Source organism: Rhinoderma darwinii, chromosome 1, assembly GCF_050947455.1.
Source record: "Rhinoderma darwinii isolate aRhiDar2 chromosome 1, aRhiDar2.hap1, whole genome shotgun sequence".
Lineage (NCBI taxonomy): Eukaryota > Metazoa > Chordata > Amphibia > Anura > Rhinodermatidae > Rhinoderma > Rhinoderma darwinii.
The window spans coordinates 619,552,719-619,624,807 of NC_134687.1; positions in this window are offsets into that span (position 1 = coordinate 619,552,719).

Consider the following 72,089-nt stretch of genomic DNA (forward strand, 5'->3'; position numbering starts at 1 on the left):
TCTGCCAGGCACAGCTTCTGTGTATACGCGCATAGGTAATCAGTCTGCACCTGCTTCTGTGTCTGTGGGACTGACTCCATCTTCCACCACTCAAGATGGCAGGCTTATAAGTGGGAGAGCCTATCACAGCCTGGCCAGACGGAGCTAGCTCCCGCCCTCTGTCTATTTATACCTGCCTTTCCTGTTCCTCCTTGCTTGTGATTCTTCTCGTGTGGTTTCCTGGCCCTGATGCAGCTTCTGAACTATTTGACCCTGCTTCATACTGACCCTGGCTTACTGACTACTCTCCTGCTCTGCTTTTGGCACCTCGTACACTCCTGCTTTGACTCGGCTTGTTCACTACTCTCCTGCTCAGCGTTTGGTACCTCGTACACTCCTGGTTTGACTCGGCTCGTTCACCACTCTTGTTGCTCACGGTGTTGCCGTGGGCAACTGCCCAATTTCCCTTAGCTTTGTGTACCCTTGTCTGTTTGTCTGTCGTGCACTTACTGAGCGTAGGGACCGTCACCCAGTTGTACCCCGTCGCCTAGGGTGGGTCGTTGCAAGTAGGCAGGGACTGATTGGTAGATTAGGGCTCACTTGTCTGTTTCCCTACCCCCATCATTACAAAAATGATAAAGTTCTGCTACCACTAGGGGGAGCTTATGAGATTATTGCATACTGTGTTATTATTGAGACAGCTGGTGTGTGTTTACAGCCATAGGAAGAGAGAGATAAGAGGGTACCAGACACCCCCGACACCGCTTATCTCCACAGGGAAGAAGTGATCACACAGCGACCATGGCCCATCTTTGATTCCAATGATGGGCAGATATATCTAATATGTAAGGGCAGCTTTAAGAAATTAGTGCTAGTCATTTTCAGACTGCAGGGTTACATAATCATAAAGAGGCGCACCATTACCACGTCTAAGAAAACCGTAACAAAAACAATACATTAAAAGGGGAGTTCAGGATTAGAAAAAAGTTCCTACAATGATCATCAGTGCAAAGTATGTTCCAGGGTCTCCGAACCATGATGTGACATTTAGACCTTGTTCACGCAGTGCAGATTTTGCATTCGTTTTTTAAGCCAAAACCAGGATTCAAAAATAAGTTTTACTGACGTCTACAAGCCCGACGTAGGCTAAAAGTTCATAATGGAGCCCTGCGAATTATCATCTACGTTGTTTATACTATACGTTAGGAGATTTCCTCATGTACACGATAAACTTAGGGCAACAACACGATGTGAAGGAGCCTTAAGGAAGGGGGAGCAATTGTGAGGATGTAAGGAGATTTAAGGGAGGGGGAAGCGCTTTTTCCACAGCAAAAATAGTAGGCTTTCCCTTTGATCTCTGACGCAGATGTGCCCCAAGCGTGTAGCAGATACGCACGAGAATAAGGCCCTGTTCACACAGAGTTTTTTGTCGCATTTTTTGCAGTGGAAACCGCGTCTGAAACTGCGGCAAAAAACAGCCGAAATCGCGTCTTATTGATTTCAACAAAGGCGTTTTTTTCCCGTGAGCGTTTCCGTCTCTGACCTCCTATTGACATCAATGGGAGTCAGAGAAAGCCTGAAGGAATTTCGAGGCAGATTTTTCTGCCTGCAAAAAACTGTGTGAACAAGGCCTAAGTCCCATTGTCATTCAGAGTTGCTTATCCTCGGCTTTTCCATGTAATATAAGTCGTATGCTACTTATTGCTGTGGTGGATTTCTTTTCATGGTGCGGACAAAAATACACGTGGAAAATTTTTCGCAGCATATGAACTGGGTTGCGGAAACCTCATATGCATGGGATGCAAAATGATCGGCATGTCATCGGAATCCGTATCAAATCCAACATGTGTGAAGTTAATAAAACTCTGTTAGGCCAAATGCACACGATACTTATTTAATGAAAATTTGTTGCTGGTATTTTCATGTGGCAAATCCGCAGTGTAATAGAGTACCAGCAAAGTAAATGAGATCAAGAAATCTCATCTACATGTCGCATTTTCTGCACAAAAATTGACCTGCGGTACGTACTTGAAGATATGATACATGTCACTTTATCTTGCGTTTCCGCTTGTTTCTGTCTAGTTTAAAAAAAAAAAAAAAAATCTGCAGCATAAAACCTGCACCTATTTCCGCATCAAAATGTAAAAACCGCACCTAAAAACGTATAAAAAAAACGCACTATTAGGTGCAGATTTTACCTGCGGTTTTGATGCGGATTTTGTGCACCAAATTCCTCAATGTGTGCGTTATAGAATTTGCTAGTGATTTACAGCAAATTAACCCTTTACATTGTAAGGGATGAAATACGTTACAATTCTGCAACATAATAGACATGCAGCTGATTTAACCCCTTCCCTCCTCAGCCATTTATTGAACTGCATAATGTACTGGGAAGCTGAAAAAAAAAATTTGTGGGGTGAATGGGCAAAAAACAGCGATTACGCCAAATTTTTTGGGATTTTGTTTTTACGCCATCCATCAGGCGGTTAAAACTACATATTCACCTTATTCTACAGGTTGATGCGATTACGGCGATACCGAATTTATGTTTTGTTTTATGTTTTACCACTTTAAAAAAAATAAAACTATTTGCTAAATTAAAAAAATGTTTTGTGTCGCCGTATTCTGAGAGCCATAACTTTTTCATTTTTCCATAAATTTAGCGATGTGAGGGCTTACATTTTGCAGGGCGAGCTGTAATTTTCACCGATACCATTTTGGGGTATATGCGACTTTTTGGTCACTTTTTTGGAGCGCTAAGTTGACCAAAAACCAGCAATTTGCGTGTTTTATATATATATTTTTTTACGACATTCACCCAGCGGGTTAAACAACGCTATATTGTGATAGTTCGGACTTTTAAGGACGCGGCGATACTAGTCATGTTAACTTTTATTTTTTTTTACATTGATTTAGGGAAAAAATGTGAAAAGTTTATTTTTTTGAACTTTTAATACTTTATTATTTTATTTATTATTTTTATTTTGGAACATAAAATAACTTTATTTAACAGTTTTTTACATTTTTTTATTAGTCCCCTTAGGGGACTTGAAGCAGGGATTCACTGCAATGATCATCCACTGCATGATATACTGCAATACTAATGTATTGCAGTAAATAGTGATTCTGACAGTCTCCTGCCGGAGGCAGAGCTTCAAAGGAGTAGAAAGATGGCAGACCTGGGGGTTTTCATTAGGCTCCCAGGCTGCTATAACAACCATTGTTAACAGCCGATTGTGCCGCGATTCTAAGGGTATGTTCACACGCACTAATTACGGACGTAATTCGGGCGTTTTTGCCCCGAATTACGTCCGAAAATAGCGCCTCAATAGCGTTGACAAACATCTGCCCATTGAAAGCAATGGGCAGACGTTTGTCTGTTCACAAGAGGCGTAATTTACGCGCCGCTGTCGAAAGACGGCGCGTAAATAGACGCCCGCGTCAAAGAAGTGACCTGTCACTTCTTTGGCCGTAATTGGAGCCGTTATTCATTGACTCCAATGAATAGCAGCGCCAATTACGTCCGTAATGGACGCGGCGTTCAAGCGCCTGCACATGCCGTTACGGCTGAAATTACGGGGATGTTTTCAGGCAGAAACATCCCCGTAATTTCAGCCGTTACGGACGCCCTCGTATGAACATACCCTTAGGGTATGTTCACACGCTGAGCCAAAAACGTCTGAAAATACGGAGCTGTTTTCAAGGGAAAACAGCACCTAATTTTCAGACGTTTTTTGAGCAACTCACGTTTTTCGTGGCGTTTTTCGCGCCCTTTTCGCGCCCTTTTTTCGGCCGTTTTTGAGCTGTTTTCAATAGAGTCTGGGTATGTTCACACGATGAGAGGCATTTACGTGTGAAAAGACAGACTGTTAACAGCTGCCTCGTTTCACACGTAAATGCTCCTCCTCGCATTTTGTGAGCCGTCTGAGACACTCGTAAATCTTGAGCTGTGCTTCATTGAGTTCAATGAAGAACAGCTCAAATTACGTGGCAAAGAAGTGCCCTGCACTTCTTTGCCGAGGCAGTCCATTTACGCGTCGTCGTTTGACAGCTGTCAAACAACGACGCGTAAATTACAGGTCGTCTGCACAGTACGTCGGCAAACCCATTCAAATGAATGGGCAGATGTTTGCCGACGTATTGGAGACGTATTTTCAGACGTAAAACAAGGCATAATACGCCTCGTTTACGTCTGAAAATAGGTCGTGTGAACCCAGCCTAACACTTTAAATGTCGCGGTCGCAAATGAACACGTCATTTAAGGTGTTAAACGGGTGGAATCAAAGTGATGTTTGATTCCGCCCGTTGTAGTGAGGTATTAGCTGCGTAACACAGTCGTCACCCGCTGTGTGTGGAGCGAGCTCAGCCCATGAGCTCGCTCTATACTTCCCATACATACCTAACCCTTATCACGTAGAGTTACGTGATATCGAGTTTAGGAGTTATAAATCAGCAGCACGTCCTAAATTCCATGCAGATTTTTTTTCTGCTGCACGTGCACGAGCTTTTGACAAACCCCATTCACATGAGTTAGGGCTGATTCAGACTAACGTGTTAATCGTCCGTGTGAAGGACGTTTTTTTTAATGGCGGTCAAGCAGCTGCATGTATTTCTATGAGGTTATTCACATCGTTGCTTTAACGGACCTGAAGGGCCTGTAAAAAAAATAGGACATGTCCTATTTTTAGTGCATTTTCACGGATCCCTCAATAGACTCAAGTCTATGAGGGATCTGTGAAAACGGGTACCGCACAGGTGCAAATCGGCCATGAAAAACTGATTTCACACACGTTCATCTGAATATCGCCTTATATTGTAATTTGTAGTGAATTTTCAGTGCGTAATCCGCACCAAAAATAGGAGACAAGTAAGTGGCTTTATTCAGACGTCCATGTTCAGTCTGTGATTTTCTGGACCATGTATCGGTCATATTTCTTCATGTTTCTAGCATTACAGTTATCTATAATCATAGGAGTCCCTCCCTTCCCGTGGGAATACTGTCCCTGGTCCCGTACTGAAAACATCATTACAGTATGGGGCAGTATTCCCGCGGAGGCAGGGACTCCTAGCAGTATTGATAACTATGTCCGGCTCCCTGAATTGTAGTCGGCCTGGGAAATACGGCCGATACACGCTCCTTATATCACGGACCGAGCATGGCTGTCTGAATAAGGCCTTAGTCTAGTTACACAGTGCAGTCAAATCCCATTTAAATGTGATTTGACTGCACTGTGAGAATATGGCCTAACAGCACTATTTTTTCACGTCTTGCATCTTTTTTTTTTATGCAATTTTCGTAATCAGGGCACAATTCACGTGGTTTTGCAGTGATTTTTATAAAATCGCTGCAAAACTGCGCCATTTTTGCCACGTTTGCGAAAATCGTGGCCAACAAAACGCTAGGAAAACAAAAAAAAAAAACATTTTAACATGCTTTATATATTCTACAAGTGGGGTGAGGAGGAATGTGAAGCATGATGCAGAGGGGAGAAAAACTCACCAGCCTGCCGGTCGGCTGTGTAGAGGAGCTGGCTGGTGGGGTGGGATCCCCACACGGAGCTTCTGCTTCTCATGCTGCATCTGGCCGAGCCCCTGACAGGAGTACTAGTAGTACTGCCCTGTTGGCGGCCATATATATAGCATATCTGCGTTGTGTGAAGAAGACCTACTAATATCCTCTTATGTGGTAGGAGGGTTTGGGCTTCTTTATGCACCTGACCGGGATGTGACTGCGTTAGAACTACAACTCCCAGCAACTGTTAAAGCATGCTGGGAGTTGGAGCTATACCACAGCTGGAAAGCCACAGGTTGCAGACTCAGACTACAGTATTGGAGTATATAGTATGTCACAAGCACGAGATATAACAAAATAGTCTGCCTGCAAATAAAATGCCTGAGAATTTGAGAATAATTGGATAAGCCGATTAGCTCAGCACTGAATAATCAGATATCACTTACTGTATATATGCATCATCTATATAATATTAGGGATTGCAGCAATGAACATGAAATAATGCTGCATGCAGCTTATATAGGGATTTTGCAGCACTAGAGCGCCCTCTAGAGGATGGTTGTAACTCTACTTTGCTATGAAGGTGCTGATGTTTTGGGGATGTATAAAATATATTCTGTTCACAGGAAGGAGATGATTTAAGAACTCTGGAATTTGCTGACTACTCGCTGTTTTACTGTATGGTAAAATGTCAGCTGAAACAATGGGATATTACTGTGCGGATGCAGTAGTGCCCACAGAGACATGATGTCTGAACTTGGCCAATAAGGACAAGATGTTAAACCATACTTGCCAACTCAACTGATAAAAGGGGAGATCTCCCGGGTGCTCCGTGTCCTCACAACATACTCACCCATGCCTTCCAACAGTCCTGGATCCAGCGGGACAGTCTCGTATTCCGGGCGCTGTTCCGTTTTCACAGGCGGCCGGGTGTTTGTCCCGGTTTCAACTGTATCTGCATTCTCTGGACACAGATACAGTTGAATCCAATGGTAAAGCAGGGAGCCGACAGCTCCCCTTCTACACCATTCACTAGCACTGGCCGTGAGTGACTTGCCGCAGACAGGCACAATTCAGTGACTTCATTGCGCCTGTCTACACAGAGCCACATGTAGCACAAACCGGAAGAGCAGAGGAATCTCCTCTAATAATCGTGGGAATAGGGATAGGTGAGTATTTATTTTATTATTTGTATTAGGCACTATAAAGGTATTATACTTGGTATGGGGACTTTATACTGTGTTGGCTCAGCTATAGGGGCATTATACTGTTTGGTGGCAGCTATAGGGGCATTATACTGTGTGGGGGCACCTATATGGGCATTATACTGTGTGATGGGTGACTATAGAGGCATTATACTGTGTGGGGGCAGCTATGGGGACATTATACTGCATGCTGGGCGACTTTAGGAACATTATATTGTGTTGGGGCACAATCAGGCATTGTACCGTGTGGGGGCACTATGGGGCATTAAATTATGTGGGGAGGGACTATGGGGGCATTATACTCTGTGTGGGGCACTATGACGCATTATACTGTGTGGGGGCAGTTATAGGGGCATTATACTGTCTGGAGGCCACTATGGGGCATTACACTGCGTGGAGGCCACTAACTTTGTTTGCTGCACACACCGTACAGGAGGAGACAAAGTCCATGACGTCTTTTGGCAGCGTGGGCCACCAGAACTGACGGGCAATTAGGTCTCGGGTCTTACGTGCACCCGCGTGACCTGCCAGCTTGGAACTGTGACCCCAGCGAAGGATTCTTCTTCTGTCTGCCAGCCGTACAAAAGTCTTTCCCGGAGGAATGTCTCTAACCTGCAGAGGGTTAACAGAGTAGATGCAGGAAGGATCTATAATATTCTGTGGGGACTCCACAGTGTCCTCTGTCTCAAATGACCTAGACAAGGCATCGGCCCTCACATTCTTGTCGGCAGGTCGGTAGTGGAGTTCGAACCGTCTGTAGGTAGGTCAAGTTCTTGTGGTCCGTGAAGACCAGGATAGGATGAGCTGCGCCCTCCAGTAGGTGTCTCCACTCCTGCGGGGCCAGCTTGATGGCCAGTAACTCCCGATCTCCAATCGAATAGTTGCGCTCTGCAGAAGAAAACAGCTTGGAGTAGTAACCATATACCACCGTCTTGCCTTTCGAACCTCTCTGGAACAATAGTGCACCGGCACCAACAGAGGAGGCGTCCGCATCTAATGAAAACTGTAAGGATACATCAGGGTGGTGAAGTATAGAAGCTGACATGAAGGCCTTTTTTAAGGTTTCAAATGCGATCTCAGCCTCTGGAGTCCATACCTTGGCATTCATACCCTTCTTAGTGAGGGTGGAGATGGGGGCTGTCAAAGAAGAGATGTTGGGAATGAACAGTCTGTAGAAGTTGGCGAATCCCAGGAAGCGTTGTATGGCCCTTAAGCCTTGGGGACGTGGCCACTCCAGGACAGCCTTGACCTTTTCAGGGTCCATCTTGAGACCCTGATCAGAGATGATATAGCCCAGGAAGGGTAGAGACTTCTCTTGGAACACACACTTCTCCAACTTGGCGTAAAGATGATTCTCCCTTAATCTAAGCAACACCTGGCGGACATGGCCCTGATGAGTCACAAGATCTGGGGAAAAAATCAAGTTATCATCGAGATACACCACAACACAGACATAGAGAAGATCACGAAAAATGTCATTCACAAATTCTTGAAATACTGCGAGAGCGTTACACAGGCAGAAGGGCACGACCAAATATTCGTAGTGTCCATCACGGGTGTTAAATCCAGTCTTCCACTCGTCTCCCTGACGGATCCGGATTAGATTGTAAGCCCCCTGCAGGTCAAGCTTGGAATTTTTTTTCGCCCCCCGTATACGATCAAAGAGCTCCGAAATCAACGGCAAAGGGTACCTGTTCCTCACCGTGATCTGAATGAGGCCTCGGTAGTCAATGCAGGGTCGAAGGGATCCATCCTTCTTTTTGACGAAGAAAAACCCAGCTCCATCCGGGGATGAGGACTTTTGTATGAAGCCCCTCTCCAGATTCTCTTTAATGTAGGCCGACATAGACTTGGTCTCTGGCTAGGAGAGAGGGTATCAGGGACGAATCAGGAACCAAGTCAATAGGACAATCGTACTCTCGATGTGGTGGCAATATCTCTGCCTCCTTGTTGTCGAAGACATCAGCGAACTGAGTGTAACAAGGAGGCAACCCTGTCAATGACTGATGCGGAGAAGGCAGGGATGGATGGACATGACCCAGACAGCGGTCCAGAAACTTGGGGCCCCACTGGAGAACCTCTCCGGTGTTCCAATCCAGGACTGGGGCGTGAAGACGGAGCCAAGGCCAACCCAGCAGCATGGGGTTGACGGCCTTGGACAGGACATACAGGGAGATGAGCTCAGAATGAAGAGCTCCCACTTGGATTCTCAATGGCTTGGTCACAGACAATACTGGGTCAGGCAAAGGCAGTTCATCTACCGAGGCAACGATCAACGGTCTCTCCAGCAAAACAGTAGGCAATTGAAGAAGATCCACAAGGTCTTGACAGATGAAATTGGCTACGGAGCCAGAGTCCAGGTAGGCAGAGACTGGATGAGGTCTCTCGCCAGCGACGATGGTCAGAGGAATAAACAGCTTGGAAGAGAGTTCTCTATTAAGTGCAGTAGCGCCCAGGGTTGTCTCTCCAACCAATCCCAGGCATTGGGGTTTCTTTGGCCTCTGGGAACACAAACGCACGACATGGCCAGCGAGGCCGCAGTATAGGCAGAGTCCAGAGGTGCACCTGCGCTGTTTTTCTTGATCGGACAGTTTAAGCTGATCCACCTGCATCGGAACCTCGGGCGTAGCAGAAGAACAAGGCAAGAGGGGTTGCTGGAAGTTGGGTGCCAGTCTAGGAAGACGTTTCTCCTGTAGAATCTCTTGGGATCTCTCTCTGAGCCTTATGTCCACACAGATAGCCAGTAGAATCAGGTCATCCAGGGCAACTGGGAGATCTCGAGCAGCCAGTTCGTGTTTGATCTCAGGCGATAGGACATGCCAGAGGGATGCTACCAAGGCCTCATTGTTCCAGGACAATTCTCCTGGCAGAGTCTGGAACTGGATGGTGTATTCGCCCACGGAGGCGTCCTCCTGACGCTGGTTAAAGATAGCAGTGGCTGCCGATGAGGCTTGTCCAGGCTCCTCAAATACGGAACGGAACAACCGCACAAACCCCTGAAAGTCTCGGGTCCCTGTCGTTCCCAGATTGGATTCGCCCATGACAGGGCCTTGCTGGCGAGTTCGGATATTATGAAGGCGATCCTGGCTCCGTCCGAAGGAAATGCTCGGGTGTGCAGAGTGAAATTGATTTGGCATTGATTCAGAAACCCCCTGCACGAACTTGCGTCTCCATGGAACCGAGGTAGCAATGGCAGCGAGAACCGAGAGGGGCTGCCAGGAGGTGTAGCAGGAGGGTAGATCGGAGCTTGAATTGGAGTGGTGACAGAAGTAACTAGCACACCTAGATGCTATGCCATGGAGTCTACTGCCACAAAGAATTGATGTTGTCGTGCTTGCAGATCCTGCAGGTCCGCCTGCATGGCTTGGGAGGATGACAGGCTCTTGACTTGGCCAGTGGGGTCCATGGCCTGAGCGTACTGTCACGGCGCAGGGTGTGGACCCACTGGGCCGTACCGCGTAGCGGAGTAGCAGCTGGCTAACAAGGTACAAAACAATGTCTATAGTTCGGAACGGGTACCTGAGGCAATGTAGACAGTAGCGGAGGCACGACTTGACTTTCACAGCAGGTGACACCGTGGGTGCAGCGGAAGACACGACTTGACTGTATCAGCAGGTGGGACCATGGGTGCAGTGGAAGACACGACTTGACTTTCACTTGTAGATACGATAGCACAGGGTACAGGGAGCAGGAATGGGTAACACTGGGAACTGGACAACACTGGGAGACCATTTGCAAGACAAACTTAGGTATACAACAACGCTCAGGCAAGGAACCAGTGGGCAGAGCCCCTTTTTATAGTCCAGCAGCCATTTGGGCTAATAATTGATGGGTGACAGCTGGACTGTACTGGCCCTTTAAGGCCGTACACGCGCGGGTATCAGTACGAGGACCCGGAAGTGAGTGCCGGCATCTCCCTGGAGGGAGCAGACGCCGTGAAGAGAGATGTCCATGGCCAGGGCCGTCAAGAGGTAAGTCTGAACGACGACCGCCGGCCATAGACGTAACTCCCTATAGCTATGTCCCTGTGTAAACCACATTGTAAGCATTGGACTTTACAACATTAAACCATTTAGGCGGTTTTCCAATCAGCAAGTCATTTTAGATTATCTCCGATTCCATTAAAAATATATGTATTGTTTTATACCTGTTTTTCATAGGGCACATGATGAGATAGTCTTGACTAGCATTATAAAGGAATAAACTTTACTAATATTAAGAGCAAGCTCTGTATTAAAGTGAAACTCCATTGGCCCCACCCCCACATACACCCCTGATATGGAAATTGGGAGCAATATAACTTTTGTCATTACTCCATAGGTGAGGAGACGGGATCTGATTGGCTGCTCACATGTCTCTTCCTGCTAGGGCAGGAAAGCACTGGAGCATGGGTGCGGTTAGTGCTTTACCTCCTCTGTGTGACTGTCTCTTTTATATATTGTGAGGGAACTATGGCTAACATGGTTCATGTGGACAGTATAGCTGTTATGGGAGTACTATATGGTTGATAATGTTGAGTACTATAGCTGACACTGTTATGGGGGAACTGTGGGCAATCACTGTTATAGGATACTGTGGCTGTCACTGCTATAGGACACCATTACTTCCACTGTTATGGGAGCACTGTGTCTGTCACTGTTAATGAGGCACTATGGGTGTCACTGTTATCTCTCATAAACGGGTGGATTCAGGGTACCATATGCCCCGGGCACTTTTTCAAGTCTGCCCCCCCCCCCCCCCCCAAATCTGAGGGAGTTCTGAAGGCAGAACTCTGAAGACGCTGTACCATAAATTTGCAGGTTTCTGTTTAGGCGGCCACAGATCTGGCACGGTTTTGAATTTGCTGTAAAAGCAAAATGAGTCATACAGAAGAGAATACACTAAAGAGGTCAGGAGCTTTATAACTTTTTTATTTTTACGTCAGTGTAGTGGTGTGTGAAGGATTATTTTTTTGTGAGAGGAGTAATAGTTTTTATTGGCACCATTTAAAGTACCATATAATGGCTGAATTGGAGATAAATGAGATTCCTCCATGGTTTTTTGGGTTTAGATTTTACTGTATATATTTAGCTTCTCTTAAGGTAAAAGTAGATTTAACATCTACTTTTACCTTAAGAGAAGGTAATTATATACAGCCCCAGAACCAAGCTCAGTACAAATAAACAGCTCCAGAACCAAGCTCAGTACATATATACAGCACAAGAACAAAGCTCAGTACATAAATACAGCACCAGAACCAAGCTCAGTACATATATACAACACCTGAACCAAGCTCAGTACATATATACAACACCAGAACAAAGATCAGTACATAAATGCAATACCAGAACCAAGCTCATTACATATATACAGCACCAGAACCAAGCTCAGTACATAAATACAGTGCCAGAACTAAGCTCAGTACATATATATAACTTCAGAATCAAGCTCAGTACGTATATACAGCACCAGAACAAAGCTCAGTACATATATACAGCATCAGAACCAAGCTCAGTAAATAAATACAGCACCAGAACAATGCTCAGTACATATATACAGCACCAGAACAAAGCTCAGTACATATATATACAGCACCAGAACAAACAGTTCAGTACAGAGATCATTTGAAAATTCAGTTTAACCCCTGTCGTATGACATAAAACGACAGCTCCCAGTACAGCCTGAATAATGGCTAGGATATGCTGGGAGTTGCTGTTTAACAAAAAAGAATGCTACTATCCGTCATCTCGCTGCAGATCATTTCCTATAATAGTACTATACACTGTGTCCCTGAATATAATAGTACTATACACTGTGTCCCGGAATATAATAGTACCATAAAATGCACCCCTGAATATAATAGTACTATACACTGCGCCCCTGAATATAATAGTACTATACACTGTGCTCCTGAATATAATAGTGCCATACAATGCACCCGTTTATAATAGTATTATACACTTTAATCCAGAATATAATAGTACTATACAATGCGCCCCTGAATATAATAGTACCATACACTGCACCCCTAAATATAATAGTACTATACAATACGTCCCTGAATATAGTAGTACTATACACTTTGCTCCTGAATATAATAGTACTATACACTGTGCTCCTGAATATAATAGTGCCATACACTGTGCTCCAGAATATAATAGTACTATACACTGTGCTCCTGAATATAATAGTGCCATACAATGCGCCCCTGATTATAATAGTACTATACACTGTGGTCCCGAATATAATAGTACTATACACTGTGCCGCTGAATATAAGAGTACTATACACTGTGCCCCTAAATACAATAGTACCATACACGGTGCCCCTGAATATAATAGTACTATACACTGCGCCCCTGAATATAATAGTATTATACACTGTGCCCCTGAAGATAATACTACCATACACTGCACCCCTGAATATAATAGTACTTATACACTGTGCCCCTGAATATAGTAGTACCATACAATGTGCCCCTGAATATAATAGTACCATACACTGCGCCCCTGAATATAATAGTACTATACACTGTATTCCTGAATATAATAGTGCCATACAATGTGCCCCTGATCATAATAGTATTATACACTGTGCTCCTGAATATAATAACAACATACACTGCGCCCCAGAATATAATAGTACTATACACTGTGCCCCTGAATATAATAGTACCATACAATGCGTCCCTTAATATAAAAGTACTATACACTGTGCCCCTGAATATAAATAGTACCATACAATGTGCCCTTGAATATAATAGTACTATACACTGTGCTCCAGAATATAATAGTACTATACAGTGCGCCCCTGAATATAATAGTACTATACACTGTGCTCCTGAATATAATAGTACTATACACTGTACTCCTGAATATAATAGTACTATACACTGTGCTCCTGAATATAATAGTACTATACACTGTGCTCCTGAATATAATAGTACTATACACTGTGCTCCTGAATATAATAGTACTATACACTGCGCTCCTGAATATAATAGTACCATACACTGCACCCCTGAATATAATAGTACTATACACTGTGCTCCTGATATAATAGTACTATACACCGTGTCCCTGAATATAATAGTACTATACAGTGTACTCCTGAATATAATAGTACTATACACTGTGCTCCTGAATATAATAGTACTATACACCGTGCACCTGAATAGAATAGTACTATACACTGTGCTCCTGAATATAATAGTACTATACACTGTGCTCCTGAATATAATAGTACTATACACCGTGTCCCTGAATATAATAGTACTATACAGTGTACTCCTGAATATAATAGTACTATACACTGTGCTCCTGAATATAATAGTACTATACACCGTGCACCTGAATAGAATAGTACTATACACTGTGCTCCTGAATATAATAGTACTATACACTGTGCTCCTGAATATAATAGTACTATACACTGTGCTCCTGAATATAATAGTACTATACACTGCGCTCCTGAATATAATAGTACCATACACTGCACCCCTGAATATAATAGTACTATACACTGTGCTCCTGAATATAATAGTACTATACACCGTGTCCCTGAATATAATAGTACTATACAGTGTACTCCTGAATATAATAGTACTATACACTGTGCTCCTGAATATAATAGTACTATACACCGTGCTCCTGAATAGAATAGTACTATACACTGTGTGTAAAGGATCTGCCAGGCACTACGTCTGGGTATACTCCCAGGATTAATCAGTCGAAACCTGAGGCCAGACCTCTGAGACTGACACCTGCTCCCACCAATCAGGGTGGCAGGCTCAGGAGTGGGAGAGCCTATCGCGGCCTGGTCAGTCAGAGTTAGCTCTGCCCCCTGTCCATTTATACCTGCCGTTTTCTCTTCCTCCTTGCTTGTTATTCTTCTTGGATTCCTGGCCCCACTGCTGCCTTGCTCCAGCCTGCTTCTGCCGTGCTTCTGCCTTGCTTCAGTTCCGTTTATCCTGCGTTGCACTGCCCCTGGCTTGCTTCTGCTCCGTGCTCCCGTTTGTATACTCCACTACTTCCTGATCCTGACTGGCTCATTCACCGCTCCGTTTCCTCGCGGCGTTCCGTGGGCTACTGTATTCCCTTGCGTTTTCCCTGTTTGTACTCCCTTGCACTTAGACAGCGTAGGGACCGCCGCCAAGTTGTACCCCGTCGCCTAGGGCGGGTCGTTGCAAGTAGGCAGGGACAGGGCGGTGGGTAGATTAGGGCTCACTTGTTCCCTTCACCTCCTTCCTGCCATTACATAATAACAAGCTCTTACCTAGTCTACCATTTCTTCTACGCTGACGCTATCATGGACCCCCTTGAGACCCTGACCCAGCAGATGCAGGGCCTCTCCCTACAGGTCCAGGCCCTGGCTCAGAGGGTCAATCAGTCTGACGCTGCCTTTGTAGTACCCCTCACCTCACCTTTAGAACCCAACCTCAAGTTACCTGACCGGTTCTCAGGGGACCGTAAGACTTTTCTCTCCTTCCGGGAGAGTTGCAGACTTTATTTCCGCCTAAGACCTCACTCTTCATGTTCCGAGAACCAGCGGGTGGGTATCATTATATCCCGACTCCAGGAAGGGCCCCAAGAGTGGGCCTTCTCCTTGGCTCCTGACGCCCCTGAACTTTCCTCCGTTGATCGGTTTTTCTCTGCCCTCGGTCTCATTTACGACGAGACTGACAGGACTGCCTTAGCCGAGAGTCAGCTGGTGACCTTACGTCAGGGTAGGAGACCGGTTGAGGAATACTGTTCTGATTTTAGAAAGTGGTGCGTAGCTTCAAGGTGGAACGACCCGGCCCTAAAGTGCCAGTTTAGGTTAGGATTATCTGACGCCCTGAAGGATCTGCTGGTTAGCTACCCCTCTTCTGACTCCCTAGACCAGGTTATGGCCCTAGCAGTACGACTTGACCGACGTCTCAGGGAACATCAGCTTGAACGTTTCAATGTTTTCCCCTCGGACTGCCCTGCGATTCCCCCCGAGGTCCCGTCTCCTCGCTCTTCCACGGAGGACTCGGAGGTACCTATGCAACTCGGGGCCTCCATGTCCCCTCGACAACGTAGAGAGTTTCGCAGGAAGAATGGTCTCTGCTTCTATTGTGGGGACGACAAGCATCTACTGAACACCTGTCCCAGGCGCAAGAATAAGCAGCCGGAAAACTTCCGCGCCTAAGTGATCATCGGGGAGGTCACTTGGGCGCACAGGTATTTCCCGTTAATACTAAACGCAATAAGATTTTGCTTCCCTTTCAGGTCTCGTTTGCTGGCCGGTCTGCCACTGGCAGTGCCTTCGTGGATTCGGGCTCATCTGCTAATATCATGTCTGTGGAATTTGCTATGTCTCTAAAAATGCCTTTTATTGATTTGCCTTATCCTGTCCCTGTAGTAGGTATCGACTCCACTCCTCTTGCTAATGGTTATTTTACTCAGCATACTCCTGTTTTTGAACTCCGTGTTGGCTCCATGCATTTGGAGCAGTGCTCTGTACTGGTGATGCAGGGATTATCGTCTGATCTGGTATTAGGTCTTCCCTGGTTGCAGCTGCATAATCCCACGTTTGATTGGAATACTGGGGATCTCACCAAATGGGGTAGTGATTGCCTGATGTCATGTCTTTCGGTTAACTCTATTTCTCCCCGGGAGGAGGTAAACACGCTTCCTGAGTTTGTTCAGGACTTCGCTGATGTGTTTTCTAAGGAGGCCTCCGAGGTGTTGCCCCCTCATAGAGATTACGATTGCGCCATCGATTTGGTGCCTGGTGCCAAGCTTCCTAAGGGGAGGATATTTAATCTTTCATGTCCTGAACGTAAAGCTATGAGGGAGTATATCCAAGAATGCCTGGCCAAGGGTTTCATTCGCCCCTCGACTTCTCCTGTAGGTGCTGGCTTCTTCTTCGTGGGGAAGAAGGATGGTGGTCTTAGGCCGTGCATTGATTATCGGAACTTGAATAAGGTCACAGTAAGGAACCAGTATCCCCTTCCTTTGATTCCGGATCTTTTTAATCAGGTTCAGGGGGCCCAATGGTTCTCTAAGTTCGATCTACGGGGGGCATATAACCTTATCCGCATCAAAGAGGGGGATGAGTGGAAAACTGCGTTCAACACGCCCGAAGGTCATTTCGAATACCTAGTCATGCCCTTTGGGTTGTGTAATGCCCCTGCCGTCTTCCAGAATTTTATTAATGAAATTCTGAGAGATTACCTGGGTAATTTTCTTGTAGTGTACCTTGATGACATACTGGTGTTTTCCAAGGACTGGTCCTCGCACGTGGAGCATGTCAGGAAGGTCCTCCAGGTCCTTCGGGAAAATAATCTGTTTGCGAAGACCGAAAAATGTGTGTTTGGGGTACAGGAGATACCATTTTTAGGTCAAATCCTCACTCCTCATGAATTCCGCATGGACCCTGCCAAGGTTCAGGCTGTGGCGGAATGGGTCCAACCTGCCTCCCTGAAGGCGCTACAGTGTTTTTTGGGGTTCGCTAACTATTACAGGAGATTTATTGCCAACTTCTCGGTCGTCGCTAAGCCTCTTACGGACCTCACTCGCAAGGGTGCTGATGTCCTCCATTGGCCCCCTGAGGCCATCCAGGCTTTTGAGACCCTCAAGAAGTGCTTTATCTCGGCCCCCGTGCTGGTTCAGCCCAACCAAAGGGAGCCATTTATTGTGGAGGTTGACGCGTCCGAGGGGGGAGTGGGGGCCATCTTGTCCCAGGGTACCAGCTCCCTCACCCATCTCCGCCCCTGTGCTTACTTCTCTAGGAAGTTTTCGCAAACGGAGTGTAACTATGATATTGGCAACCGCGAACTTTTAGCCATTAAATGGGCTTTTGAAGAGTGGCGTCACTTCTTGGAGGGGGCCAGACACCAGGTAACGGTCCTTACTGACCACAATAATCTGGTTTTCCTAGAATCTGCCCGGAGGCTTAATCCTAGACAAGCTCGTTGGGCACTGTTCTTTACCAGATTTAATTTCTTGGTTACCTATAGGGCTGGGTCCAAAAATATTAAGGCTGATGCACTGTCACGTAGTTTCATGGCTAATCCTCCTTCTGAGAAGGATCCTGCTTGTATTTTACCCCCTGGTATAATTGTTTCTGCCACTGATTCTGACTTAGCCTCTGACATCGCGGCTGATCAAGGTTCAGCTCCCGGGAACCTCCCTGGGGACAAACTGTTTGTCCCCCTGCAATACCGGCTAAGGGTACTCAGGGAAAACCATGACTCCGCTCTATCTGGTCATCCTGGCATCTTGGGTACCAAACTCCTCATTACCAGAAACTATTGGTGGCCTGGGTTGCTTAAAGACGTTAGGGCTTACGTCGCCGCTTGTGAGGTCTGTGCTAGGTCCAAGACCCCTAGGTCCCGACCTGCGGGCTTACTACGTTCCTTGCCCATTCCCCAGAGACCTTGGACCCATATCTCCATGGATTTTATCACCGATTTGCCTCCATCTCAGGGCAAGTCGGTGGTGTGGGTGGTAGTAGACCGCTTCAGCAAGATGTGCCACTTTGTGCCCCTTAAGAAACTACCTAACGCCAAGACGTTAGCTTCTTTGTTTGTGAAACACATTCTGCGTCTCCATGGGGCCCCAGTCAATATAGTTTCGGACAGAGGGGTACAATTTGTTTCCTTATTTTGGAGAGCTTTTTGTAAAAAGTTGGAGATTGATCTATCCTTCTCCTCCGCCTTCCATCCCGAAACTAATGGCCAAACGGAAAGGACTAACCAATCCCTGGAACAATATTTAAGGTGTTTCATTTCTGACTGTCAATTTGATTGGGTCTCATTCCTTCCCCTCGCCGAATTTTCCCTGAATAACCGGGTCAGTAACTCGTCAGGGGTCTCCCCGTTTTTCTGTAATTTCGGGTTTAATCCTAGGTTCTCCTCCGTTTCCCCTGGTTGTTCCAATAATCCCGAGGTAGAGGACGTTCATCGGGAACTGTGCACAGTCTGGGCCCAGGTTCAGAAGAACCTAGAGGCGTCCCAGAGCGTACAAAAGATTCAGGCTGATTGTAGACGTTCTGCTAACCCCCGTTTTGTCGTCGGGGATCTGGTGTGGTTGTCGTCGAGGAACTTGCGCCTTAAGGTCCCGTCCAGGAAGTTTGCTCCCCGATTTATTGGACCTTATAAGGTCATTGAAGTCCTCAACCCTGTATCCTTCCGTCTGGAGCTACCCCCATCCTTTCGCATACACGACGTCTTCCATGCCTCCCTCCTGAAACGCCGCTCCCCGTCCTGGTCCCCCTCGAGGAAACCTCCTGTTCCCGTTCTCACCCCTGAGGGGGTGGAATTCGAGGTGGCCAAGATTGTGGACAGTAGGATGATCCAGGGCTCCCTCCAGTACCTGGTCCATTGGAGAGGATACGGGCCGGAGGAGAGGACTTGGGTACCTGCTCGAGATGTTCACGCTGGGGTATTGATAAGGAGGTTCCACCTTCTCTTCCCCACTAAACCGGGTCCTCTTAGTAAGGGTCCGGTGGCCCCTCATAAAAGGGGGAGTACTGTAAAGGATCTGCCAGGCACTACGTCTGGGTATACTCCCAGGATTAATCAGTCGAAACCTGAGGCCAGACCTCTGAGACTGACACCTGCTCCCACCAATCAGGGTGGCAGGCTCAGGAGTGGGAGAGCCTATCGCGGCCTGGTCAGTCAGAGTTAGCTCCGCCCCCTGTCCATTTATACCTGCTGTTTTCTCTTCCTCCTTGCTTGTTATTCTTCTTGGATTCCTGGCCCCACTGCTGCCTTGCTCCAGCCTGCTTCTGCCGTGCTTCTGCCTTGCTTCAGTTCCGTTTATCCTGCGTTGCTCTGCCCCTGGCTTGCTTCTGCTCCGTGCTCCCGTTTGTATACTCCACTACTTCCTGATCCTGACTGGCTCATTCACCACTCCATTTCCTCGCGGCGTTCCGTGGGCTACTGTATTCCCTTGCGTTTTCCCTGTTTGTACTCCCTTGCACTTAGACAGCGTAGGGACCGCCGCCAAGTTGTACCCCGTCGCCTAGGGCGGGTCGTTGCAAGTAGGCAGGGACAGGGCGGTGGGTAGATTAGGGCTCACTTGTTCCCTTCACCTCCTTCCTGCCATTACACTGTGCTCCTGAATATAATAGTACTATACACTGTGCTCCTGAATATAATAGTACTATACACTGCACCCCTGAATATAATAGTACTATACACTGTTCTCCTGAATTTAATAGTACTATACACTGCGCCCCTGAATATAATAGTACTATACACTGCGCTCCTGAATATAAAAGTACTATACACTGCGCTCCTGAATATAATAGTACTATACACTGCGCTCCTGAATATAATAGTACCATACACTGCACCCCTGAATATAATAGTACTATACACTGTGCTCCTGAATATAATAGTACTATACACCGTGCTCCTGAATATAATAGTACTATACACCGTGCTCCTGAATATAATAGTACTATATAATGCACCCCTGAATATAATAGTATTATACACTGTGCACCTGAATATAATAGTACTATACACCGTGCTCCTGAATAGAATAGTACTATACACTGTGCTCCTGAATATAATAGTACTATACACTGCGCTCCTGAATATAATAGTACCATACACTGCACCCCTGAATATAATAGTACTATACACTGTGCTCCTGAATATAATAGTACTATACACCGTGCTCCTGAATATAATAGCACTATACACTGTGCTCCTGAATATAATAGAACTATACAATGTGCCCCTAAATATAATAGTACTATACACTGTGCTCCTGAATATAATAGTACTATACACTGTACTCCTGAATATAATAGTACTATACACTGTGCTCCTGAATATAATATTACTATACACTGCACCCCTGAATATAATAGTACTATACACTGTGCTCCTGAATATAATAGTACTATACACTGTGCTCCTGAATTTAATAGTACTATACACTGCGCCCCTGAATATAATAGTACTATACACTGCGCTCCTGAATATAAAAGTACTATACACTGCGCTCCTGAATATAATAGTATTATACACTGCACTCCTGAATATAATAGTACTATACACTGCGCTCCTGAATATAATAGTACTATACACTGTACTTCTGAATATAATAGTACTATACACTGTACTACGGAATATAATAGTACTATACACTGTACTACTGAATATAATAGTACTATACAGTGTACTCCTGAATATAATAGTATTATACACTGTGTCCATGAATATAATAGTACTATACACTGTGCCCCTGAATATAATAGTACTATACACTGTACTCCTGAATATAATAATACTATACACTGTACTCCTGAATATAATAGTACTATACACTGTACTCCTGAATATAATAGTACTATACACTGTACTCCTGAATATAATAGTACTATACACTGCGCTCCTGAATATAATAGTACTATACACTGCACTCCTGAATATAATAGTACTATACACTGTACTCCTGAATATAATAGTACTATACACTGTACTCCTGAATATAATAGTACTATACACTGCGCTCCTGAATATAATAGTACTATACACTGTACTCCTGAATATAATAGTACTATACACTGTGCTCCTGAATATAATATTACTATACACTGCACCCCTGAATATAATAGTACTATACACTGTTCTCCTGAATTTAATAGTACTATACACTGCACCCCTGAATATAATAGTACTATACACTGCGCTCCTGAATATAAAAGTACTATACACTGCGCTCCTGAATATAATAGTACTATACACTGCGCTCCTGAATATAATAGTACTATACACTGTGCTCCTGAATATAATAGTACTATACACTGTACTTCTGAATATAATAGTACTATACACTGCGCTCCTGAATATAATAGTACTATAGACTGCGCTCCTGAATATAATAGTACTATACACTGTACTTCTGAATATAATAGTACTATACACTGTACTCCTGAATATAATAGTACTATACACTGTACTCCTGAATATAATAGTACTATACACTGCGCTCCTGAATATAATAGTACTATACACTGTACTCCTGAATATAATAGTACTATACACTGTGCTCCTGAATATAATATTACTATACACTGCACCCCTGAATATAATAGTACTATACACTGTTCTCCTGAATTTAATAGTACTATACACTGCGCCCCTGAATATAATAGTACTATACACTGCGCTCCTGAATATAAAAGTACTATACACTGCGCTCCTGAATATAATAGTACTATACACTGCGCTCCTGAATATAATAGTACTATACACTGCGCTCCTGAATATAATAGTACTATACACTGTACTTCTGAATATAATAGTACTATACACTGCGCTCCTGAATATAATAGTACTATAGACTGCGCTCCTGAATATAATAGTACTATACACTGTACTTCTGAATATAATAGTACTATACACTGTACTACTGAATATAATAGTACTATACACTGTACTACTGAATATAATAGTACTATACAGTGTACTCCTGAATATAATAGTATTATACACTGTGTCCATGAATATAATAGTACTATACACTGCGCTCCTGAATATAATAGTACTATACACTGTACTCCTGAATATAATAGTACTATACACTGTACTACTGAAGATAATAGTACTATACACTGTACTACTGAATATAATAGTACTATACAGTGTACTCCTGAATATAATAGTATTATACACTGTGTCCATGAATATAATAGTATTATACGCTGTGCCCATGAATTAAATTGTGTCAAACACTGTAAAGTAAAACACCACTAACAATTCCCCCTGTAGATAGCAACCGTCACAATGCCCCCTGTAGATGGGGCCAGTCACAATGTCCCCTGTAGATGGGGCCAGTCACAATGCCCCCTGTAGATGGGGCCAGTCACAATGCCCTCTGTGGATAATGCCCCCTGTAGATAGTGCCAGTTACAATGCCTTCTGTAGATAACACCCCCTGTACATAGCGCCAGTCACAATGCCCCCTGTAGACAGTGCCAATTACAATGCTCTTTGTAGATAATGTCCCCAGCCGATAGCACCAGTTACAATGCCCGCTGTAGATAATGTCCCCTGTAGATAGCGCCACCTACAATGCTCTCTGTAGATAATGCCCACTGTAGATATTGCCCCCAACACTACCCAGAAAAAAAAAACACTCTCACCTGTCCCTGTTCCTGCGTCGTCCTCCAGCGACGCAGGACTGGTCAGAGACCAGATGGCGTCATCCCGTGTAACAGTGCAGTCGGCGTGATGACGTCATCGCGCCGACTGTGTCATTAGTAAAGCGCCGAACAGGAGGAAGGGAACGGATAGTTCCTTGTCTCGCCAGCGCTAAAGTAAGAAATTGTATCTGCATTCTAAGGATGCGGATACAATTGGGTGAGAGGTCTTGCTTCACCCAGGTTCTCTGAACCGGCTGTAATTTTAACAGCCGGTACGGGAGAACAGGGCCCCCATCCAGATTCGGGCCCCGGGGACTTGCCCAGATTGCCCTCATTATAATCTGCCCCTGTATGACAGTACCAAATGTGAAACTGTTATGGGGGACCTGTGTGGCTGTCATTGTTATAGGGCACTGTGGCTGTCACAGTTATGGAGGTATTGTGGCTGACACAGTTAAAGCTGACACTATTATCGGGGCATTATGGCTGTCACTGTTCTTGGGACACCGTTTTTCCCTTGTTAGGTCCCTGTGGCAGTTGTTATGGGTGCACTGTAGATACCACTGTTATGACTGGTATTAATATATGGCACTACACCAGGCATTATTATGTAGGCATTATTCTATTAGCTGTATATCTCTTATTATTTTATGCTAAATCTACTAACCAATAATTCTTGAAATGAAGTTTCAAATTCCACCTCAAACATCACAAATGTTAGATTCAGTCGCTCCAATAATAGATGAGGGGGATAGCAATTTCCTGTGACTTCCATGCTGGTCTGGTAAATTATATTATTACTATTTTCTATATTATACCCTGTTTACTTTCCCAAGGTTTTCCTTGGAATCGGGTGAGTTTGCAATCTTTAGTCTCGGGATTCTTGCCACAGATCCTGTGCCCTGCTCTCCGGGGGGGTCACTGGCACAGGATAATGCAGCCAGTCTGATATAACATCCTCCCTGAGTGATTTAAGAGGAGATGTCAACACCATAAGGTTGCCCAAACCCTTGGGACAGGAGGTGGAGTTGGTTTGGCGTTGATTCAGAGAATCGGTCTTGGACAGCGTACTCTGTAACCTTACACTGTTTTTCTAGGTTTTCTACCACAAGCAAATTAAAATCACAGCCCTCAGTGTTAAATTCTTCTCTGTTCCTCAAAATTACGGTCATTCATACAGTGTATTTATCTGAAACATCTCCCGGGAATATTAACGTGGGATTTCAATCTTGTATCACTTCTAGGAAGCTGAGAATTTACACAAAGATCTTTGCTGTATATCAGTGGATTAGAATATGAGCCAAGTACTCTAACCCCCAGTATCTAGACTTGTCAACCACAGGGTTAGACTTGCCTACAAGGGTACCAGACGATCCTCGGGGGAGTACTAGTCCTGACATAATAATAAGCCCCATAGATCCAGCAGAAGACAACCCCATTAGGAGGTGACTTTGGAGTGATCACTTACCACTAGGGTCTATTTCTTATGGGATGATCACAAATTACCTATTAGATCTTATTGATGATATGTCCTGTGTTTTCAATAACAAAGATTACGATGTGATTAATAGGGGACAGTTACATGTTCTGCATAGATGGAGGGTGGTCCTCAGAATCATCCACTCTTAGGCCAGCTGTCTCACAGGGTGCATCAGTTGCTTTCTGAAGGGGGCATCATAGGTGGCCTGGCATGCAAAGCTTCCAACCACCATGATTTGTATAGCCCTGCTCTTGGATGGCTTTATGTATAGAACTGTTATTTAATGACTTTATGTTGGTACTATTTGGGCACTGCATGGGGTTACTTAAATTGTGTGGCACTGCTATTTAGGCACTGTGCAATATATTATTTTGCAGTGTCTGGTGTTGACGGCACTGTATAGCACTGTTCTTTGGGCAACATACATCACTGTTATTGGGCATCATACTGTTAGACACTCATGGTTAGACACAGGGGCGTAACTAGGAAAGACTGGGCCCCATAGCAAACTCTTGACCGGGCGCCCCCCCCCTGGGTGCCAAAAGCAGCCCCCCTTATAAATAGTGCCCCCCTGTAGAATGTGCCATACAGCCCCCCTGTAGACAGTGCTATATAGCCCCACCTATAGACAGTGTCACACCCTATTTGTAGATAGCGCCCCCACCTCCCCCTTGTAGATATTGCCATACAGCCCCCCTGTAGATATTGCCATAAAGCCCCCACTGTATATAGCGCTATACAGCTCCCACTGTGTATAGAGCCACATAGCCCCCCTCCTTAGTAGATAGTGCCACACACAGCCCCCTGTAGATTGCGCCACACTCAGCCCCCTGTAGATAGAGCCACAGACCTCCCCCATGTGTATAGTGCCATACAGTTCCGCCATGTGTATAGTGCCACACAGCTCCGCTTGTGTATAGTGCCACACAGCTCCGCTTGTGTATAGTGTCACACAGCCACCCCTTGTGTATAGTGCCACACAGCCCCCCTTGTGTATAGTGCCACACAGCTCCCCCTTGTATATAGTGCCACACAGCCCCCCCTTGTGTATAGTGCCACACAGCCCCCCCTTGTGTATAGTGCCACACAGCCCCCCCCCCCTTGTGTATAGTGCCTCTTGGCAATGGCGCACCTAAGAAAGTTGTATCAGCCAGGGAGATGTCACTCAAACATGGAAAGGTTGGATTGGAGGAAGGACTATGTGACTTCAGGATAGCGGTACCGCCCCATGACCCTCTAATGAGTAATTAGCATATAGTGTGTGCCATTTTAAAAGTGGATTTTGAAGATTTTACTGCATCTGAAAAAAAACATACAAGGGAATGTTTGGAAAAATTGTCAGGTCATGTATTACCGCATGGTGGCGGTTCAAGGGGTTAAAACTACCAACACAGGTTCCCATTAAATATACAATGAATTGAGAACAATTATATCTGCCCTGCAATTTTGTTATTATAAATATATCCTATATAATTACAGATCCAGAACCAAGCTCTGACATATATACAGTACAGTACCGCAACCAAGCTCAGTACATAAATACAGCACTAGAACCAAGCTCTGACATATATGCAGCACTAGCACCAAGCTCAGTACATAAATATAGCATTGGAACAAAGCTCTGACATATATACAGCACCAGAACAAACCTCAGTACATATATATAGCACCAGAACCAACCTCAGTACATAAATACAGCACCAGAACCAACCTCAGTACATAAATACAGCACTAGAACCAAGCTCAGTACATAAATACAGCACTAGAACCAAGCTGAGTACATAAATAAAGCACTAGAACCAAGCTGAGTACATAAAGACAGCACCAGAACTAAGCTCATTACATATATACAGCACCAGAACAAACCTCAGTACATAAATACAGCACTAGAACCAAGCTCAGTACATAAATAAATCCCTAGAACCAAGCTCAGTACATATATACAGCACCAAAACCAGTCTCATACCTATATACAGCACCAGAACAAAGCTCAGTATTTACATACAGCATCAGAACCAAGCTCAGTACATATATACAACACGCGAACAAATACAGCTCAATTTAGTGCAACCCCTGCCGTATAGGTTTGTACGGCGTAAAACTACAGCCCCCAGCATGGCCTGAAAAATGGTAAGGATATGCTGGGAGTTGCTGTTTCACAAAAAAAGAGATTAGAGCCAGAATAAACATTTACATTAAGTGACTCACCGGTGACGTCTCAGATTCTAGTTATTTTCTTCTCCCTCCGGTCCAGACATCTATGATGTATTTCTACCGGCCATGACCCATTTCTGCAGTTTTCCGCTCAGATGTCTTCAGCTTCTCACTTTTAAAAATTTTCTGCACCTATAAACGAAGTTCAAATTCTCGACACCTCTAAATATAATAAAACGCCATAGACTGCACCTCTAACTATAATTGTGCAATACACTGTGTCCCTGATTATAATAGTACCATACACTGTCTCACACACACACACACACACACACACACACACACGCAAGCACGCACACACACACCGTGCCCCCTGTAGATAGTACCCCCATAGCCCCCTGTAGATATTGACCCCCTTAGAGCCTCCGTAGATAGTGCCCTACATAGAAGCCCCTGTAGATAGTGTCCCACATACAGCCCTCTGTATAGTGCCCACATATGAACTCCAGAGCTGCAAGACCATAGTGCTAATCACTGAGCCACCGTGCTGCCCTACATATAGCTTCCCCTATAGATAGTGCTCCATGTATAGCCCACCTCTGTAGATAGTCTCACATATAGCTCCCCCTGTATATAGTGTCCCACATATAGCCCACCCCTGTAGACAGTGTCCTACATATAGCCACCCTGTAGCTAGTGCCCCACAGGTAACCCACCCCTGTATATAGTGTCCCACATATAGCCCACCCCTATAGAAAGTACCCTAAAAATAACTCCCCTCTAGATAGAGCTCTACTTATAGCCCACCCCTGTATAGTGTCTCACATATAGCTCCCCCTATATATAGTGGCCAATATATAGACCCCCCCCCTGTATATAGTGAAAAAAAAACATGCTTAAACTGATAAAATATACCATTTTATTGGTACAAAATATAGAAAACATACACATTAAAATCAAAGATGATTACCACAGTGTGAAGCAGATGAGGCCAGACAATTGTCAATAGTTGGATAATAAATAAACATATATAGGTTTTGAGAGTTTCATGAGTAAGGCTTGGAGTAACTGCAACCATGAAAGCACATTCAGTGCTCTACACAGTGTATACAATATATAAACCCAGGAGACATGTAATGTGTTCTAGATAATATGCAAAGAGTCCCAGGTCTGAGTAATCATTTGAAGGCAAAGATGCAGTCAGCACCAGACCCAAACAAATGGTTACATAAAAAGTATATGTGGATATATAGTATAATCAACTTACCCATAGATTTGTGCTGTCTGGCGTCATACCCGACGTACGTTTTGCCTGAGAGCCTTCGTATGTATATAGTGGCCCACATCCCCACATATAGACCCCCCTGTAGTGGCCCACATATAGACCCCCCTATATATAGTGGCCCACATATAGACCCCCCTGTAGATAGTGCCCCCACTATAGGTAATGCCAGTCACAGTTTTATTAGAAAAAAACAAAAAACTTTACATACTCACATGATCCCGTTCCCGTGCTGTCCGATGGCAATGCAGATCTGCTCTCTTCTGAGCAGGTCTGCTGGAGCTGAACGATGCGTCGTTCAACAACGCTGATTGGCAGGGCAGAATGACTTGCCCATTCAATCAGCACCTTTCAAGCACGGAAACGTCATCGCACCGCTAGCATCATTGAAAGGCGCTAATTGGCGGGCAAGTAATTTTGCCCTGCTAATCAGCATCACTGTAAGGCGCTGAAAGGTTGGGCATTCAGCGCCAAGGCATGTATTTGGCTATTGCTAGCATCGGGGCCCCCTCCGGTGCTAGCGACGCCTACAGCATGAGAGGGCCTGTGTCGACCGGCACATACTTGTTGGAGGCTCGGCGGCGCGGGCCCCATAGTAGCGGCGCTACCGCTGTAGCAGCCATAACGGCTGCTAGCGGCTTCACCGGGCATATGGGGGGCGTGTCGACTGGCGGCATGGGCCCCTTCAAGCCGCGGGCCCCGTAGCAGCCGCTACGGCTGCTACCGTTGTAGTTACGCCACTGGTTAGACACTATATTGTATAGTTATTTGTACACTGTACAAACATACACCATATGGCAGGGGGGTATCAGAAGGTACCACAAAAAAAACACCCAATCGAAGGACAGATCTGGGCCCAATGATCCCCAATCAAACACTGCTTGCGAACTACCGACCTTTGAGATAAATTGGGCAATTCAATTTGATTCAATTTGAAGTGTGTAGTAAATTTTTCGCAACTCGAAGCCAGTCAACGCAGACTTGATTCACCCATTGTACTCTATAGGATTGTGAATTGTGAAGATAATTAAAACGGAAAACATTGAATTGTTTATCTCTATTAGTAACTAAAAGTTGGCAAAATGATGCTTCTGATTGGTCAGCCCATTAACTCTTTTCATTGGAGGAATCAATTTGCAGACAATTCGGGCTTTATTTGTAGTACCATCACAGTGTTCATATTTATATTTATTTATATTTGACAGCCAAAGGACCCCCAATAACAGTGAAGACCACACAGCAGTGATAGCCATAGACCCCCAGTACCAATGACAGCCACAGTACCCCCCAATTAGATTGTGATTCCCAGGTCTCGGTCCATAGAATAGTCACCAATTGGCAGCTGGTGCGCCAAGGGGAGCTGAATCTTGGTCAGGAACAGAACCAAGGGTCATCACCAGGAGAGTGGTAAGGATGAGACAAACCTGAGGACGAGTTGAGTACGTAGACAGAGGATGGACCAGGGGTCAAAACAAGGACTAGGACAACAGGTGCCAAAGAAGCGAGACAGGAGAAGAAACTAGGAAAAAATGGCAGGATCAGGCTTAAAGTCAGGAAAAGTACAGAACATCAGGATGTACCCTAATCGACAGCCAAGGGATGTATGCTGGATTCCTATTTAAATAGGCGCCAGGTCTGAAGTCATTGATAAGTGTTGGTTGCCATGGCAACCTGACATGATCGACGCCTGAAAGCAGGGAGCCACGACCGTGATATACGTCACCCATAGGCTCCCATGTTAAAACAATGTATACTGCACGGTATACTTTTTCTTGCGGGATATCCAACGAATACCAGACACTCTTCTGGCCTCCGCCAGGGTAATAGGGCCCTATGGACATATTTAGTTTGTGATATATACAAGGCCTTACCTACAAATCTAAAATATTCTATTATATTTTATGTTTAAGGCCTCACGCACTATGTCACAGCTCACAAAATACGGTGGTACTGTAATTTTGAAAAACATTTTGTATGTTTTCATATAGGAGACTTTTTATAATGTCTCTATATCTTCTATTTCCTACACGGTGACTTCCCCTCGCTCCCCTTTCGGTTCACAAATAGTACATAAATAATCTTTCTAGTTAGGGATCATCTTTTCCCTCTTTTTATCATGCTTTCTGGTGCCTGCATAGAAGGAATGTAAAACAAGTCTGTGTAGCCTTAGGAGGCAGTCTCTTATATAGCTGATATAACTTCCTAAAATCTCTGTACATGTATCCAAAGTCATAACTAGTCTTTTCTTCATTTTTTTGCCATATCCCTGTATCTAAATACCCTAGCCGAGGCAGAGTGGCTTGTTGGCAAGATTCCCCCCACTTAGGGCACATGACCCGCTAGCTGTCCCCTAGCTTCACCCCTGCAGGTAGCTAGAGCTACTAAAAGTGTACCCCTACACCTGTGCAAAGACTACCTTAAAAAAATACAGTACTGGGGGCTGCAAGAAGAGGAATAGATTCTGCAAAGTTATGTAACACTAATAAGGCCATGACTTTACATCATTCAGATATGTTGCCAAACCTAAAACTAGCAAATATGCCTCCCCTCTCCGGTCTGCACGTCTGTTAGATGGAACTAAAACGTGGACACCACAACACTACTCCGGTTTTCTTTATAAATCTTTACTTAAAGGGAATGTGTTGCCAGCAAAACATGTTTTTGTTTTTTTTTTGTTAAACAATTAGTGTATAGGTGATTAAACATTGTTCTAATTTTTTATTTTTTTTCACGAGTCAGGAAATATTATAAATTGGATTCAATTGGATTCTAATTTATAATATTTCCCATTGCTGGTCACTAGATGGAGCCATTCCCAAAATTGCAGCATTGCATGTGGTAAAGCAACCACATTGCTTTATGCTGCAAAATTGGGTAAAAAGCCCTCGCTCTAGTGAGCTCTCAGCATCCCCCCCTCCTTTATCCTGGCTAGTGCCGGGAGAAACGAGGGGATTGAACGGTCTAACCTCCTACACTGTGTGTGTCGCCATTTTTTGAGCTAACACACAGTGTAGAAGGTTTACATACAGTAGTAAACACACACTGAACACAAACATACATAGAAATCCCTTACCTGCTCCAGTCGCCGCCGCTCCCTCCGGTCCATCCGCTCCGTCTGCTGCCGCTGCTCCATGTGCACAAGTCCGGAAGCCGCGACCGGAAGTAGTAATCTTACTGTCCGGCCGCGACTTCCGGTCCACAGGAAAATGGCGCCGGACGGCGCGAATTTAAAATTGAACTGTGTGGGAGCGGCGCATGCGCCGTTCCCACACAGACGGTGTACAGCATAGTGGATGGAACGGGCCCCGTTCGCATTCACTATGGGACTGTAGCTGCCGTATTCCATGTCTGTATGTGTCGTTAATCGACACATACAGAAATGGAAAAAAAAATGGCAGCCCCCATAGGGAAGAAAAAGTGAAAAAATAAAAAAAAGTAAAACACAAACACACAAATAAATCTAAACGTTTTTAATAGGACACTAAAATCAAACTGATGTAAAAAAAAAAAAATTTGTGACACTGTTCCGTTAAGACTTCAATTTCAAGAAAAATCTGTGGTACAACTCCGAACACTGTAACGTATAATGTGCCTAGGGCTGTTATTTGTTTTCCTAGCATGTGTATACAGGCATCATTAGGTAGGAAATTCTTCTGACTCTATGTTGTATATACAATACCATTAATTTTGCTGGAGGCCATAGGGAAAAGGAACCCCTAAACTGACCGATAAGAGTCTCTTAGCCCTGTCAGTTCCAAGGGCGCAAACAGGACCTGTGAGAGTATCTGCACGTCTGGTCTGAGGTCTATATTTAGGGGATTTAGTGTCAGTATTTATTTAGGGGATCTTGTCTCTGTGTACAAGACGTTACAGTTAACCCCTCTCCCTACAGTCCTGTCCCCATCCCTGTTAACCCCTTTGCCACCAGGTTGCCTAGCAAAGCAACAGTTGAGGACTTGTGGGTTGACCCTATGTTATTCTTTTATTTATTCATTTCATAAACACAAGATAGGCTTAGATACAGGGCCCCAGCAGACAGTATTACACATGATAGGCTTAGATACAGGGCCCCGGCAGACAGAATCACACATGATAGGATTAGATACAGGGCCCCAGCAGACAGTATCACAAATAATAGGATTAGATACAGGGTCGCAGCAGACATTATCACACATTATCAGCTTAGATACAGGGCCCTAGTAGACAGTGTCGCACATAATAGGATTAGATACAGGTCCCCAGCATACAGTATCACACTTAATATGCTTTGATACAGTGCCCCAATAAACAGTATCACACATGATAAGATTAGATACAGTGCCCCAGCAGACAGTATCACACATGATAGACTTAGATACAGGACCCCAGCAGACAGTATCCCACATGATAGGCTTACAAACAGGGCCCCAGTGGACAGTATCATACATGATAGGCTTAGATATGTCGTGGAAATCCATCGCTCAAAATATATTAGACTGAAATTTATACGAGTCCCAACAGACTCTCAAGGCCAGACTCCATTAGTCAGTAACCTAATTAGGATATTTCACCGATATATATCGAGAGAGGAGAAGAAAACACACAGACACGCTGAAATGTTCACAATGCTCCTCTGAAGGATTTATTACCAAACTCAAACTGTTAAACTGAAATTCAGAAGGGGTGTAGGCTTGAGGTAAACCAATCAGAGACAATGTAACAATATTTGTTATTCAGTAAAAAGCATACAATAAAATACATCCCAGATACATCATTATAATTCTTCACACATTATGTTTACAAGTGTCTTATCTCTCTCTTGGACAGAATATTCTCGTGGAGATGGGGGAGAGACCTTCCCTCACGCATACTTGCCATCCTCCCATCTCACTCCCATCTCACTCCCTGTCCATCTTCGCATGGGAACCAAGGTCAAAGATAAAACATACGAAATCAACATTACTTGTATTAAAGGAACAATGACTTTTCTATTCACTACAAAAGAACCAAGATGGGAACTCCAGACAAGATGGCTGCTGCACGAAACTAAATCATTTAAGCATTATCATCACTTTCACATAATACATATCTTAGTAATTCGGCCTCCTGCTTGATAATTCACAATGTAATTTCATACAGAGAATATAAGCAAATAAATCATCCTTCACAAACCTCCCTTTTTCTCATACTAAATTACAGAAATTATATATTATGATTATGAAACTAAAACAATATATCAATAGGGCCACAACTAATATGATGGCATCACCAATGTCCGGTTAGGGTATGGGGTCCCACCAGTGTATTGACAAGTCATGTACATCATCGTCCTCTTCTTCTCCTGTCTTCTGATTAAAACACTTGATACTGCGGATGGATTCACTCAGGTCTTTGGTCCTTACTTTGAACTTTGCTGTTGTCATCAGGACTTGGTTTGGTCCTTCTCATCTTTCAGACCCCCTCTCTTTTAGTTTACGTCACCGGGCTGTACACTACACCTCATGCTGTGAGCCTGGTGTGAGATCCCACGTAGGCGGATTAGTGGAGTTTTATTATGACCCACAAACCCTCCGCTAATCTGTCTTCTTCCTCCGGTAAGTTACTTGTCTGGGCGGCTGCTTGGAATTGTGACACTGCCGTCAGTTCATGATAAACGCGTTGTACTGGCTCCGGCTGCGCCTGCCGCACCTCAGTGATGGAGTTCATCGTATTAAAAATCTTTTAGTTCATGTTTAATGGCACTTGCTGGGGAACCACAACCCTTGTCAATTGTTACTAATCTGGTGATAACATCTACGTACTATAAAAGTTGTTCTAAGTACATACAATAACAATGTCAGGCCCTTAAACTAAATCAAACAAACACCTTTTATATAAGAAAAACTTCTCTGTTCCAATGGACAGGGCACCTAGAAGATGTGTAATTATTGGGTACATTTCATTTGCACTTGGTGTCACGCTTTCCAGCAGGATTTGTACCTTGATCTGAACTGATTGCGTGGAACATTTCCAGCTCACCAAAATATACACAGATTCCACATGTTTATCTGACAAATGTCATAAACCAATTTTTCTTACTCTAATTTGTATTGCATGTGAAGGCCTCTCAAGGTCTGTTCTCTTTGTGGGAGGCGGGTATGATAAGGTTGGCACCGGTCTGCCAGGACTGTTCTATAGGCAAATCAAACAGCTCTAACAGAATTTAGCAGCAACAGCTGTAAAGCCTGGGACATACCAATTAGATCTTACCAAATCGATCCTTCCAGTCTTGGGGCATATGTGAGGTCATACACCATCAATGCAAAAGCCATCAAGAGTGCCTTGGGTGTTACCGGTTCACGTTCCCTTATCCATCCACATTCTGTTAGAATCCGGTTCTCACGCCTTCCGCTCCCAGTTGGACTCTTCCTGTGGAGAACAAGCTTTTTCATTGTATAAACATTAATTGATCTTAATCAAATAATTAATTTGAAGAAAAACATTAACAAATAACATCTCTGCATCAAACGTTCACATTGAGCAATAACTAGAAATGATACATGCAAACTCATTTTTCTTCTTTATATATATATATATATATATATATACACACACCACACACACACACACACACAAACACTGCACAGAATTTTCCTTTCACAATAACAACGACAAAAAACAAATAACTAAAAATGTTTTCAAATGGGAATATTCCACTTCTGTACCTTTTATCTGACACATGACTCTAATAGTCCAATGCTAAGGCTGGTCCAGAACTTTACATGAAACTTAACTTCAGTATTTAATATTCCCACAACACTTCTTAAATACAATTATTAAACAAACTAACTTTGGAATAACATCTAGAGAACTGCTGATATCTTATTGTACAAACATCAGGTCAATACTTGGGATAACATTGTTCCCCTGTCACTTACACACAACGTCTGCAGTGGGGAAAATACAGGCCGGGCTTCAGGCCCCCCTGAGAACAGGTCTACACGCACGAGCACATTGTCATACACTTCTACCTCGGGTAGTTGTATGTTCTGCAGTCGCTGGGACTGTTAATCTGGCCGGGCTTCACTTTTCACAGGTACCTTTCCTGTTTTACCTATGTCATGCCGTGCGCACATCGGCTACAAACCTAGTGGTGGCATTATTGTATCCAGGGACAAGCCAATTTACTGACACCTGGCTGCACATCTCCTTGTTGTCAGGTCTGTCGTCTCTCGCTCTCTCAATTGGCTTACCCGATGATCCAATAAAGTTCCTACTACCAATCGGCCCATAATTGTGGGCGATGCCAAAAGTGTACCTAGAGTCAGTGTAAATGTCGGCTGTCTTACCTTCTGCCAGGTTACAAGCCTCAGCGAGCACCTCCAACTCCGCTCCTTGAGATGAACAAGAAGGTGAGAGTGGTTTCTGGGTAATTTACCTTGTGCCTCGTATCCTGTTCTACACATACTGTATATGATGAAGTATGTCTACATTACAAATTTACATTGGAAACCCATGTCACATATAGATAGAACATTTCAAAAGGGTGGAGTTTTATTGTTCCACATTCATCTGATGATCCAGAACACTTGTAAATCCCACCCACCAGGTCCTGTAAATACCTGATTAATACAAAAACAAACAAAATATGTTACTGAAATCTGGCATAAAATAAACAATATTCAAACATTTTTTTTTGTTTTGCCTTCTCCCCATCTAAATCTGTAAAGACTCATCTGTGAGTGACGTCACCTCTGCCTCCTGTGTAAATTTGCTGGAGGGGGTGGTCTCTTACACAATACCTCATATTGGGTGGAGACTACAGCACAGCTTACCCAGTGCCATATTCACCGTTCTGGAAGGATCTGGAACATCTACACAGAAAAACCTCAAAATATAGGTTACTGTCATACACATTTAATCTGGGTTACTCATTGAAGCTCATACACATTTTGTAGATCTCCTAGAACCAAATTCATTAATTCAAAACAAAATAAAACACAAAACAAAACTACCTGATCAGTCCCTTCACCATTCCCTCCTATTTGGACTCTGCGAAAGTAATGTAGCAGGGTTCAAAACTACATATTAACATAATGAGATTAGGCACTCTATCGGGGTGGCACTAATTTAACCCACTGTAATACACAACAGCCTGGAACAAAAAAGATTACTTTCTCCTGACAAAAATACATTTTATCTTTAAAATAACCTGCAACCATTTACCTGTAAAACATCTCACATTTTCAAAAATAACATTTAGGCAGCACCATAGCACGTGCCTCATGTGTGAAAACAAAAACAAGACAAATGTAATTAGTTATTCAATAACACAGAAAATAATATATCTGGTAATATTAATTACTGCAAACCAATAAGCTGTACATAAGAATAGGGAACAGAGGGGGCACATACATGTTCAAGACCCCGTGTCTCACAATATCTGTATTTTAATTCATTTGAATCAACAGCAAAACATTCCAACATTAAATCTTATCACATTATAACACATTAATCTGCAGTATAGCTTTTATCTTTTTACAAACAGATCCAGCCGGCTGTAATATTTTTCTCGCTTGGTGTAGTTACAGACGACTGCGCGTGCCCGTGCGCGAAGATAAGACACGTTGCATAAAAAAAAAGTGGAACTGATTTTAACCCCATACACAAAACACTAACATTTTTAGACATTACTGCTGTTAAAAATAGGAAACATACAATATAGTTCTGCTTTTATTGTGGCCATTAGTTTCAAACTTCAGACATGTTACATTACACACATCACACAGATGTCTAATCACATCACACATGTTACATTACACACATCACACAGATGTCTAATCACATCACACATGTTACATTACACACATCACACAGATGTCTCATCACATCACACATGTTACATTACACACATCACACAGATGTCTCATCACATCACACATGTTACATTACACACATCACACAGATGTCTCATCACTTCACACCTGTTCACATTACACTCCCCCCCCCCCCCCCGTTCTGACCCACGTTAGTCACTGCAATGTACCCGGCTGCTCCGTTTTCTTCACTCTTCCAATGAAAATTTACACCTGTATTTAAATTGTTCTTTCTCACATCATCTTACTTGTAACTACCTGTAATCACCTGATCACATGCAAACATCCTTCTTACGGCTGCCAGCCTCTTCAACAATTTTTTTCAGTGTGTTATTTTGCCTTCACATACTTTACAATTAAAGCCCCAGCTCCTTTTGCTCATTCTAATGTTGGCCGGGACCAGTGCCCCAAAGCATCTTTGTCCAACTTCCTCCTGACCCCATGGTCGGAGAGCAGTAGGGTGATTTCCGGTAAATCCCCCACCTCCAGGCAAACAGGCTACGCCACGTTTGCCGACAGATATCTCAGACCAGTCTATCTCCTAGACAGTCTTACCAATACGATATCAAAAGTCGTTCCTCCAGACATTCTAGCAGTAGGATCCTCTGATCCCTCACTGTATTGAACATCAAGAACAGACAAAATGCTGCCAATCAACAATTACAAGAGCAAATTCTTCAACACAATCGACATTCATGAACCTCCATTGATTCAAGCAGGAGTTGGTAACACTTAATTTATGCAGAACACTTGCTGCCGGGGGGTGTCTTTCAGTTCATACAGCCCGTGATGTCCCAAACTCTTTCCTCTAGCATTTTGCAATGGTTTCACATGCAAATTATATTTGGTAACATATATATTAACCTCCCCGCTCAGCCGTTCACCCTGTGGGTTGTAGTTTAGGGGGCTGTTATCTATGTTGGTGATAATTTCTTTACGGGCTATGGGTCTGATCCAATACCAATGTTCTTCACTGTAATTACTACTACGACACAGGTGGCACCTGGGGTAAGTGTCAGGGTCATTCATTGAATACAGGATGTTATATTACAACGGTATTCAATCCAGCGGTCTGATGTTATACTACTACAGACTTAATTACTTGGATGTTATTTTACATCAAAGTGTATATGCCGGATTATCATGTGCTAGAAATCAGTCTGTACTGATTCCCACCTTATGCCAGTCTGGCAATGCATACAACTGGTTTATGGACCCTTACACACAATATCACTGTCTGGCAATGCGTTAGGAAAATATAAATGATTTTCTAATACAGTATTCAAAGTTTTCCCTGTTGCACTGGGTAATGGTATTGAGTGCAAATTCAATATAGACACAATTGCTTCTCCTTGCACTGGATCTACATTATCAGGACTTAACCATTGAAGCCCCTGTGGTACTACAGGATATTACTCACAACTAAATAACAAATGACGCTACAACAAAGCAGCAAGCAGAAGTTTTGTTTTTTCCTCACAGTCCAGACTACAATCTTTTCATTTCAAATACTTCACATGTGAGTTACGACTTCTCTCTGCCATGCGCTACGTCACTGCATTCCAAAGGCGGAGGTTTTACAATTTTCCTGGTTAACAATATAATTGCTGGCAAAAATTCTCTCATGTCTTTCATATCAACAGTTTAAGATCACGTACACACCTGCAATCCTTCATCACACAAAAAGCTTCAACATACCTTTTTGGATCCATCTTTCAACCCGTTCTGACTAAGGAGTCTCGTCCATAAAGAAGTGACGTCTGACAGCTAGATTCCAAGGCTTAAGCAATACATGTGTGAATGGCGTAAGAATAAGCTCCTTACCTACTGCGGTTTTTTGTAATTCACAGATGCAAAGCCAGACCTCTCCAGTGACAGCTTATCAGACGTGCAATCTTCCTGGGTTTTATCGGCACCATTACTGTCGTGGAAATCCATCGCTCAAAATATATTAGACTGAAATTTATACGAGTCCCAACAGACTCTCAAGGCCAGACTCCATTAGTCAGTATCCTAATTAGGATATTTCACGATATATATCGAGAGAGGAGAAGAAAACACACAGACACACTGAAATGTTCAAAATGCTCCTCTGAAGGATTTATTACCAAACTCAAACTGTTAAACTGAAATTCAGAAGGGGTGTAGGCTTGAGGTAAACCAATCAGAGACAATGTAACAATATTTTTTATTCAGTAAAAAGCATACAATAAAATACATCCCAGATACATCATTATAATTCTTCACACATTATGTTTACAAGTGTCTTATCTCTCTCTTGGACAGAATATTCTCGTGGAGATGGGGGAGACCTTCCCTCACGCATACTTGCCATCCTCCCATCTCCCTCCCTGTCCATCTTCGCATGGGAACCAAGGTCAAAGATAAAACATACGAAATCAACATTACTTGTATTAAAGGAACAATGACTTTTCTATTCACTACAAAAGAACCAAGATGGGAACTCCAGACAAGATGGCTGCTGCACGAAACGAAATCATTTAAACATTATCATCACTTTCACATAATACATATCTTAGTAATTCGGAATCCTGCTTGATAATTCACAATGTAATTTCATACAGAGAATATAAGCAAATAAATCATCCTTCACAGACACACTACCCCAGCAGATAGTATGACACATGATAGGCTTAGATACAGGGCCCCAGCAGACAGTGTCGCACATAATAGGCTTAGATACAGGATATTAGCAGACAGTATCACACATGGTAGGGTTATATAAAGCATACCTCACAACTTTTGAATTCGGAAAAGAGAGACATTTTAAGCCACGCCCCTAACCACGACCAATATCCCGCATAAGCACATCAAATCACGGTCAGATCCTTTTTCAAATAACAAGATCATATTCTCACTGCGGATCTCTAGACTTACAAAAACTAACTATGGAAATTACAGATATTATGGATCCGGTTATACCGTCTTTATGTTACTTTTCCTAACTTGGGTATAACATTTGCTCATCACGGCAGCAGCTGCTGCAGGACAAACCAAAAGGCTGAGAACAATGAAAGTCAAGAGGGAGACTCTGTGGTTGAAGACTTTTCAATAGGCAGGTAGCAGAGTTACATGATGGGGATTTTTTTTTCCAGTTGTGTAACTGCTACCGGTCATGGGAAAAATCATCCACCAGAGCCCCCTTGTAGATCGCTCCACACACAGCCGCCCTGTGGATAGCTCCAAACACAGCCCCCCTGTAGATAGCTCCACACACAGCCGCCTGTAGATAGCTCCATATACAGCCCCCCTGTAGATAGCGCCACACACAGCCCCCCTGTAGATAGCTCCACACACAGCCCCCTGTAGATAGCTCCAAACACAGCCCCCCTGTAGATAGCGCCACACACAGCCGCCTGTAGATAGCTCCACACACAGCCCCTCTGTAGATAGCGCCACAAACAGCCCAACTGTAGATATCTCCACACACAGCCCCCTGTAGATAGCGCCACACATAGCCCCCCTGTAGATAGCACCACACACAGCCCCCTGTAGATAGCTCCACACACAGCCCCCCTGTAGATAGCTCCACACACAGGCCCCCTGTAGATAGCTCCACACATAGCCCCCATGTAGAAAGCGCCACACACAGCCCCCTGTAGCTAGCTCCACACACAGCCCCCTTGTAGATAGTGCCACACAGCGCCCCCTTGTAGATAGCTCCACACACAGCCCCCTGTAGATAGCTCCACACACAGCCCCCTATAGATAGCTCCACACACAGCCGCCTGTAGATAGCTCCACACACAGCCCCCGGTAGATAGCGCCACACATAGCCCCCCTGTACATAGCGCCACACAGCCCCCCTGTAGATAGTGCCACACACAGCCCCCCTGTACATAGCGCCACCCACAGCTCCCCCTGTAGATAGCGCCACCCACAGCCCCCCTTTTGTACATAGCGCCACACAACCACCTCCCCCCTTGTACATAGTGCCACACAACCCCCCTCTCCCTTGAACATAGTGCCACACAACCCCCCCCCCCCTTATACATAGTGCCACACAACCCCCTTATACTTTGTGCCACAATGCTGCCAGAGCGGAGAGCGGTAGAGGTAGCCTACTGCTGACACTCTCCGCCCTGCTTTGACGTCACTCACTGTCAGAAGAAGGCAGGAGTATTGAAGAGGTGTTCTCACTGGTGTCGATGCCGGCCCGGGAGTAGACCAGTCCAGTCACCTGACCTATCACCTGCCCGGTGAGGTCAGATGACAGGTCAGGTGACTGGACTGGTCCACTCCCGGGCTGGCATCGATCCCAGTCAGAACACCGCCGCAAGACTCCAGCCTTCTTCTGACGCTGATTGCTGCTGCAGTCGTCTGGCATGCATGGCGCCTGTCAGCAGCGATCAGCTGTTTTGATACAGCTGCAGCGCCCAGTGGGACATTTTGCAGACCGCCCGGGATGGTGGGACAGCGGTGAGAAACCGAGACTGTCCTGCCGGATCTGAGACGGTTGGGAGCTATGTATAAAGGGCCCCATCAGGCAGTATCACACATTATAGGCTTAGATACATGGCCCCAGCAGACAGTATCACATATGATACAATTAGATATAGGGCACAAGAAGACAGCATCACACATGATAGGCTTAGATACAGGGCACCAGCAGACATATATTTACCCTCCCTACTCCTGAGTCGGGTCCTCTTCACCTCCTGGGCAGCACTGGGTCCTGACACCAGTGTCAGAATGTTATCTGGGCCGTGCATTCGTCATGATGCTGAACGGCGTCAGGACCCAGCGCTGCACCCTGAAGGGAAGAGGACCCGACTCAGTTTGGAGGGTAAGTATACAGTGGCTTGCTCTTGTGTTTCTTTAAAAGCTCTCCCCAATTAATCGAATAACTGAGTTCTCACAGTAAATAACCCCTCTAGATTAGCTTGGAGATGTCACTAGTCCGTACCCAGAGGCCAAGGAATTCTTATTTTAACCCACTATTTAACCATCTGATTTGGCAAATAGCTTGGAATAATAGACTTTGGACCACCTTAATCAATAAATGACAAGAGGTTAACGTTAAAATGTGTACTAAGGTTTTGTCGTTGGTGCCAAATTTATCAAACTGGTGTAGGCATTAAAAAACTGTAGTACATTTTACCCTCCATTTTTCTTTGACAAAAAAAAACAATGTGGTACAATTTACCCCACCCCTTTTCCCAGAACGTTTAAGAAAAGGTTGCAAAGGGCGCCAAACTGTGTTAAAGTGACTCCCCAGGATCCCCATTGCTAGGACTCATACCGCTCTGTCTATGTGTGACAATTACCTGAGGTTTATCTATTCCTCACTGCAGGTTCATTAGTGTAGCGCCCATGGCCGCGGGCCGTCGGGTTTACTCACCTCCCGACGCCCGCAGCCATAGATCTGTGAGCGCTGGCCTCCGTCTCCCTCCTAGGAGATGCCAGCGCTCACTTCCGCTCCGTTCGGCTGGGTCCCGTAGGGTGCGCGCGCACGCTCGCGCCCGGCCTTAAAGGGCCAGCGCGCGCAATTAGGAAATCGTCATCACTATCAACTGCCATGATTTCCTGGTCTATAAGAAGGCCCCTGGCCTTCTAATCCTTGCCTGAGCGTTGTTAGTCTTTCCCAGTCTGTCTCGCAAATGGTCCCTTAGTGTCTCCCGTTCCAGCTGTTACCCGTGCCCTGTTACCGTTCCTGTATTCCGTATTGTTCCTGTGCCTACCAGCGTTCAAGTGTCTTCCGCCACATCAAGTGCCATCTGCCACATCAAGTGTCTTCTGCCACGCCAAGTGCCATCTGCCACATCAAGTGCCATCTGCCACGTCAAGTGCCATCTGCCACGTCAAGTGCCTTCTGCCACGTCTAGTGTCATCTGCCACGTCAAGTGTCTTCTGCCACGCCAAGTGTCTTCTGCCACGTCAAGTGTCTTCTGCCACGCCAAGTGTCATCTGCCACGTCAAGTGTCTACCGCTTCATTGGATACTGCCCGCCACGTCTGGCGCCACTTGCCGCACCTGCCTCCATCCGTGCTGAAGCCACAGCCACCGCCCGGACTATTTCAGGTACCCAAGCATTACTGTCTGCCATTTACTTCCGCATAGACTGTGACCTGGTCAGCTGCCTCCCCGCTACGGCGGAGCGGCCTAGTGGGTCCACATACCCTGTGCCCGTGACAATTAGCCTGTACTTCATAATCATTGAGCCCCTGCTGTAATATAAATCCCTGTCCTGACTTCCTGATGAGCTTGTGCTTATACACAGCAGCCAATCTGAAGAGGCCGAGCTGCAGGTGGAGGAACAGAACAGCAACCTGAACCAATGATGAGACAGGAGGTGTGTCTCAGACTACCTCACACTTGCTATAGACACTGTAGCTAAGCTGTAGTCACACATCACAGCTCTGTCCTAATGGAGCTGAGCTAAACACAGCTAAGTAGCAAATACAGAGGAATATAAGTAGCGGGTAAATATAACCTATAGGTACTGACTTACATATACAATTTCAGTCACTTTAAAAGTGGAAAAAACTAAATAGTAAATTTAATGCATGACATTTGCCCCACTTATTTGTTGATACAGTACATTTAAATGTGAGGTTAAATGCAGGGCTGATTTTACAGAAATTCGAGATGAGGATACTAAGCAAAGTTGGACCCCCTGCTTGTAATTTTTAGACAGTCGATCTCGTAATCTCAATTTGTGTATATGTATAAAAAAAGATAAATATGTAGGAGGGGTAAACACTAGAGTTAAATTATGTGTAGCTATTAACGTGTGTGTTTTGCAATGTACAGGTGACGGAGACCTCCCCCGTGTATGGAAGTATCTTGGGTTTATGGTCCTGTTGTGGCCAGCTAGGAAAGTCATGTGGTATGTGATTGGTGCATTAAGCAAGGGTATGTGTGGCCCTGTAATCAGAGTCGGGTGAGACTTTGCTGGGTCTAGGGCTACCTATGCTAAGGCGATTGTGTGGCACGTTGTGTGTCTGGGCCCCAGACGAAGTTGTTATTGGCTCCATTTTGAGTTAGGTGCTTATTCCCTGGTGCTGAGGACTCTGAGAAGTCGCGCGTTAAGAGATGAAGCCTCACCAAACATGATAAAAGTTGCTGTGTATTGGCAGCAAAATGATTGGGTGTAAATACCGGTGATAAGCAGAATGATCGCTACAGGTGTCCATCCAGACTTCAGCTAGTGGGTGGGTGTAAAGAGGGCGGGAGCCACTGGGAACAGGCCCAAACTGGTGCAAGGATTCGAGTAAGGAGAGTAGAAGTCATCACCACCAGCACAGTATATAGTTGCTTTTATAAAGAGACTGTTCTACATTGTAACGTTCAAGTTTATTGCCTCTATATGATAACTCTTCAGTAAAGAATTGTTGGCATACTACTGATGTCTGTGACAATTAATCCAGATTAAAGGGGATGTGAGGGCTCTTTTATACTGAGTTCAGTATGGACGGGAGATTTAGTCACTGTAATAAGCTGGTCTGTTTTATCCATGCCAATGGCCCGTTTCCCAAGAAACTCTGCTGAGTGCCCGTTACATATTTGTATGTTTTATCCAAATGTTTATACAATAATACTGACATACAAAGGCAAATAATACTCACATGCATATAATGCCCACACAATGCAGTCAAAAGTGTCTAAATAATACAGATATACATTGCCAAAATAATACCTCCATACAGCATCCAAACAATACTACTATATAGTGCCCACATAACACTGCCATGCTGTATATTTTCCACCCAATACTGCCATTCTATGATCAAAAGAACCTGCCATTTAGTATCCAAATAATACCGCCAAAAAATACCTAAGTAGTGAAGCGGTTAATGATAAAGTCCCTGGTGGTCCAAGGTAGCAAAGATTTACAAGCTCCATTCTCAAGTTGATCCTGGGGGTTCAATTGATGGGACCCTAGGAAACCGGGGTCATGGGCAATTGCCCAGTTTGCCACCCCCTAAAACCAGCCCTGGATATATGCCACCACTATGAATTTGAGACATGATACATAATAGAAACGTAATAGGATTTAATAAGACCTGGACATGTTTTTCATGATTTTGCCAGCACCAAACTATCCCGTAGGCTTAACTTTTTTTCTATTATTGAATATTTTGCAGCCGGGAACATTAAATACCTTCATGAAGGTCACGCTTATTTAATGCTGGCAAAGAAGCTGAGATTAGAACGCCACTTTAATATAAAACATAGGGAAAATATTGACGATAGCCATCGGCCACAGTTAGATTATTTGTGTAATTCTTCATTGACGTTTCAGTGATAAATATTTCACCACCGCAGTTGTGATGTAATTTATATACGCAGTAAATTTATATTGCTCACAGGACTTGGCTCTTAATAGTAATATGGATTAGAGGGTGGATTGTGTGATCGAAGGGTCAGTTTCTGATGGTCGGGGGTCAATCAATATTCTTTACATAGACACCTTCTTAGTAAGAACCCTGAGCACTCCTAAGATTGTCCCTTGCAGGGATTTTATATTGAGTTTGGCTTCCTGGTTAATAGATTTAAAAAAAAAAAACTAATAAAAATTATATAAAATGCAGATGTTCTCAACTAAATTATAAACCTTGTAATTTATAATCCATAATTTTATGTTAACATAGAAATGTAGACGCAGTCTTAAAAATTATTTATCAGTCACTACCTTCTTTAGTGTACAACCTCTCCCATTGAATTCAATAATAATAGAGTACGGAGTAAGCTCCCCCTAGTGGTGGCTCCAGGCAGGCAGAACTTTAACATTTAACATTTATCTCTAGGTCTATGCAGGTGGTTTAGAGCAAAAAGGTTGAACCTGACAATCACATGGTTCCATCTCCACTTTGACTGGAGTAAAATATGCCATTATTAGTAAATGTGGGCTGATGTATGTGACCGCTACACTTTAGTTTCTGTGTAGTCGGGATAATTGTTCTGTCCTATATATAAACTGGTTGTTGTATTGCGTCCGTGTATGACTGGAGGCACACATTGATTTACAAGGCAGACAATCAAACTTATAGATCTTCTCTCCACCTCATTCACTGGCGATCATTAGTAAATGTTCCCGGTAACCGCAGAGTAATTGTTGGGTTTAGCAACTCTGGAAACTTCTCAAATGAATGAGTGTCAACAGAAAGTTTACGTCATCAATTTACTTCTCATTTTATCCTTTAGTCATCGTATGTCACTGAGCTAAAGGAATGAATATGATCAGGCAGGAGAACAGGTGGTTTTTATCATATCATATCTAATAATAATAGTATCATACTTGGAAAGTATGCGGAAAAAGTAAGACCTCTCAGAAGAGAAGACAAATCTCCCGGTTGTCCCACGTCCTAATAAAATACTCACCTCTCACCATTCCTGCAGTTCTCTTCACTTCCAGGCGCTGGGGCCGGTGTCAGGACATTCTCTGCATTGGTGCCCGAGAGTGAAGAGGACTGCAGGAACAAGAAACGGTGAGTATCTACATGTCTGGTCTGAGGTCTGTATTTGTTTATGGTGCTCTGTTTTGGGGGTCACTATTTTTTTAGGGGGTCTGATCTGTATTTTTTTTTATAAGGGGTTCCGTATTTAGGGAAATCTGTGCTCTGCATTTAGGGAGTTTGGTCTGAGGTCTGTATTTATATATGGGGTTTGCATTAGTATAGGGCTTTGTTTTTAGGTCTGTATTTATTAAGGGGTTCTGCTCTGTGGTCTTGTCTCTGTTTTTAGGGGTCTATATTTAACCCCTTCCCACTTTGGCCACATGTTTCACTTTATGTGGTAATAACTTCGGAATGCTTTTACCTATCTGAACGATTCTGAGACTGTTTTCTTGTGACACATTGGACTTTATGTTACTGGCAAAATTTGCTCGATACATTCAGTATTTAATTGTGAAATACACCAAAATTTAGCAAGGAATTGCAAAAATTAGCATTTTCCTAAATTTAAATGTACCTGCTTGAAAGACAGGCACTTATACCATACAAAATTGTTGCTAATTAACATCCCCCATATGTCTACTTTAGATTGGCATCGTTTTTTTTTAACATCCTTTTATTTTTCTAGGATGTTACAAGGCTTAGAACTTTAGCAGCAATTTCTATTCTTTCAGGGACCAGTTCAGATGTGAAGTGGCTTTTAGGGGCTTATATTTTAGAAACCTCCAATAAGTCACCCCATTTTAAAAACTTCACCCCTCAAAGTATTCAACACGTCATTTAAATAGTTTCTTAACCCTTTAGAAGTTTCACAGGAATTTAAGGAAAGAAGAGGTGAAATTTACGAATTTAATCTTTTTTTGCCTAAATAAATATTTAGTCGGTTTTTTTTTGTAACACAGAAAGTTTTACCAAAGAAACGCAACTCAATATTTTTTCCCCAGATTCTGTAGTTTTTAGAAATATCCCACATGTGGTCCGACTGTGCTTATGGATTGAAGCACCGGCCTCAGAATCAATGGAGCACCTAGTGGATTTTGGGCCTTCTTTTTATTAGAATATATTTTAGGCACCATGCCAGGTTTGAAGGGCTCTTGCGGTGCCAAAACAGTGGAAATCCCCCAAAAGTGAGCCCATTTGAAAAACAACACCCCATTTGGCTTTTGGAGCTCAGATTTAGCAGGAATGTTTTGCGGAGGCCATGTCACATTTGCAAAGCCCCTGAGGGACCAAAAGACAAATAACGCCCAAAAAGTTATTCAATTTAGGAAACTACACCCCTTGAAGAATTCATCTAGGGGCGTAGTGAGCATTATGACCCCACAGGTGTTTCATAGATTTTATTAGGATTGGGCAGTGAAAATAAAAATAGTCCATTTTCTTTAATAAGACATAGCTTTAGCTCAAAATTTTTAATTTTCTCAACAAATAAAGGGAAAAAAGAACCACAACATTTGTAAAGCAATTTCTCCCGAGTATGGCAATACCCCATTTGTGGTCATAAATTGCTGTTTGGGTACACAGTAGGGCTGAGAAGGGAAGGAGCGCCCTTTGGCTTTTGAAGTGCAGATTTTGCTGGATTGGTTTCTGGTCGCTATGTAACATTTGCAAAGCCCCTGTGGGACCAAAACAGTGGAAATCCCCCAAAAGTGACCCCATTTTGGAAACTACACCCCTCAAGGTATCCACCTAGGGGTGTAGTGAGCATGTTAACCCCGTAGGTGTTTTGCAGAAATTAGTGTGCATTCGGAAGGGAGGTAGCGCCATTTGGCTTTTGGAGCGTGGATTTTGCTTGGTAGTAGTTTTGTTTGGAGTTTTACTGGTATTTCATTTTATAATGTGGGTGCACATATAAGCTGGGCAGAGTACATCAGGGGCATAGTCAGGTGGTATAATAATGGGGTTAAAAAAAACAATAAAATAATCCATAGATGTTACGCTGTGAAGCAATCCTTTCTGCACAGGCCAGTGTCGCACTGATAAATGGTGTCCTTTCTTATCCCCTTTTGGTCCACACTTCGCACCTTTGCAGTTTGGGGAATTTGGCTGGGAAAGGGTTGTCCTGGTATAATACGGGCGCCCTCGCTTCCAGCAGATATGTTTGGTTCCCAAATTTTAGGGCCTGGATAAATCGCCCCTTGAACTAGAAGAAATGTTCCGCTCGGGCCTGCACAACTGCATATTCGAGCCTGCACAACTGCATATTTTGTCTTTTCTGACTTATGGAAGCCTTAACTAATTAAATTTTTTCATACACATAGTGGTATGAGGGCTGTTTTTTTGCGGGACGAGCTGTAGTTATTATTGGTATGATTTTGGGGTACATATGACTTTTTGATCACTTTTTATCCTATTTTTTGGGAGGCAAGATGACCAAAAAACAGCAATTCTGGCATCGTTTTTTAGTTGTATAAATTTATTCTTTAGGTCAGTACGATTCCGGCAATACCAAATTTATAGAACTTTTTTATGTTTTACAACTTTTTGCACAATAAAATTACTTTTGCAAGAACCATAACTTTAAATATTTTTCGTCTACGAAGCTGTACGAGGGCTTGTTTTTTGCGAGACGAGCTATAGTTTTTATAGGTACCATTTTTGGATATATGCGACTTTTTTTAATTTATTTTTTAACATCCGTTTTATTTTTCAGCAAAATAATCATACAGCCTTATATCGTTTAAAACAAACCTCTGGAGCAGCAGGTTACAAAAGCAGCATGTGAGTAGAAAGTACATGCAGAACATAAAACAGATACCGTATTTTTCGGACTATAAGATGCACCTGACAATAAGACGCACCCAGGTTTTAGACCACAGAAAATAGGAAAAAAATGACTTGTTAAAAAATAATTTATTCTGTTTCACCACATTTTGAGAGGCAAAAATTTTTTTATATTTTTTTTATTGATTGAGCGTTGTGAGGGCTTATTTTATTGTCGGACAAAATTATTTTATTTTTTACATTGTGCTTGGGGAAAAATGGGAAAAGGTGTTTTTTATTACACTCCTAAAAATGTATCTAACATTTTTTTTTATTTTTTTTTACACATTTTATTAGTTCCCCTAGGGGGAGTTACTGAAATAGCGTAACTACGCTGTTTCCCTAACTCCCATAGTAGTGTATGGCAGTTACGGAAGCAGCGTAGCATGCGAGTAACGCTGTTTCCGTAATCTACTGTTCAGTTCTATGGGAGTTACGGAAACAGCATAGCTCAGTGAGTTACGCTGTTTCAGTAACTCCACATGTGTTCAAGTGGCTGGGAGAGCACAGAAAGCTAGAACTGCGTTTAGGGGGCCCCGTTCTAGAGATAGGTGCGGGTCCCAGAGGTGGGACCTGCATCTATTTGACATTTATGACATATCCTGTGGATATGTCATAAATGTCCTTCATAGAAAAACCCCTATAAATGCCACGGTCGCTATTGACCACGGCATTTAACTAGTTAAAGGGGTTTGCCATAAAACACATGTATCCCCTATCCACAGAATAGGGGCAACATGTGAGATCGCTGGGGGTCCGACCGCCAGGACCCCCAGCAATAAGGAGAACAGGGGAGCGAAAGTCCCCCAAAGCGCTACATGAGAAGCCTGGACTTCCGGGTTCTGTGTCCGGCTTATCTGTTCTGCAACTCCATAGAGATCAAGGAGAGTCGCTCGCGCATGAGCAGATGAATCCCATTGATCTCTATGAAGCTGCCGGACACAGAACGCGGAAATCACAGCTTCTGATGCAGCGCTATTGGTAACTTTCGGTCCCCGTTCTCCTTATCGATCACACATGTATCAACTATCCCCCCCCCCCCCCCTGCTCCATGATGTTCTGGCACGTTATGGGTCGGGAAGGGATTAAGTAAAGAAGCGGTCATGGTGCCCGGCGATGCCGGGTCCCTTGACTGCGGACTATAAGATGCAGGGACTTTTTAGCAAGATTTATTCTTGCTAAAAACTGCGTCTTATTGTCCGAAAAATACGGTAAATAGCTCTGTATGATAAACTTAAATACAGCTATGGAAAAATACAGATACAGATATGGGCACCACGGTGACCAGGACCGCTCCCATTCAGAATTATAATCATATAAAACACATACCATTTATCAGAGAGAGGAGACTAAAGTAACCCAGTGTTCCCTGAAGGTGTATACCTTATACCAATACAGACCCCTACCTATGGAGGAGTAATGCAGCATCTCCATTCACTCCTATCAGGAGGAAGCTCTTCCCTAAGGCCAATGTACGCTAAACCCATATTCCCAGGGGTGTCACTCATGCGTAAGATAAGTATTCCTCAGAAGAGCAGAAGACTTTCCAATCCTGCCAAACTAGACACGCATTCCTAGCTGCAACGTTGTGAGGATTTGTCGCTTCTTCCATCCTTTGCAGGGGGAGTATCTCCTGAAACCACTCTAATTCTAGGCACACTAACTGCTTTCCAAAGTCGTGGAATAACCATTCTGGTTGCTATTAAGAGAAAACTAACCAATATTTTTGTGTATTTTTTAATGTTACCAGGTAACATTGAGAGAAGTACACCTCTGGAGCATTGGGAAACACCTGTCCTGTAATCGTTTGAATAAGATTGACTACTTTAGTCCAAAAAGTGTGTGTTAATGAGCAACTCCACCAAATATGTAACATAGTTCCAACTTTAGCTTTACATCGTCAACACTCATCTGGTACTGATGGATAAAATGAGTGCAACAACGTCGGTACCACCAAGACAGTGTTTTATAGTTAGTTTCCTGTGCTTGTCAGGAAATGGAGAATTTATGGCATAAGTTGAACGCTTTAGACTACTCTTCCACTAAAGGGGGGGTCACGAGTTCCCTATCCCACCCCCCTTCACAAAAGAGGGAGTTATATCAATGCTCAAGTCTTGTATTAAGATGCAAATAAGTGAGAATTTTGCTGGGAGTTATAGTCGACAAACAAAATTGCCTCATTGAAGTCAAGTCTCTATGTAAATGCAGCTTTGTTTTATTGTCGTTATAAAAGTGTTGTAGCCGTAGCAGATCCCAACGTCGAATCAACGAACATACTGGTTTCGGGATGATTGAATCAAAGGGTTGAAGACCTCGATTCCTTAAGCAATGATAAAAAGTCAAATGAGATGGTCAAGATGAGTAAGCTAAAAAATTGGGATGCAAACGCGGAGGAAAATCATTATTGTTGGAGATCGGTACAAACGGTCCATCTGGTGGTATCGGTATCGACTGACCCCCAAATCTTTTATGTGTTAACTAGTTGACCTGCAATAAATGGAAGTTGGGCATTTTTACCCGTTGTGTAATATTGTGTTCTAAGCCAGGGAATGGTGGTTAGCGGAACAGGTACCAAGGATGCCTCAAAAAGTATCCACATCTTTGATGTCTTATAATAGATCCAGTCCAGTATTCTAGCGCTCACTGCCACAAAATAGTAGGATTGGCAATCAGGTAAGCCAGATGAACTTGTTTAATGCTTTATTTAACAAAAGAAAGAATTGTCTGGGTAGCGTACATGGTATCGTCTGAAATAAATACATCAGTCGCGGAAGAACATTCATTTTCACTACGTTTATTCTGCCTAGCCAGGAGGTCTTTATTTTCCCATTTGGACAAATCAGTTCTAAGAGACTGAAGAATTGGTATATAGTTGATAGAATAGGAATCCGCAAGATCCACTGGTATGAGAAGGGATAATTATTACGTAATTGTTTTACTTCAGAGGCTTCCAAGGTGATGTTTAGGGCCTCGCTCTTGGATAGATTTGTCTTTTAATTACTAAAATAACTATATGTTTGTATGGATTTTAGAAGAGATGGTAGAGATATGTGCGGTTGTGTGATATAAAACAATAAATCATCAGCAAAAGCTGAAACTTTAAACTGAGCTTCACCAACCCGAATTCGCCTTATGTCACTATGGTTTCTAACCTCCACTAAGAGATGCTCCATAACTAGTGCAAAAAGTAAGGGGGAAAGCGGGCATCCCTGCCTCGTACCATTGCCAATTATAAACGGAGCAGATAATGATCCGTTAATTCTAATTCGCGCTTGAGGCCGGTTATATAGAGACATTATGCGCCCCTTTATCAATTGGCCAACCCCGATCAGACTCCCGCAGGAACCCCCAGTCCACCCGATCAAAGGCCTTTTCGGCATCTAAAGACAGAAGCATACAAGGAATGTGTTTCTGTTTAACGTGATGTAGCAGGGAGAACGTGTTTAAAGTATTATCTCTCGCCTCTCGTTTTGGTACAGGAACTCGCCGAGTATGTTTGCTATTAATTTAGCATACATCTTGGCATCGGTATTGATGAGAGAAATAGTTCGAAAGTTAGCGCAATGTTGTGGATCCCTACCCTCCGTTTGTATGACTGTGATGTGAGCCTGCAAAAACGAATCAGGAAATCAAGTATGTTCCGATATAGAGTTGAATGACTCCAATAATGGGGGCACAAGTTCCTTCAGCAAGGATTTGTAAAAAAAAAACCTGTATAACCAATCGGGTCCAGGACTCTTCCCTGCAGGCAAAGCTTTAATAACCCGGACCATCTCCTCTGAGGTAAACGGAGAGTCTAAATATGTAGCATCTTCTCGAGAAAGTGTTGGCAGCGCAGTATCGTGTATATACTCCGACAGGGTTCTCAATGGATTGGGCGGGGGAATTACCGATATGAGGTGGGGGCAAATTATATAGTGAGGAGTAATAAGCACAAAAGGAGGAGGCTATGTACTCCGTCATGTAGTCCAAGTTACCCGAAGGTATATATGAAAGGGCAGCGCGATCCCGCAATGCTCTGGCCAGGGCCTCGCCAGGCTCATTTCCCCACTCGTAATAAAAGCGAGAGCAGACCTGGCGAAGGCGAGCAATTTTTTTTAAATCTAATAGAAGCTGGATATCATGACATATCTTAGTGAGCTCCCTAAGTGTGTTCTCCTGCAGTGTCTGTTTGTGTTTAGTTTCCAGGGTCTATAAAGATGTTAAAAGAGCACCAAGCGTCGCACTCTGTTCCTGCTTAATTCGAGAACCATGTTTAATAAGAATACCTCTAAGGACAAACTTAAGAGCGTCCCACTTAAAGGGAAGGTGTCACGAAAAAAAACTTTTTTTATATGTTTTTGCTTTTAGTATGTTATTAAAATAAATTTTATTTATTTGTGTTTTTGTGTTTTACTTTTTTCTTTTTTCTTTCTTTTACTTCTCTATCGGGGCTGCCATTTTTTTTTCATCTCTGTATGTGTCGATTAACGACATATACAGAGATGGAATACGGCACATACATCCCCATAGTGAATGGGAACGGGAGCCGTTCCATTCACTATAGTGTATGCCGTCTGTGTGGGAACGGCGTATGCGCCGCTCTCACACAGTCCAAAAGGAAGGTCTTCGGCCGAGCGACATCCGGCGCCATTTTCATGTGGACCGGAAGCCGCGGCTGGACAGTAAGATGACTAATTCCGGTCGTTGCTTCCGTCCATATGTTCAGAAGCAAGGACTAGGAGCAGAGGGAGCGGAGGCAGGGGCGGCGGCAGGAGCAGGTAAGTTATGTTTGTGTATGTTCGTGTTATACTGTGTGATTACCACTGTATCTAATCCTCCTACACTGTGCATTCGCTCAAAAAATGGCTGCACACAGTGTAGGAGGTTTGAACATTCAACCCCCTCCTTTCTCCTGGCACTAGCCAGGATAAAGGAGGGGGGATTGTTTGAGGACGCTAGAGCGAGTGTGTCTTCTCCAATTTTGTAGCATAAAGCAATGAGGTTGCTTTACCACATGCCAATGCTGCAATTTGGGGAATTGCTACCTCTAGTGACCAGCACATGGAAATGTTATAAATTAGAAACTAATTTATATTATTTCCTGACTTGTGAAAAAATGTAAAAAAATTAGAACAATGTGTAATCATTTATATACTAACAGTTTAACTAAAAAAATAAATATTTTTTTTCTAGCGACACTTTCCCTTTAATTGCCGGAGCCGAGGAGTCATATGCATGATCCGTAGTGAAATTCTCAATAGTTTGCTGTAGTTCTGACATACACAATAAATCATTCAATAAAGATCATTCAGTCGCCATGTAAATTGTCTACGCTGCTATGGTGAAAATCGAAGTGTACAATATACTGGGGCATGATCCGATAGATACACATTACCTATGGAGGTGTCAACTACTGAGGGGAGTAGGTTATGATGTAACAAAATATAATCTATCCTGCTGTAAGAGTTATGGGCAAATGAAAAGAAAGAAAAATCCCTGCTATCCGGATGAGACAATCGCCACGCATCACAGAGTTGCATGTCTTGGAAACCTCTTCCTCAGTTTGTTAAGATTATTATATGCTAAGGTTTTGCGTCTCGAAGACGTATCTATTAACGGATTAATCGCTAGGTTAAAATCGCCACATAAAATAGGAAGTCCCGAGGAGAAGGTACTCAGCTCATCTAGTACTTTGAGGAAAAAGGTTCACCGCGTGGATTAAACAACATAATATTTTTATAGTTCAGGCCATTACGGTCACGGCAATACCAAATATGTATGATTTATTTTTTTCAATAATAAAGGACTTGATAAGGGAAAAAGCACGACAGTGTTTTATTACTTGAAATTTTTATTATATTTTTTACAACTTTTTTCTTCACTATTTTTACACTTTTTTTTTATTCCCTCTAGGGACTTGAATCCCCTATGTAGGTCCACCTATGAAGGTCCACCTATGTAGTGCAATGTATTAGATCTGTCAGTCATTCATTGACAGCAAGCTGATTAATCTTTGCTTCTGGGCAGGGCCTAATCGGCTTCCGTAATGGCAGAGCAGGAGGCCATTGTTAGGCCTCCTGTTGCCATAGCTGCCGATCTGCTGCCAACCGCTATGATGCAGTGATCGCTTTTGATCGCTGCATCTAAGGGGTTAATGCCCGGGATCGGAGCTAGCTCCGGTTCCTGTCATTTCAGGTGGATGTCAGCGGTAACATACACTTGACATCCACCGCTGATGATGCCCGCTCATCTCCTGGCGTGGCCTGGAAGGTTTCCATACTAGGCAGACCGAGTGGCCATTATTAGGCCTCCAATTGCCATTGCAGCCACTGGCACCCCGGCAATTTCATTGCTGGGGTGCCGATGAGCTGCAAACACCTTAAATGCAGCGATCGCTTCATTTCATTGACCGCTGCATTTAAGGAGTTAATGGCTGGGATCAAAGCTAATTTCGGTCCCCGCCATTACAGCAGGGTGTCAGCTGTAAGATACAGCTGACATCCGGGGATGATGGCACCGTCTTCTGAGCCGGTGCCACCCATTTGTCATAACTATACAACAATTTGCGGGAAGCACTGGCTTTCCATGATGTATGCTTACGAAAAATGTTGGGAAGGGGTTAAGGGTCTGCATTTGCTTCGGAAGTTTACTATGGGTTCTGTATTTATTTAGGGGGTCTGGGGGTCTGTATTTGTAATGGAGGGTCTGCATTCATTATGGGGTGTGATCAATAGGATCATATGCACAGTTTGGGATTTAAAGACGGTAGTTTGAGGGCCTCCCCTATATAAATAGGCGGGGAATAAGGTAAAAAAAAATGTGCACGCTTTGTCAAATGCTTTTTTGAACCTCCCTGATGTCCCTTTTCAAAAGTTGGCAAGTATACATTTTATTTGCTGTGGATGTCTCAATAGGTGTTGAAGCTTTCCCCACCATAGGCCACCCAACACCATTAGCTGGCAATGGGTCCCAGCCAATCCCACCCAGTTGCTAATCACACTTTTTAGTCTCAAAACCCAAAAGTAATGGATGTTGAGTCTGCGTTTGCATTGGTTGAAAGAGTCTTGTTAAATACGAAATTAAAGTCAAGTGGTAGTACTGTAGGTCTCTTTCTATATAATATTTTCCTTATATACAGGTAATGCCCTGTATATAAATTCTTGATTCTCCCAATATAGGGCAACAAATCTTAAAGTGATGAACAATTTACTAATTTACATACCAAAAATCCCGAAATACTGTTAATAGCTGTTTTGAAGTAATATGCAGTTGTCAGGTCCGTATTTCAGGGTAGCTTCCTTCTCCCTGTTATTTCACACTGAATAACCACCTCTGTAAATTGAGAGCTGAAGGCATGCCTGGAAAGAAGTAAACCAGCCACAGAGTTGTTGGTACACAGCTTTCCTCAGATCAGACAGGAAGTCAACTGACTTTATTTGAACAAAGAACACAAAAGAAAATCTTCTCTGTAGGAAGTTGGGATGTGCTTAAGCCCCATTGGCTCTACTCAGCTGTAAGTTCTTCTGTACACTCCTCTTGCATTCCAGGGGCGGTGTCTCCATAGGCGTGCCCCTGATAAATTCTCCATCTTATTAGATTCCAGTTCTTTGTGTAATATACTGATATATACATACATATATGTGAGGATAATATTTTTGCAAACAATATACATGGTAATGATCCCTGACACAGTGTTTCTAGCATATAAAAATATCCTTTTCATCGGTTTTTGCTTCCCTGTGTCCCCCTTGGTGCTGCTGCTAATTTGGGGTCCTAGGGGGATGTCTCTGAGCAGAATCTGTCTCCTTCCACCTCTGATAGCTGATAATATAGTCCATTCTTACTTCCCCTGAAGATAGGTAAATTGGATCCTGAGCAGTGAAGATATATACTGTATGACATCCACAGTATGGGTTTTCTTACAAATCAATAAAATATAATGAAATAAAACAGTAACGACTGAGCGGGAATGTGCAGGCTTTATATCTGCTGTCAGGATGCAGAGCTTTGCAGTCCTAACACGCTGAGGAGGAGTTTCCTCCGCTATACTGCCATCCTACTGCAGAGGCTCTGTTCTTTGCCTGACAAGAAGTTTCCTCAGCTATACTGCCATTCTACTGCAGAGGTTTTGCTCCTTCCCTGACAAGCTGAGAAGTTGTCTCCTCGTCTATACTGCCATGTTACTGTAGAGGCTCTGCACCTTCCCTGACAAGCTGAGAAGTCTCCTCAGCTATACTGATATGTTACTGCAGAGACTCTGCTCCTTCCCTGACAAGCAGGACAGAAAGCAATTACTATTGGCTGCTCTGCAGTGAACAGAGAATCACTACGCATAGATCTGGCTGTGGGGAGAGTGACTGAACATGTGTGTCCACGAACTCTCAGCTCATTAGGTGGATGTGCACATTTCTATACACTTTGAACACCAGGTGGCGCCATATTATATAAGTAAATGTCATAACTCTTCACTGTATTGTTTTCTGACAGCATGTAAATGGAAAACATTGTTCATTTGTTATGATCTATACAATGAATATGATATTTAATGATGGAACAAACACTTTAAATTTCCAGTGGATATGCAGCAAATGATTAAGATAGGAATACCCCTTTAATGACATTTTTAATATATCAATTTGATATACGAGAACTGTGTGATCACTGGGGTTCCAAGCGGTTGAGGTGTCTAGTCTTCATTGCTGGTGGAGACTTGACAATGTGTGCACAGTCACCCTCCATTTTAGTCTATGGGAGCACTCTCACTCTGCTTTTCCTGTATCTCTCATAGACTTCAGGGGAATGCACTGCGTGTACAAAAATATAACCTTAATAGTGTAACAAATGTGCTACTAAACACTAAAAATGCATTTTAATACCTTATATATCAGGACATTGCTTGTCAAGAAATTCTGGGATCTTGCAAAACCTTTCGTGCCTGAAACAGAATTAGAAGTCTTATCTGAAAAACGATCTTGTAGATGAAAAACAAAGATTGCTTAATATGTTTCTACCTCTAGTACAGGCTTTTCTCCCGCTTCCACCCCAAATCTTAGCTAGCCACCACTAGGGGAGCTATCTGCTATACATAATTTGTTTAACAAGCAGTCTGCCCCCTAGTGATGACAAAGACATATGAGTTTTTTGCAAGTATGTTTTTGGGGGGAGGGGATGCTCAATCATAGGAAAAGTGTTATTAGTAAAAAAGTGTTTCAAATGTTATGGAGGATATAAATTCCAGTATGCCAGATCCGTGACATTTTTATTTACTCACAAACATAATTTAAACTAGGAATGTCACCCAAACAGCACTGCAGAGAGAGCTAGCCACCCTAGGGACCCCTGTCTGTGAGCCAGAGGAGAGTGCCGCTAACAAGAAGCAATTCTTGCTCTGTCAGACCCGTCATTCCTTTGTAATACTACACTTACCCTGTAGTGGCCACTGCAGGGGAAGTGACAAGCCGATGACGACTTGCTCTCTTGTCTGTGAAGAGACAATCCCTTTAAGGGTGCGGTCACGCGCGGCAGATTTTGTTGCACATATTTTCTGCGACTGAAAATCAGTTCCATTCAACTGAATAGGGTTTTGTTACTGCACCCTAAGGCCTTATTCAGACGGCCGCCATTAGGAATTTCTGGGCCCCATACAGCCAAGATGTCTGGGCCCCCCTCTCCATTACCGGGGATGGGCAACGGAAAATGTGGTGCTCACGTTTGTATGTTATACGCATTAACTGATTTTGGTGCTGATGTCAATTACAGTGAAGGAAACCATGGAGAAGTCAGTGACCAGTTAATGATCTGGATTTTGATCTATTTAGCCAAAACGTATCCGACTGTATAGCATACAGTGCGATATGTCGCCCGGGTAATGGCCCAGAGGAAACTACTGAAGTCACTGTCCATAAACAGGACTGGTGTTATGGTCACAGGGTAGGTGGACCCACTAGGCCGCTCTACCGTAGCGGCGAGGCAGCTGACCAGGTCTCAGTCTATACGAAAGTCTACAGCAGTTCGTAACACTCGGGTACCTGAACTAGTCCAGACAGTGGCTGTGGCTTCAGCGCGGTTGGAGGTCGGTGCAGCAGGTTGTGCCAGACGTGTCAGGCAGTACAAGACGTGGCAGAAGACACTGGACGTGGCAGAAGACACTGGACATGGCGGAAGACACTGGATGTGGCAGAAGACACTGGACATTGGAAACGACAGCAGGTGCAGTAGGACACGACTCCAACACTAGTAGGCACAGGAACAAGGGAAGGAGATGGGGGCCAGCACTCACAGATCCATGGCTGACGGCGTTGGGAGGTGAGTGAACCCGACGGCCCGCGGCCATGGACGCTACAGTATCCCCCCTCTTACGCCCCGTCTTCTTGGGGCCAGAGCGAGAGAGAAATTTCTTAATGAGAGCAGGAGCACTGAGGTTCTCCTCCAGCTCACAGGACCTCTCCTCAGGAGCAAACCCTCTGCAGTCCACCAAATAGAAAGTCCTTCCTCCTATCCTTTTGCAGTCCAGGATCTCCCTCACCTCGAACACATCAGAAAAACCGCTCAGAGCAACTGTGGAACTAGAAGTCTTGCTGTAGTGGTTCAGGACCACAGGTTTCAGGAGGGACACATGAAAGGAGTTGGGGATTCTGAGGGTAAGAGGCATCCGCAGCTTATAGGAGACAGGGTTTATCTGTTGTAGAATTTCAAAAGGACCAAGGAACCTGGGAGCAAACTTGTATGAAGGCACCTTCAAACAAATGTTCCGTGAGGACAGCCAGACTTTGGTACCCGGAAGATACTGAGACGGCTCTCTCCTCTTTGTATTCGCTTTTCGCTTCATGCGATCGACTACCAGCAAAATAGAGGACCGGCTCTGTTGCCAGATTTGCAGAAAGTCCCCAAATGCAGAGTCAGCAGCGGGTACCTGAGATGTAGTCGACACAGGAAGAGGGACTCTAGGATGTTGAATGTACACAATGTAAAACAAAGTGGAAGTGGTTGACCCACTTGTGTGGTTGTTGTATGAGAACTCGGCCCATGTAAGAAGCTGTACTCAGTTATCGTGCTGTAAAGAGATGAAGTGGTGGAGATAATTCTCCATGATCTGGTTGATCCTCTCGACTTGCCCATAGGACTGGGGGTGATAAGCTGAGAAAAAGTCCAATCTTACATCCAGGAGTTTACAGATGGCTCTCGAGAACTTTGAGTTCAATTGAACCCCCCGGTCAGACACAATGTGGAGGGGCAAGCCATGCCAGCGAAAGATGTGCTGAATGAAGAGACTGGCCAGTCGGGGGGCAGAAGGTAGGCCGGTCAGCGGGATAAAATGTGCCATCTTAGAGAACCGGTCCACCACCACCCATACCGTATTACATCCTGCAGAGGAAAAAAGGTCTGTGACAAAGTCCATCGCAATGTGCTGCCAGGGGGCATTGGGTACAGGCAGAGGTTGAAGCAGGTCGGCAGGCTTGGAGTGAGTAACTTTGTTAGACGCACACACCGTGCAATAAGAGACAAATTCCAGAACATCTTTAGGTAGCGTGGGCCACCATAAGTGACGAGCAAACAGGTCTCGGGTATTACGAACACCAACGTGCCCAGCCAGTTTAGAACTGTGTCCCCAGCGGAGAATTCTTCTCCTGTCTGCCAACCGAAAAAAAGTTCTCCCCGGATGGATGTCTCTAACCTGCAGAGGATTAGCAGTGACAATGCAGGACGGGTCTATGATAGTTTGAAGGGACTCTACCGTGTCATCCGTCTCAAATGACCTGGACAGGGCGTTGGCCCTCACATTCTTGTCAGCTGGACGGTAGTGGAGCACAAATTGGAAACGGGTGAAGAACAGCGAACACCTTGCTAGATGGGGATTTAGTCGTTGAGCGAACTGAAGATAGGTAAGGTTCTTGTGGTCGGTGTAGACCAAGATGGGGTGAGCTGAGCTGCACTCCTCCAGAGCCAATTTGATGGCCAGTAGCTCCCGATCCCCAATAGAGTAACTGCGCTCTGCAGAAGAAAAAAGTCTCGAGTAATAACCACATACTACTGCCTTTCCTTTGGAGCTTATCTGGAACAGAAGTGCACCTGCACCAACAGAGGAAGTGTCCACCTCCAATAAGAACTGCCGAGACACGTCAGGATAAACTCCTTGAGGCTGTAAATTCTATCATGGTCCGTCTGGATCTACTCACTGTTCCACCTCCGGTTCTTCCTCCAGAGGCTGTTGCTGTACCACTGCATGTTGCTCCTCCTGATTGTTCTGGATCCACAGTTCCTCTGCCTCTTCTTCCTCGCTATGACGGTGATCCCAGAGCATATAGAGGATTTATTAACCAATGCACGGTTCATTTTAGGCTACGGACTCATCTCTTCCCCTCCGAGGAGACCAAAGTACCATTTATCATCTCACTTCTTGCTGGCAAAGCTCTCGCATGGGTGAACCCAATCTTGGAGCAACAAGGGCCTGTATCCTCGGACCTAGCCTTTTTCCTGCAGTACTTTCGTGTCGTTTTCGAGGAGCCGGTTCGAACCTCCTCTGCCGCAGCCACTCTGTTGACCCTCAAGCAAGAGGGTTCCACAGTTGGGGAGTATGCTATCTCCTTCAGTACCCTAGCAGCCGAGCTGGCATGGAACAATGAGGCACTGGTGGCGGGGACTGCCAGGGACTTTGTTCTCACATCAAGGACGAACTGGCGTCCCGCAACATTCCTTCTACCTTGGATGCCTTCATCCTGTTAGCCACTCGGGTTGACATGAGAATCCAGGAGCGCACTCAAGAGGTTCGACAAGAGAGCCGGGTCCACAGACCAGCACCCTCGGTCCAGAGACCACTATTGCCTTCCCCTAATGCGCTACCTGAAGAACCCATGCAGATAGACAGAGTCCGGTTGTCTGAACAAGAGAAGCAGCGCAGGCGCTCCTCTGGACTATGTATATATTGTGGCCTTAAGGGTCATTTTGTGTGCCAATGCCCACAGAAACCGGGAAACTCCAGTACCTAGGGTTGGTTGGAGAGGCAACCCTAAGTGGGACGTCTCTAAACATTAAATTCTCTTCCAAATGATCGATTCCTGTGGCCATCGTCTCCGGAGACACGTCACATCCCTCCTCCGCCTATCTTGACTCCTGAGCAGCTGCTAATTTCATCCAGCAGGAACTACTGGATCATTTACATCTACCCACAGTTCTTCTGGAGAGACCCCTGGCTGTTGCCTCTGAGAATGGTCTACCATTTCCCGATCCGATTTTGTTCATCACGGAGTCGGTGACACTATGGGGCTGATCGCCTTCCTTGTACTACCTAAGGCTATCAATCCTATCCTGCTGGGTCTGCCATGGCTTCGCCTACACGCCCCGGTTCTTGACTGGAGTTCCGGAGAGATTCTTCAATGGGGTTCCAGATGTCATAGTCATTGCCTGTCACAAGTTTGTCCTGTTATGCCCCTCTACCATCTCAGTATACCAGTTTTGTGGATGTCTTCTGCAAGCGGGAAGCTGAGACGTTGCCTCCACATCGGAATTATGACTCTTTCATTGAACTGATTCCAAATGCTTCTCTTCCCCATGGACGGGTATATCCTCTCTCCTTGCCAGAGATTTTATCCATGTCAGCCTATATCAAGGAGAAATTGGAGAGGGGTTTTATATGAAAATCCTCCCCCTCCTGGGGCCGGCTTCTTCTTCGTTAAGAAGAGAGATGGATCTCTTCGACCCTGCATTGACTACCATGGTCTCAACCAGATCACGGTCAAGAACAAATACCCGTTGCCACTTATATTCACCTTATTCTACAGGTTGATGCGATTACGGCGATACCAAATTTATATGTTTTGTTTTATGTTTTACCACTTTTAAAAAAATAAAACTATTTGCTAAATTAAAAAAATGTTTTGTGTCGCCATATTCTGAGAGCCATAACTTATTCATTTTTCCATCATTTCAATCTTGAAGCAGCGATCCACTGCAATGATCATCCACTGCATGATATACTGCAATACTAATATTTATAATATAATTGCCTGTTTCAGGGCGCGCCCCCTGATTCTAACACCTTAAATGCCTCGGTCGTGATTGACCTCGGCATTTAAGGTGTAAAATGGGTGGAATCAAAGTGATCTTTGATTCCGCCCGTTGCAGTGAGGTGTCGGCTGCGTAACACAGTCGTCACCCGCTGTGTATGGCGCGAGCTCAGCCCGTGAGCTCGCTCTATACTTCCCATACATACCTAACCCTTATCACGTAGAGTTACGTGATATTGCATTAAGGGCTTATAAATCAGCAGCACGTCATAAATTCCATGCATGTTTTTTTACAAACCCCATTCACATGAGTTGGGGCTTATTCAGACTAACGTTTTAATCACCTGTGTGAAGGACGTTTTTTTAATGGCGGTCACATGGCTGCATGTATTTCTATGGGGCTATTCACACGGTCGTTGCTTTAACGGACCGTGTGAAGGGCCTGTAAAAAAAAATAGGACGTGTCCTATGTTTGTGCATTTTCACAGATCCCTCAATAGACTCAAGTCTATGAGGGATCTGTGAAAACGGGTCCCGCACGGGTGCAAATCGGCTGTGAAAAACTGATTTCACACACGTTGGTCTGAATATCGCCTTATATTGTAATTTGGAGTGAATTTTCAGCGCGCAATCCGCACCAAAAATAGGGGACAAGTGGCCTTATTCAGACATCCATGTTCGGTCTGTGATTTTCTGGACCGTGTATCGGCCATATTTCCTTAACCAACCACAGTTCAGGAAGCCGGGTTTCTAGCATCACAGTTATCTATGATCATAGTCCCTCCCTTCCCGTGAGAATACTGTCCCTGGTCCTGTACTGAAAGCATCATTACGGTATGGGACAGTATTCCCACGGAGAGGCAGGGACTCCTAGCAGCATTGATAACTGTGATGCTAGGAGTCCGGCTCCCTGAATTGTCGTCAGCCCGGGAAATACGGCCGATACACGCTCCGTATATTACGGACCAAACACAGTTGTCTGAATACGTCCTTAGTCTAGTTAGACAGTGCGGTCAAATCCCATTTTTTTGCCACAATTTTTGCAAAATCGCAGCAAAAACGAGATTTGACCGCACTGTGAGAATATGGCCTAACAGCACTCTTATTTATGTTTTGTATCCTTTTTTTTATGCCATTTTCATAATCGCGGCACAAATCACGTGGTTTTGTCACGATTTTTATATAATCGCTGCAAAACTGCGCCATTTTTGCCACGATTGCGAAAATCGCGGCAAAAAAACGCTAGGAAAACAAAAAAAAACAAAACAAAAACATTTTAACATACTCTATATATTCTACAAGTGGGGTCAGAAAGAATGGGAAGCAGGATGGAGAGAGGAGAAAAACTCACCAGCCTGCAGGTCCGGTCGGCTGTGTAGAGAAGGACATGTCAGGGGGGCGGGATCTCCACACGGAGCTTCTGCTTCTCATGCTGCATCTTCCCCGTCCAGTTTGTGAAGCAACAGGTATGCAGGGGGGCCGCTCACCTCTGCAGATGGCTCCAACCACCAGAAGACCACTTCAAAGGGATAACACCCGATGAAGTCTTCAAATTATATACTTTCCACCAGAAGACCACTTCAAAGGGGTAACACCCTATGAAGTCTTCAAATGATCTACCGTTTTTGGGGACGCATACCCCCGATGCGACTCCCCCACCATTTTGTCCTGACCAACCTCAAGGACTCCCCCCGCCAGCTGCCATGACATCCGAACCTGCTCAAAAGAAAATGAGAAACACAAGTTATGAAATTATACAACATAAATCAAATAACAAAATCATAACCACACCGATCCCCAGGCCAACCCCTACTTAAGGGCGGGAGGGTGGGAGCTCAGCTAGCTACCTGTTGTTCCTCCCGCTGCTTCCGGCTCAATGCCGAAAACAGCGGGAAGAACAGATAACTCCCCCCGTCCCCTCCCCTCTCCCAACTACCTCTTCCCCTATTGGTTCTCTTCCCTCCTATGGCAGTCATGGAGGCTTCCCCTTAAGCCCTCCGTGCTGCCGTCCAGCCTCTTCTTGACTGGCCTAAGTAGAGTCATGCCATGTTTTACCTAATGAACCTGTTCCCCCTTTTCTCCTGCCCATCTCCCAATAACGACACGTGACAACCGAGGTTGGATATGAAATTGGCCACAGCAGCCGTTTATTTATTTACATTATTTAAATGCAATTTAATCCGAAACATTCGGATAACTCCACTTCTAATTCACATGACTCAACATGGGTCAGAATCAGAATTAACCATAAACATATTTTAATACTTTAACAGAGCAGGGGAAGTCCTTGAAGCCATTTTAAAACCGAATCTTTTTCCTTTAAATTAGCCATCTGCAAACCACCACCAACTCTTTACCTCCAGCCGAAAACCAGCTCGGAAGCACCGCTCACCTCTGCAGATGGCTCCAACCACCAGAAGACCACTTCAAAGGGATAACACCCAATGAAGTCTTCAAATGATATACTTTCCACCAGAAGACCACTTCAAAGGGGTAACACCCTATGAAGTCTTCAAATGATCTACCGTTTTGGGGGACGCATACCCCCGATGCGACCCCCCCACCATTTTGTACTGACCAACCTCAAGGACTCCCCCCGCCACAGCGAAACAGGCCTTGACTACCTTAAGCCTGTGAGTTCCTCCACACCACCACCGCCCTCTCAATTCCTTCTGCTAAGGCCAAGCTCCACAGATCAATTCCAACCTCGGTCAAATGCACCCCATCACTACGCCAATAGTTCCCAACCCCGGACTCCAGATCCCTGTGACGAACACAAATGCCCCCATTCTTGGCAACGAATCGTGACACCGCCCGATTCACCTTAATGCGGGCCTTGTTGACCCTTTCCACCGACCGTGCCAGGCGCCAAGCCTTCCTCGGAACTATGTCCGACCCAACAATCATCAAGGACGGATGAGACGCCCACAAACACAGCAAATCATGCTTTATATCCCGCACTAGCTCACAAAAGGGGCGTACCCCTAGATCATTCTCCCCAACATGTAACACCAAAACCTCCGGGACTCTATCCAGGCGAGCATATGTTTGAAACTCGGCCAATACCCGGCTCCATAACATACCTCGAAATCCCAACCAATGTAACACCGCATCCTGACGCTGAATGCGAAGCTGGCGGCCATCGGTGCGCACATCCGCCCGCAGTGCCCCCCAGTGCACAAAAGAATGTCCTAACAGCCAGACCAAACATGGGCGATGATCTGAAAGAAACTCACATATCATCAGAAACAACATACAAATCATAACAAATGAGGGCGCACGTAAGACCTAAACCTATTGGACTCCCAGCGGCCAATCCGCCGCACGCCCTCGTCATCCAATCCCCAACGCCCAGCTTCCATAGCTGCGCCAATTCTGAACGAGTGAGACGAGTAGCACCCGTCCCCCACCCCAACCACAGCCAAGCATTTTTTGAATATTGCATCAAATTGATACTTAGACAAAAACGCGCCATTCTCATGACGGAACAATGGCGCCTCCGGCACCACTCCCACCGGCCTGAACGCACCCATGCAAGCGGCCGGACACATCATTGAACCAGGGAGAGCAAACAACACTATCCGCTTACCGCGACCCAACTGATCAGTCTTAGACCGCCGCACCAACAACTCGAGTCTATCCCGATAAAGACCAACATCCGCCTGTCGCAACCTCCCAGCCTTAGCCTTACTAGGAGAGACCAACTCCCCAATTCGGAGCGCCCCAAAAAACGCGAGGGAAAAAGCCAACCTAAACAACTCTACCTCATAAGGTGACTTGCAAACAGCCCCCAGCGATGCGCCCAGTGAACCAAGGAGGGCAAAAGACACTGGTCGCCTCTGATCCGCTTCAGCCCTGCCTCTCCGCAATCCTTTCAACGCCTGCTTCACTAGAAAATGCTTGGATACATCATGGAAACCCCGTAATTTGAGACCGAACGCCAGACCTGCCACAAAACGATTTACCTTAGCCAGCGAAAACCCCGCCTCCCAAGCATCACCCAACCAATACAACAATGCCACCAACCTGTCTTGCTCCGTACAGACGTTGCCCAATACTCTTACCCAATCCTCCCATTGCTGCCAACAAGCCGAATAAGCGTTCCAAGTCGCCTTAGCCAGCGACCGCTCAATCAACCCTTCCACGGGACCGCAACCAGCTTCCAGAGATGTTCCGGGCACGCCAAGCCGGACGCATCCGCTCCCGGTGCCAATTGACGAAAGCGATCCCACTGTGAGCGAGAAAGAGCATCAGCAATACAGTTGGACACCCCTGGCACATGCACCGCCACCACCCACGCGTTTAGCGACAAGCACAACAACACTAGATGACGCAGCACCTGAACCACCGGTGGAGATGATGCCGATAAGTTGTTAATTGCTAACACCACTCCCATGTTATCACAATGAAAACGAACCTTTTTATCCCTGAGCCTGTCCCCCCAAAATGGTCGCTGCAACCACAATGGGAAACAGCTCGAGCAGGGCCAGATTTCGTGTCAGCCCACTGCTCACCCAGCTGTCCGGCCAGCTCCCCGCACACCATTAACCCCCCGCATATGCGCCAAAGCCCCCGGACCCTGCCGCATCCGTAAGCAACTCCACGTCACTCATTTCTTGCACCGGGGACATCCACAATGATCTACCATTATACTGCCCAAGGAACTCATCCCATACCTGCAGGTCTGCCTTGTGTTCCCCACCAAGCCTCACAGAATGATGGGAAGCCCTGATACCCGCCGTCGCTGCCGCCAAGCGCCTACTAAAAATTCTGCCCATTGGCATAATCCTACAGGCAAAGTTCAACTTCCCCAGCAGCGACTGGAGTTCGCGCAACGTGATCTTTTTTAGACGGCAGGCCCGCCTCACCTCCTGCCTCAATGGACGTAATTTATCCTCAGGCAGCCTGCACTCCATAGCGACTGAATCAATCGCGATCCCTAAAAAACAGATGGTGGAAACTGGGCCCTCAGTTTTTTCCGGTGCCAACGGAATTCCGAAATCCGACGCAACCTTCTGCAAGCAATACAATAGGTTACCACAAACCGAAGAACCGCTAGGGCCAACACACAAAAAGTCATCCAGATAGTGTATCAACGAGTCCACCCCCGCTACACCCTTCGTCACCCATTCCACGAAACTACTAAACGCCTCAAAGTATGCGCATGAAAGAGAACACCCCATTGGAAGACACCTGTCGACGTAAAACCCCCCGTTCCAGAAACAACCCAACAGCCGTTGGCTTTCTGGATGTGCAGGCAGCAAACGAAAAGCCGCCTCAATGTCTGTTTTTGCCAGCAACGCCCCTTGTCCCGCCCCTCGCACCAACGCCACCGCTCTGTCAAATGACGTGTAAACCACCGAGCATAAATCATGATCTATCCCCTCATTAACCGACGCTCCCCTGGGAAACGACAAATGGTGAATCAAACGGAATTTATGTGGCTCCCGTTTCGGCACGATTCCCAAGGGGGATACAACCAAATCCACAACCGGAGGCTCGACAAAAGGACCGGCCATGCGCCCCAACGAAACTTCTTTTAACAGTTTTTCTGAAACCACCGTCGAGTGCAAATAAGCCGACTTAAGATTACGCCGCGTAACCGGCACCTCATACGGAGGAGGGGGAATAACAAAACCAAACGAAAACCCCTCCAAAATTAACTTGGCTGCAGCCCTATCCGGATATTCAGCTAGATACGGTGCCATTTTTCCACCCTCACCGGAGACCGACCCTTGACCAGCCGAGGAGGAATGAGGACCTGACCGTTTCCCTTTCCGCATACATTTTGCAGCCCCATGAGAGGACCCGTTACACTCCGAACAGACATGTTTAAATTTGCATGAGGCCCCGAACTTACACTGGCCCTCATTGAACTGCCAGCAGAAACCCAGCTTTGCAGCGGAATCCTGTCCGGACTGACCCGACTGACCTCCTTGGCCAACGCTCCCGGGAAAGGACTGCTTAACTGGGGCCGTAACCCTTAACCACAGCGCAATATCTTTTTGATCCCACCGGATCGCCGGCCGAACCGCTTTTCGCTGCTGAAATTGCTCATCATACCTCAACCACGCCTGCCCACCATACGCCCTATACGCCTCTCCAATGGCATCGAAATAACAGAACAACGCCGACCAGTTTTCCGGTGCCTTTTCTCCGATGACGCTCGCCAGAATAGCGAAAGCTTGCGACCAGTTCACGAACGTCTGCGGAATAAGCCTATACCGCCGGCGTTCCTCCTCCTCTTTTTTACTCTCATCCCGCTTGCTTTTATCCAAATTGAACTTTGCAAGCGGCAGAAGAGAAAATATCTCCACATATTCATCTTTCCAAATACGGTCCCTCACCTCCTGCTTCAAGTGAGCACCTAACGGACCTTCAAAACAGACATACACCTCCCCCCGTGCGCGATCATCAAGCCTAATTCTATCCCCATCCTTCTGCGCCTCAGTTTGAACCGACACCGCTACCGCTTCTCTTGACACCCCCGCAACATTACTACCCACGGACCGCGGCAATACATCACGGTGACCTTCCCATACCACCGTCGGGGACACTACCGGAACTACAGGGGCCGCTGCCCTATCTAAATGCCCCACTAACTCGCGCAGACAACACACCAAATCAGCTAAGCCATCGCGCCCGACTACACCACTATCAACAGCCGCAACTTCCGCGCTTGCTAACCCCCCCTCACAACCCGACATGAAAATTGCTGGATACGGTAACGTTGGAGTTACACACTCACCGGGCTGCCCAGGCGCTGTATTCCCGCCAGCCGGAAAATCCTGACCGCGCTGCGTCTCATCCAGCTCTCCATCTTCCAAATCTTCTCTTGGTGCTGACTGGTTCTCACACCGACATCTACGACATGGGGACCCCGACATGCTGACCGAAGGGCCGGCCACCTGCCGCCCGACTGTAGGGATCCAAACCTCCGACCGAACTTGTTGCCTCGACGTCGGCGTTGATCTTGTCGTCCTCCCCGACGATCTCGAGGAAGCCTGCCCCCTGGCCGGTACATCACCATGCGGGGCGGCCGTGGATTGCACACTGCATACTGTGGTTGAAGGCGGGGGTGTGATCGGGAGCCCGGCCTGCGACTCCCTGTTAGCCGCCAAGCCCCGTCACGGCTGGGGATTTCTGCCAGGACGCAGGCCCTGGGAAGAGGCGCCCATCCCCGCAACCTGGCCTGCAGCATCCTTAGAAGGGCTCCCCCTGCGACGCCGAGCCCGCGGGGCCATGTCTGGGCTCAGATGCTCTGGTGGACGGGACCGCCGGGAGCGGCGTGGTGACCTGGCCTGAGCCACCGCTCCCGACGACGCCACCTGCTTTATTGTAGCAGGGGCCGCGGGGATTATCTCTCCCCCTGCTGTGGTGACATTAACGTCCGTGAAAAGAGTGGGGGAAGGGGGTGCCTCCCTGCCGGCTGCCGACAAAGAGTGCGACGGGCCTGCCTGAGGGATCCGGGCCAGCGCTTCAACTGTTTCCTCCAGCCAGCCCGGATAATGGAATGCCGCTGCAGCCTGCAGCTGCTCGAGCAATGCGGCCGGGGAAGCCATCCTAACACTGCCACGGGAGGTAAGAAAACGAACGGTAGGAGCTCAGCTAGCTGCCTGTTGTTCCTCCCGCTGCTTCCGGCTCAATGCCGAAAACAGCGGGAAGAACAGATAACTCCCCCCTTCCCCTCCCCTCTCCCAACTACCTCTTCCCCTATTGGTTCTCTTCCCTCCTATGGCAGTCATGGAGGCTTCCCCTTAAGCCCTCCGTGCTGCCGTCCAGCCACTTCTTTAACAGTGTTACGATTTCCCTTGTCACAGCGCGGTGTCCCTACATACTGACAGTATCACACTGTGCAGGGACACAACCTCCCGACAAGGGGAATTGTCTATCAGTCCTGGACTGCAGAAAGACTTTTTGTGAAATACAAGGATTTCCTATAATAAACATGTCAGGAAAGGTGACAGATTCTCTATAAATCTAGTGACTCACAGGTGACGACGTCTCAGATTCTAGTAGTTTTTTTCCTCTTTTCTTCTCCATCCGGTCCAGCGCTCACGACGACTTCTCGCGGCCATGACTAATTTCTGCAGAATTTGCCACTCAGACGTCTCCTCACGTTTCCAACATTTCCACACCTATAAACGAAAATAAAGTTATCATGGTGCCACATACTGTACTCCTAAATATAATAGCACCAAACACTGCGCGCCTGAATATAATAATACCACACACTGTAAAACACCACATACACACAGCCCCCTGTACATAGTGCCACACACAGCCCCTGTAGATATTACACACCCCCATAGATATCGCCATACACAGCCCCCTCTATATATCACATATCCCCCTCGTAGAGAGCGTTACACACAGCCCCCTATAGATAGTGCCATACAGCCCCCCTGTAGAGAGCGCCACACAGCCCTCCCCCTCTTGTAAATAGCACCAAAAAGCCCCCCCCTATAAAGAGCGCCACACACATACCACTGTGGATAGCATTACACAGCCCCCCCTTGTATATAGTGCCACACAGCGCTCCCCCTTGTATATAGTGCCACACAGCGCTCCCCCTTGTATATAGTGCCACACAGCGCTCCCCCTTGTATATAGTGCCTCACAGCGCTCCCCCTTGTATATAGTACCTCACAGCGCTCACTCTTGTATATAGTGCCACACAGCGCTCCCCCTTGTATATAGTGCCTCACAGCGCTCCCCCTTGTATATAGTGCCACAAGGTTATGTACACATTTAAAAACTTTATATATATATATATATATATATATATATATATATATATATATATATATAGTATGTGTGTGTATCAGTGTGATTGATTGATTTTATTAAAAAGTATTTTAACTTTTTGAGATACAGCTGCTTTGTATCCTGTATCCGTCAGGTCAGCAGGACTGACAGGATCAGTGACACGCAGGATCCACCGCAAATCTATCACATTTAGGGCAGATACAGACGGACGTTGCGTTTTTGCGCGCGCAAACAACGCTGCGTTTTGCGCGCGCAAAAACCATTTGACAGCTGCGTGTGTCATCCGTGTCTGATGCGCGGCTGCATGATTTTCGCGCAGCCGCCATCATAGAGATGAGGCTAGTCGACGCCCGTCACTGTCCAAGGTGCTGAAAGAGCTAACTCTTTAAGCACCCTCGACAGTGAATGCCGAACACAATATCGAAAAACCTGTTGAAAAAAAAGAAAAAGTTCGTACTTACCGAGAACTTCCCGGCCGTTGCCTTGGTGACGCGTCCTTGGTGACGCGTCCTTGGTGACGCGCCTCTCGACATCGGGCCCCACCTCCCTGGATGACGCGCCAGTCCATGTGACCGCTGCAGCCTGTGCTTGGCCTGT